This window comes from Musca vetustissima, unplaced genomic scaffold (genome assembly GCF_032173495.1).
Source record: "Musca vetustissima isolate MV318-11 ecotype Yass unplaced genomic scaffold, APGP_CSIRO_Mvet_v1 utg14196, whole genome shotgun sequence".
Lineage (NCBI taxonomy): Eukaryota > Metazoa > Arthropoda > Insecta > Diptera > Muscidae > Musca > Musca vetustissima.
Genome location: NW_026876426.1, coordinates 29,774 through 101,862, shown reverse-complemented (window position 1 = coordinate 101,862; position 72,089 = coordinate 29,774). Strand labels below are relative to the sequence as shown.

General features: G+C 34.4%; 3 protein-coding genes across 3 annotated transcripts; 1 reads left to right on the top strand and 2 right to left on the bottom strand.

Annotated features, from left to right (window-relative positions):
* Positions 1 to 29,678: 29,678 nt before the first annotated feature.
* On the top strand, positions 29,679 to 31,350 carry LOC133320980 (protein yellow). The gene is made up of 3 exons (XM_061530072.1): positions 29,679 to 29,980; positions 30,091 to 30,763; positions 30,826 to 31,350. Exons 1-3 carry the CDS (start codon positions 29,679 to 29,681, stop codon positions 31,348 to 31,350), a joined length of 1,500 nt encoding a protein of 499 aa, XP_061386056.1.
* A 6,990-nt stretch (positions 31,351 to 38,340) lies between these two features.
* Positions 38,341 to 39,075, bottom strand: LOC133320979 (putative uncharacterized protein DDB_G0284213). Its single transcript, XM_061530071.1, has one exon. The coding sequence runs from the start codon at positions 39,073 to 39,075 to the stop codon at positions 38,341 to 38,343; it is 735 nt and encodes a 244-aa protein (XP_061386055.1).
* Positions 39,076 to 39,198: 123 nt separating this feature from the next.
* On the bottom strand, positions 39,199 to 58,605 carry LOC133320978 (U-scoloptoxin(01)-Er1a-like). The gene is made up of 3 exons (XM_061530070.1): positions 58,456 to 58,605; positions 41,273 to 41,395; positions 39,199 to 39,411 (listed from the first exon to the last, which is right to left on the bottom strand). The coding sequence occupies exons 1-3, from the start codon at positions 58,603 to 58,605 to the stop codon at positions 39,199 to 39,201; spliced, it is 486 nt and encodes a 161-aa protein (XP_061386054.1).
* Positions 58,606 to 72,089: the final 13,484 nt, after the last annotated feature.

Genomic DNA, 72,089 nt, shown 5'->3' with positions numbered 1-72,089 from the left:
CTTGCATTTGTAGTGGAGTGTGAATAGTTTTTTTCGATGTTGTTATTGTTTTTTTTCTGCCATGCAAGTCAATGTACATAAAATTCGTATCGCCACTTCATTTGTTATTTAACATGTCCATAGTGCAGAAAATGTCATAAACCAACTGCTGTCAATTCAATTTCAATTTCAGTGTGACAGTGACATTTGTTGTCATTGTAGAACAAAGACGATTATTGAACGCCATGTGAAGAAGGATAAATAGTGACAAAAATTATAGGTATTTTGAAGGTTTTAGGAAAATTTCCCACAACGAAGTGACTGTAATTTTGATATTTGTGGTTCGTGGAGGACAAAAAAAGTTTTTCAGAAAATTTCCGATATAGATTTTCACCCTATTTCAGAGTTTTCAACAGAAGTTGCTGTAATTGGGAAATTTAGATTTTTGAGGGTGGTGAATATTTTTACACATAATTTTCAATATTTTTATGACATATCTCCCCAATATAGATCCCGCCCCATTTAAGATATACTGCAGGTGTTAGCCATATTTTCCCGAATGAGATGTAATTTTGCATTCTCAGTTTAAAAAAAAAAAAACATTTTCCCAAAAATTTTAGCTTTTTTCGGTATTTTGAAGGGCTTAATGGCATTTTCCAACCAAAGTGACTATAATTATACCCTACACAACTATGTTGTCAGGGTATTATAGCTTTGTGCAGCCCCAAGAGTTTATAACGCCACGAAATATTGGTCCTAGACCCACCTTTAAGTATACCGATCGACATATCTCGACTAGCTGAATCGATCTAGACATGTGTGTAAACACGATACAGGCCACAGTTATAGACCAATTTTCACGAAATTTTGCATGTAGGATGGGTTCTGGCCAATAAGACCCCTTTTAGTTTTGGTAAAGCTCGGTTAATATTTAGGGGATGAAATGGACCAAAAACTTAATTATTGTCGGGTTTTCTGGTCGCTCTAGAGACCGCAATTATGGCCCAAATGTCGTGAATTTTTGCATGAAGAAGGGGATCGGCCAAAGAATAAGCATGCCTGTTTTGTTAAAGATCGGTTAATATTTAGAGGGTCAAATGGACCCTGACTTTTGTGTGAGAAAAAACAACATTTGTATTCTATAGCGTATATATTTACTCCTGAAGGACATAGACCCGAGAAGTTGATATTATATCCTAGAGGAGTGGTTGGCCTTTAAATTGATTACATTGTCGGATGTGCTCAGCTATGCGAGTTATACATAATAAGATAAATGTGACTATGTGCATAGTATTACTATTACTCCATTAGAGGACGGAAATGTCGCGATGATCGCTTTGAAATTATAAAGGAAGATCCGATTACGGGCAAGGACGACGCCTATAGTTTTCGGTGAAGTTGGAATTCATTAAGGGGATGCCATGAACGGAAAACTTTAATTTTGTCAGATTTTCTAGTCGCTCTAGTGGCAATTATTATATGCAGAACATCGCATATTTTACAAGGTGAAGGGGATGTGACCAAATACTTTGAGCGGCTGTTTAGATGTTGATCGGTCAATATTCCGAGGGTTAAATCAACCAAAACCAAAAGTGATAAGTTTTTTTATTTTATGGCGTAAAAATTCACTTCAAGAAAAAAAGGAAAATATGCCAGGGTTAGAAAGTGGAGCTGTTGACCTATAATCGATCAACTGGGTGCAAATATCACGAACTATTGCCCAGTTTCAGAATATAGAACCGCAGAAAGTTAGAGATCCGTGGTATTTGTGTAGGGTATCATATGGTCGGCCCCGTCCTCACTCACTGGTTTTTATATTTCGAATAATATCTTTTGCAGAGCATTTTCAATGAAGGTCCATGACTTGACATTACCCTTATGGCTGTAATTTGCTATTCTAGATTATCGGATTGTGAAAAACATCTTGCCAGGGTCAAGGTTTTGACATAACTTCCATTGTAAGGTCCCACATCATTGTAGGAATATTGAAAGGTTTTGTCGCAATATCTTACCGAATTTTTCAAGAATTATAAGGGATATCAGACAGCCGAAATTTTAACGAATATTTTTCAAGGGTTATCAGAGCGTGGATATTTCAAAAAATATTTTTCAAGGATTATCAGAGAGTGGATATTTTAAAGAATATTTTTCAATGGTTATCAGAGCGTGGATATTTCAAAAAATATTTTTCAACGATTATCGGAGCGTGGACTTTTGAAGAATATTTTTCAAGGGCTATTTTTTGAAGAACAAGAATCATATTCTTCGATTTTTTAAAGATTTTTTTTCAAGGATTATCAAAGCCTGGTTTAAATTTTTTAATGATTACCAAAAACTGGATTTTGAAAGAATACTTTTTCATGAATTTAAAAAACAAAATTTTTCAAGGATTCTCATATATATTATATAGAGTAATTTTTAAGGATTATCCATCGTTTTTTTATAAGAGACAGAGAGTGTGTAATGAGTATTTTTTGGAACGTTTACACCCTTCACCGCACTGTGGTAAAGGTTATTATGTCTTTGTGCATATGTTTGTAACAGGCAAAAGAAAACGAGATAGACACATGGTTCCTTTTGAGAATATGCATAGAATCACTTTTTAAGTCGATTTATGCATGTCCGTCGTCTGACCGCAGTCTGTCTGTCCAGGTTAAATTGTAAACAAAGTACAGGTCGCATTTTCGATTCGAATTAGATGAAATTTGGCACAGCTCAATTTTTTGGCCCAAGAACAGCTCATCTATTTGAAACCTATTGAAATTGGGAAACATCGGTTCAGATTTAGCTCCCATATATATTTCCGCCCGATTTAGGGTAAATAGTGCATCAAATCGTGCAAATTGAAAGATATATAGAGACATGTTTCAATTTGCACGAAATTTGGCATATCGTACTGAATTAAGTCTAAAAATATGTATGCTAAGATTCGTGAAAATCGGTTCAGATTTAGATATAGCTCCCATATATATTTCCGTCCAATTTTATGTTAATAGTGCATCAAAGTCCCTACGTATCCTTCGATTTACACGAAATTTGGCATAGTGTACTGAATTAGGTCCAGTATGATGTGTGCGAAGTTTCGTTAAAATCGGTTCAGATTTAGATATAGCTCCCATATATATTTTCGTCCGATTTTATGTAAATGGTGCACCAAAGTCCCTATATATCCTTCGATTTGCACGAAATTTGGATTTATAAGTAAATGAAGTTCAAAATGTGGCCGAATGCACAAAACATACTGAAATAAGTGTAACCTTACATGTGTCAAGTTTCGATGAAATCGGTTTAGATTTCGATATTTTGCTTTAATTTTTTTTTACATAGTAATGTCCCATTGTAAGAAGCAACTCTATATCTGACCAAAATTTAGTATAGTTTGCAGAATGACATGTTTAATTTCATGTTAAAGGTCCTTCAAAATGCGACTTCTGTTAGGATTCCATCTGATGAATATAGCTAAAGTGGTGAAGGGTGTCATATAGTCGGCCCCGTCCGACTTTACTACTTTCCTTACTGGTTTGTTTTAAAAATTGTCAGCGTTGGCTTTTTCAAAAGAAGATTTTTTCGAGATGTATCACACCGTGTGGATTTTTTAATTATTATTTAAGGACTGCCTGAACTTGAAGATTTAAAATAATAATACGATTGGAAAAATTAAATTGTGCGACAAATCGTGGTTATGATCTCGGAGTTGGAAAATTCCTATTGGGGATGACCTTGGTGTTACATAAAAACCCCAGAAGGAACATTTTTTGAACAGGATATTCAGGTAATAAAACGGATAAGTGTTCGGTTCCTTGAAGGCCCCTCCCTAAAATCTTATTAGCAACATTTTTGTAAAATTATTCTTCTGATTATTGGAGTCCGGATCTATAAATAAAGGACGAAAAGGATACACAAGGAATTGAGTAGGATGGAAGAAATGTTCTACAAAAATATTCGATTTTACTGAAGAAATTTTAGAAAATTTACAACCACCGCACCCCAGCCCCCAAATTCTTGTCACACAGTGTTTGTTATCAGTACGCAGGGAAGACATTTTCGTCGAATGAACAGATGATAGCCAATATGTATGTCACTTTGGTTTCACGGTGTAATATTTTCAAATTAACACATAGCAAATGTGGTTTACCATTGAAATGTTTATTTCAGTCATAAATAAAAAAAAAAAAACACAAATATTTATTAAATTAAATATTAACATTTATTAACTAAGACAAAATACAATCAATAACCTATAGATCGTCTCCAATCAGCATCTCAAATATGGTGCTGTGATTGAAAACTTGATATTTGATACTGAATACAAAAATATGCATTTTTCCTCTGCTCAATTTTCAAATATCAAAAACATTTTAAATCAAATCAGAAAAGAAAAAAACTGGTTGGTCTTCTCCTCGTAGTGTCACCCCTGCAGATATTTCTTGTTGATTTCTGTTGTTGGTGTTGTTGCTGCCGCTGCTGCTGTCATCTAAATAAAAAATCAACAACAAATTGATAGACTTTATGCACGGTGCTATTCTCAGCCAGTTGCTTGGGCACCAATGTGGACCGTTCATCATCCAGATCGATGCCAAAACGCACAATATACCATTCGGCCATCAGATACAGACCCAAAGCCAAGATGGCAAATTTCAAATAGATTTTCAAAATGTCAAAGAGATTTTGTATGACAATTTGCAAATATTTTAGTATCATGGCTAAAGGCAATGAATGTGCGACGGCGGCGGAGAGATGACAGATGACAGGTAATGACAACAATGTTAAAACCTGGCTCAGATGCGTTTGGACGCACGGATGGATGGTAGGTTGAAAAAGTGTGGAGTTAGACAAATTGCATTGGAGTGTATTTTGCTGTCACAAACAATCGACGATGTTGTCTTTACTGCGATGATGGCGATGATGAGGATTTTGTTGTTGATGGGTGAGCACCTGTACACAAGCCTTGTTCCAAATTAGCACTCATAGGCCTGCTAGGCGGCTAACACACTAATCGTTTAGCATTAACGTTGACAAATATTTGGTAATAATAAACAATTTGTTTTTTTTCGACGAATCGAGCAAAGACCTGCACGCACACACATACACCCTCACGTACACGCTTATTGTGGCACACTTTATTTTATTTTTTTTTCAAAATTTTATGGTGCTGATAATGATGGCTAGTTTCGTGGTTGCTCGCTGACGTTTTGGGTTTTCTTGTTGTTGCTAACTGACCTTGGCTTTGAAGCTGTTTTGAATTTCAAAATTGATTTTAGGTGTGAAGAGTTACGATTTGTGTTTCTTTCTTCTTCTTCGTCTCCTACACTATTTAATATTAATTTTGGGAATTATAAATTATGCAAATTGAAATTTGTCGCCGGAGAACATCTTCATTGGAAACTGAAATGAAATGAGAAGAAAAAAATATGTATATGAAATAGTTTAATTCGTTAACATATTAATTTTTAATACATATTTATTAACATTTATGATGAAGGGTATTGATTAATGGAATATGATTTTAATTATTAAAAAATTAAATTAAAAAAATATTGTACATAATTAAAAAGAAAACAGGAACCAAATTTAAACAGAATATCCGGAATCTTCGATTTTTTAACAGAACCTTTTTTAGTAAAATTTTCTTAAGAATCAATAATGCTTCAAAGGAATGTGATTTTAAAGGCGTGGATTTTTTACAGAACATTTTTTTCAAGGGTTATCTTAGATTAAAAAATATTTTTTTTAAACAATCTGAAACTTAAATTTTTTTATCAAGTACCCATTGGCGTGGATTTTTTATAGAACATTTTTTCAAGGGTCATCTCAGATTTAAAAAAAAATTTTTTTTTTTTAAACAATCTGAAACTTAAATTTTTTGTCAAGTACCCACTGGCGTGGATTTTTTAAAGAATACTTTTTTCAAGTAGCCGTGGACTTTTTAAAGAATATTTGTTTTGAAGTAGCCGTGGATTTTTTAAGTAACAACTTTCAAGTAGTCATAGGCGTGAATTTTTTAAAGAATAATTTTTTTGAAGTAGCCATAGGCGTGGATTTTTTTAATGAATATTTTTCTTTTAAGTATCCATAGGCGTGGATTTTTTTAAAGAATATTTTTCTTTCAAGTATCCATAGGCGTGGATTTTTTTAGAGAATTTTTTTTTCAGTATTGAGCTGCAGCGACTACGGTAGCTAGGCCATGTTGTGCGGATGAATGAAGATGCCCCAGCTCAAAAGGCATATACAAATGAGCCTACTGATGGTTCCCGTAGAAGGGGAAGGCCACGAATTAGATGGAAAGACCAAGTAGAAAACAACATCTTGGAACGTGGTCTTCCAAATTGGTGGACTTGCGCACAAGACCGACGCGCCTGGAAATCTTTTTTAAGCTCGGCTTATGGAACAACCGTTCTGCAACAAGCCAGCTAAGTAAGTAAAGTAAGTAATATTTTTTTTTTCAAGTATCCATAGGCGTGAATTTGTTTAAGGGAACCCCACCCATTCTCGATTTTGATTTTTCAAGATTTTCAATGGCCTGGTAAATGTATACAAATCCTTGTTAAGGTTTGTAACTTTGCACATATATAATTGAAGATTTAAAAGAGAAGAAAAATAATTTACAAAAAATGTTTGTTATTGTTTTGTTGTTGTTTTTGTAATTAAAGAAAAGTCCTTATTTTTGATGGCGGGCATGATAACTCCTCACTGGAACATCGGAATCCGAAAATTCCAACGGTGTTAGAAAGAGTACAGGTCTGGCTCTCGCATGAACTAGAATTATTGACTTCGCTATAAAATTAACAAAATGGTGGACCTTTGAAAAAATATTTTTGGAAAATCGCCGATTTTTTTACCAAAAACCAAGTTAACAAATAAGGAAGATCTTCACCGATTGGCTTTATCCTAGTTCATACGAGAGCTATACACTCCCAGAGAAACGTTGCAAAATTTGGAACCGATTGGATTATTAGTTTTTGAGTTATCATGCCCGCCATTCGCAAAAAAATGTTTAGAGAAAAACGCGTTTTAAGTTTGAGAAGCCCTTCAGCAGTCACTTAATGCTGACACAATAAATCGGCTATATCTTCAAAAGTTTTTGAGATTTTCACTTGAAATTTTGTAGAGACATTCTTAAATCAGTGTAGATTCAAATTATATCAACAAAAATTTTTACCCCGAGAATGGGGGGGTCCCCTTAAAAGAGAAAAAAAATAATTTACAAACAATTTTTGTTATTGTTTTGTTGTTGTTTTTTGTAATTAAAGAAAAGTCCTTATTTTTGATGGCGGGCATGACAACTACTCACTGGAACATCGGAATCCGAAAATTTCAACGGTGTTAGAAAGAGTACATGTCTGGCTCTCGTATGAACTAGGATTATTGACTTCGCTTTAAAATTAACAAAATGGCGGACCTTTGAAAAAATATTTTTGGAAAGTCGCCGATTTTTGACCAAAAACCAAGTTAAAAATAAGGAAAATCTTCTCCGATTGGCTTTATCCTAGTTCATACGATAGCTATACACTCACAAAGAAACGTGTAAAAATTTGTAATCGATTGGGTTATTAGTTTTTGAATTATCGTGCCCACCATTCGCAAAAGAGAAAACCCGTTTAAAGTTTGAGAAGCCCTTTAGCCGCCACTTGATGCTGACACAATAAATCGACTATATCTTCAAGAGTTCTTGAGATTTTCACTTGATTTGATTTTTAAGGGACATACTTGAATTATAGTAGATTCGAATTCTATCAAAAAAAAAAAAAAAAATTGACCCCGAGAATGGGGGGGGTCCCCTTAAAGAATATTTTTCTTTCAAGTAGCCATGGGCGTGGATGTTTTTAAAGAATATTTTTTCAAGTAGCCACCGGGGTGTTTATACCCTTCACCAAACTGTGGTACATGGTATTATGTCTTTGTACATATGTTTGTAACATGCAAAAGGAAATGATGTAGACACATGGTTCCTTTTGAGAATATGCGTAGAATCACTTAGTCGATTTATGCATGTCCGTCCGTCTGTTGATGTTAAATTGTAAACAAAGTACAGGTCGCATTTATGATCCGATTTGGATGAAATTTGCCACAAGTCACTTATTGGCCCAAGGACGAACCCTATTGAAATTGGAAAAATATCGGTTCAGATTTAGATATAGCTCCCATATATATTTTCGTCCGATTTAAACTAAATTGTGCACCAAAGTCCCTATATATCTTTCGATTTGCACAATATTTAGCACTGCGTACAGAAGTCAGCCTAGACAGATGTGTGCAAAGTTTCGTAAAAATCGGTTCAGATTTAGATATAGATCCCATATATATGTTCGTCCTATTTAAAGTAAATGGTGCACCAAAGACCCTATATATCTTTCGATTTGAACGATATTTGGCACAGCGTACTGAATTAAGCCTAGACTGATGTGTGCAAAGTGTCGTGGAAATTGGTTCAGATTTAGATATAGCTCCCATATATATTTTCGTCCGATTTAAGGTATATGGTGCACCAAAGACCCTATATATCTTTCGATTTGCACGAAATTTGGCATAGCGTTCTGAATTGCGTCTATAATAATGTGTGATAAGTTTCATGAAAATCGGCTCAGGTTTAGATATAGCTCCCATATATATTATCGTCCGATTTAAGGTAAATGATGCACCAAAGTCCCTAAATATCTTTCGATTTGCACGAAAATTTGCATAGCGTACTGAGTTAAGAGTAGAATGATGTGTGCAAAGTTTAGAGGAAATCGGTTCAGATTTAGATATAGCTACCATATATATGTTCATCCGATTTTAGGTAATTGGTGCACTAAAGTCTTTGAAAATCATTTGATTTGCACGAAATTTGGCATAGCGTTCTGAATTGTGTATATAATAATGTGTGCTAAGTTTCGTGAAAATCGGTTAGATTTAGATATAGCTCCCATATATATTTTCGCCCGATTTAAGGTAAATGCTACACCAAAGTCCCATTATATCTTTCGATTTGCACGAAATTTGTCTAGTGCACTGCATTGGAAAGAAAATATATGAGAATATACCCAAAGTTGCGAAGGGTATTATATAGTCGGACTTTACTACTTTCCTTACTGGTTTTTTAATATTTTTTCAAGTAGCCATAGGCGTGGATTTTTTTAAAGAAAAATTTTTGAAAGAAGTCATTGGCGTGGATTTTTTCGAAGAATAATTTTTGAAATAAGTCATTGGCGTGGATTTTTTCGAAGAATAATTTTCCAGGGCCTTAATTTTTTAAAGAATAATTTTTCAATTTGATTTTATACCCTACACAACTATGTAGCCAGGGTATTATAGCTTTGTGCAGCCCCAAGGATTTGTAACGCCGCGAAATATTGATCCTAGACCCACCGATCGTCATATCTCGACCAGCTGAGTCGATCTAGACATGTGTGTCCGTCCGTCCGTCCATTATAATTTGTAAACACGATACAGGCCACAGTTATGGACCAATATTCACGAAATTTTGCATGTGGGATGGGTTCTGGCCAATGAAGAGCCCTATTGTTAATATTTAGGGGATGAAATGGACCAAATACTGCGGCTCCAGAGGCCGCCCGAATGTCGTGAAATTTTACATCGAGTAGGGGATCGGACCAAAGAATGAGCATGCCTGTTTTGATAAAGATTGTTCTATATTTAGCGGGTCAAATGGACACTGACTTTTGTGTGAAAAATTAAAAAAAATTGTATTCTATGGCGTATATATTACCTCCCGAAGGATATAGACCCGAGAAATTGATAGTATATCCAAGAGGAGTGGTTGACCTTTAAATTGATACCAATTATATTGTGGTATGTACTCGGATGTGGGAGTACACCCATTACCTCACTAGAGGGCGGAAATATAGTTCTGATCGCTTTGAAATTTTCCATGAGGATCCATGTATGGTCAAGGACAGCGCCTATAATTTTCGGTGATGATCAGATAATAATTTTGGTATGAACTGGACCGAGAATTTAATTATAGGCCACAATTGAAAGCTGAACATCGCAATACAACCGGCGGTGAAGGGAATACTGCCAAGAAATTAGAAGGGTTGTACTGAATATTAATAATATTGGTTGACCTCTAATCGATTAAGAGTGTGCAAATATCGCGAAATATTGCCACAGAAAGTTAGATTTTCGTGGAAGTTGTGTTGGGTATCATATGGTCGGCCCCGTCCGACTATACTGCTCCGCTCACAGGTTTCAAAATATAATTTTTCAAGGCGTGAATTTTTTCAAAGAATAATTTTTTAAGGCCCCAATTTTTTAAAAAATAATTTTTCAAGGTCTGAATTTTTTTAAAGAACATTTTTTCAAGGGCTAATATAGGCGTTAATTTTTTGTAACGAATAAATTTTGGAAGATGCTAAAGACGGGGATTTTTTCAAGGGCTAATATGGGCGTGATTTTTTTTTTTCAATAACTAATATCGGTGTGGATTTTTTTTTTAATTTTTATGAAATAATATCGTTGTGGTTTTTTTATAAATATTTTCCTAGAAGTATTATAGCAGGCATGCTTACCCATATACGCTAATATAGGTGTGGTAAACACATTTTCTTTTTTTTTTACGTCAGTCGTTTTTAATGGTGTATTTTTACGCTCGCACACACTTGCTCTCAATTTAATTTTGCCCAACACTGTATTATAGGCATGGTTTTTTTTTTTTAAAAATATCTGAAACGTGCATTATCTGATCGAAGTGACTGTAATTTAGTATTCCGGGGTTTGGTCTGGTACAGAAATTTTTCAATATAAATCCAATATTCCAAACTAAATGTCTGTAGCTTGGTATTTTGTTTTCTAATGGAAACAATTTACAATAATTCCATATAAATTTCTGTAGTTTTATTTCGTTTTTTTCAAGAAATGATTTACTTAGAATTGTTTCCTTATAAAATTATTTTGCAAGCAATATTTGATTTTTAGTTTATTTTTCTTAAAGCAAATTCATCTGATACTCTTTTATATTTATTAGCTATATTTCAGGAAGTCCTAAAGTAACCCAAGTAGTAATCCGATACCGGTATTCTTTAATAAAAAATATTAATGGGTGGGTGGTACAAATACATACAAATGTGTTATTATTGTTTAGAAACATGATTCCATTCGGCTAACTTTATGGTTTAGCATTTTGTATTTATTATTCAAATGAAATGATTTCGTCAGCAAGAGCCTTCCTGACTTTTTGGAACGATTAAAAAAAAAATCGTATCTTAAGAAACCTGTCTGCCTGACTATATACGATATTAGCCATTTAGTTGTATTTCTCTTCAGTTTTTTTTTTTTGCGTTAAGTTGTCACTTTTTGTTGCTGTCACCTCTACTATTGCTGCCGCTGCTGCTGGTAGTTGTATTTTTTTTTTATTTAATTTTGTAGATTTCTTAAGTCGCTTGCCTTCGACTTATTACCAGCCAGACAGGCAAGCGAATCACACCGAGCGCCTTTGTTGTTGCCAGTTAAGCCGGTTGACAGTTTATTTCTTGAAATGTTTTTTTCTTCTTCATATTTTCTTGAGCATTTTTTGTTTCTTGCTTAAGAAATCTTTTAAATATTAAATGTTGAAGTTGAAGCATAAAAAAATGCGTAACTAAAAATCTGTATTAAGATTTTGTTTGTTTTATAGGCGCTGTTTTATGATGCAAGGCTAAAAGCTTTAGCCTACCGGCACCATGAGAAAAATACGCACATTTTTCTCACATTAAATATGTGAAAATGACACAATTAAAATGACATCTATGCAACTGTAGTTGGGTGTTTTTGTAAAGGGTTTGACGATATACACACGTTGTAATGTAGTAATTAAACATGTAATTTGTTTGCTGTAATTGAATTATTTAAGACACATTCCCCTCTGTATAGAAAAGGGTTTTATTATAAAAACAACAAATTTTCCTGACTATTTTGCAAAAACAAAAAAAAAAAAAAATAATAATAATAAATAAATAAAATTAACACAATAAAGTGAAATGAAAATTTCCCCTCACGACAGTAAAGTTTGCATTTATAGCAGAGTTTGTTGCTTAAGTCTTTTGTTTGTATTGTTTGTAGTAAAGTCGGACTGGGCCGGACTATATGATACCCTTCACCACTTGGGTATATTGTACATATGTATCCTTACAATTGTATGTCAATGTTCTCTCGAAGGAACATGCTCATGTCTTTCTGCAACCCATGATAAATTTAATTTCATTCCGGTAGATTTAGAGTCGTCTGAGTACCATGGGACAAATTTATGGAAAACTATTTACAGCAAAATTGATACACGCAATTCGGTACGTCGCACTGTTAAAAATTTAATCTCAATCAAACACCCGTTCGAAATAAATATGCAAGTATCTGCACCAATTTCAACAAAACCCAATAAAGTCATTCAAATCTCAATTTGATACGTTGTGCAAAATTTCGTGTTAATCGGACAAACATTAGGAGTTTGGTACACCATTTATGTAAAATCGGACAAAAATATATGTGGGAGCTATATCTAAATCTGAACGGATCTTCACGAAACTTAACACACATCATTCTAGACTCAATTCAGTGCGCTATGCCAAATTTCGTGCAAATCAAAAAATATATTTGGGCATTTGGTGCACCATTTACATTAAATCGGACAAAAATATATATGGGAGCTATATTCAAATCTGACCGATTTTCAGGAAACTTAGCACACATCATTCTAGGCTTAACTTAGTACGCTGTGCCAAGTTTCGTGCAAATCAAAAGATATTTAGGGACTTTGGTGAACCATTTACCTTAAATCGGACGAAAATATATAGGCATACTTCAGTACGCTGTGCCAAATTTCGTGCAAATCGAAAGATATTTAGGGATTTTGGTGAACCATTTACCTTAAATCGGACGAAAATATATGTGGGAGCTATATTTAAATTTGAAACAATTTTTACGAAACTTTGCACACATCAGTCTAGGGTGAATTTAGTATGATGTGCCTAATTTCGTGCAAATCGAAAGATATATAGGGACTTTGCTGCATCATTCACCATCATACACCATTTACATTAAATCGGAAGAAAATATATATGGGATCTAAATCTGAACCGATTTTTCCGAATTTCAATAGTGTTCGTCCTTGGGTCAAATAAGTGACCTATGCCAATTTGCATCCAATTCGAAGAATAAATGCGACCTGTACTCTGTTTACAATTTAACATGGACAGACGGACGGACATGCATAAATCGACTTATCTCGTTTCCTTTTGCCTGTTACAAACATATGCACAAAGACATAATACCCTGTACCACAGTGTGACGAAGGGTATAATTAGACAACCTTCGCACTATATAGGGTAAACATATTACGATGTGCAAGGTTTGATAAATTGGATATTCCGTTCCCTTCATATGAGAAATTTTCAAAATGTTGACCCTGTATGGAGGAGGTACTAGAAGGAGCGGGCTGATAAGTCCAATCTCTACAAATCATACAGGCATGCTTAAAATATTAGGTTGTGCAAAAATTAGTTAAAATCGTATAGTCCATTCGAATGATATTATAAAAATAATTTTCAGCAAAATGTTGACCATTTTGTGTGGGAGGTACCAGAGGGAGTGGGCCGATGGGTTCCATCTTGGAACTTGATTTAAGTTTGAAAGAAATATTACGATGTGCTAATTTGGATTAAATCGGATCGGACATTGTATCAACAAATTTTCAAAATTGTACCCTTTGTGGGGAGGTACCAGATGCAATGGACCGATGGTTCACGTTTTCGAGCGATGTGCTGAGTTTAGGTTAAATCGGACATCCAATTCGCTTAATATTGGATTTATAAAAATTGAACATGCGGGAGGTAATAGAAGGAATGCTTTCAACAAAATCTAGGTTTGGTTTAAATATTAGGTTGTGCAAAATTTAGTTCAAATCGGATAGTCCGTTCTCATGATCATATGAAATTAATTTTCATCAGAAGGAGTGTACCGATATTCCCTACTTTTGGAGTTGATTTAAATTTGAAAGAAATATATTACACTTTGAGGATTATCGTGCGCAGCAAAATCAACAATTGGATACCAACGTCCACCATCAAGAAACCCATGGTACGATCAGGAGTGTCGTAATGCTACCGTGTTGAAAAACGCAGCGTATAGGGCAACCCTGCAAGCAGTAGCAACACGCAATTCGAGAGAGAATTATCGGGATAAATGGAGAGAGGAGAAAAGTATTTTCGGAGAAATGAAGAAAGAACAAGAAAAACATGAGCGGGAGCAAATCGAGTTGTGCTGGAGTGAGAGCAAAGTCCGGAAATTTTACCGAAGGCATTGGTGCAGACACTTCCTCCTGTAGAGATGAAGAAGGAAATCCTGTGACAGATACAGACAATGTGTTGAGGATCTGGAAGGAGAAATTTGCAACACTTTTGGTATCAAATCGTGGCAGTGAACCAAAATAGAGATGACGGTATAGATTGTATACCACCTAGCCAAGATGATGTCAGCATATCAATCAATAAAGCAATAGGGGCCGATGGGCTACCAGCCGAACTATTCAATCCCGGTGGTCAGATATTGGTCAGGAGCATGAACCGACTCATTAGTACAATTTGGCTGGAGGAATGCATGCGCAATGATTGGAACCCCAGCATCCAGTGTCTCGTGCACAAAAAAGGAAACATGACGATATGAACCAACTATAGAGGAATCGTGTATAAAGTGCCATCCAGCGTACTGTGTGAATGACTGAAGTCAATGGCATTATTGGACCATACCAATGCGGCTTCAGACCTGGCAAATCCACCATTGACCAGATTTTCACTCTGGGAATACTGGGAAAGATCCATGAAAAACACATCGACACATTCCGCATATTAGTTGACTATAAAGCCGCATTCGACAGTCCGTTCAGAAGTGTGTAAAGTAATGTCTGCGTGCGGCATTCCTGCAAAATTAATTCGCCAATGAAGAATAACTTTAACTGGCACAAGGTCAGCAGTCGGAAAGGACGGAGGGTCCTTTCCGACTTTAACTGCTTTAATACCAAATGACGTTTCAGACAAGGTGACTGTTTGTCGTGTGACCTTTTTAACATCCTGCTGGAATAGGTCACGCGAGAGGCAAAGATGAACAGAAATGGCACTCTGTATACCAAACAACACATGTTACTCGCCTACGCCGATGACATTGATACGATGGGTCGAACATTGCGAGCGGTAATAGCCACCTTTTGAACAAATTGAGAAGGAGACTGCCAAAGCGGGTCTGGCAGTAAATGGCGAGAAGTGCATGCTGATGGTATCAACGCCCAAGACGTCCAATAGACTCGGAGCAACTGTGCAACTTGAGAACTACAGCTTCGAGGCTGTCAAAGATTTTATATACCTTGGTACCATCATAAGTATAACTAATGACATAAATATTGAAATTCGGAAAAGGGTAGTTTTGGCCATCAGATTCTATTATGGTCTAAGTAAGCAGTTTAGAAACAAGGCCATCTCCCGTCAGACCAAACTTACACTCTACAAGACGCTGATACTACCCGTGCTGTGAGACAGCTCTTAGAGTGTTTGAGAGAAAAGTTCTCCGAAAGATCGATGGGCCGATCTGCGTTAACGGTGAATATCGCCGTCGAATGAACCATGAGTTGTACCAGCCATTCTCGGACATCGGCATTGTCAGACGTATCGAGCTGCAGGGAGAATGGATGAAGATGTCCCAGCACAAAAGGAATATAAAAGCTCATGCAGAAGGGGAAGGCCACGAATTCGATGGAAATTTCAAGTGGAAGAGAACATTTCGAAATATGGTCATTCAAATTTGAAGAGCTGAGGCAAGACCGACGCACCTGTAAATCTTTTTTAAGCTCGGCTTATGGAATAAATGTTCTATCACAAGCCAGCTCAGTAAGTAAAAATTATCGTGCGCACCAGCCAGACGATTGGAATGACATTTGCACATCGATGCTAAGTTAACAGTAGCGAAAAAAAAACATGGTCTTGGGCCAGAAACCCGAGTCTACGATTCCTTGAATAATAAATTCCACAAGAGATCACAGGTTTTTATGACAAACCAAATAGACAGTATAGAGATCAATGATTTTTATAGGCGATTAATTGATATGTATAGAGGCCACAGGACTTTATGAGGCAAAGTTGTTTGTCTGTATAGGTCTTTATTGGCACCAAATAGAATTTTCGTGCAAACAAAAAGATTTTTTTTATACCCTTCATTACACTGTGGTACAGGGTATTATGTCTTTGTGCATATGTTTGTAACAGGCAAAAGGAAACGAGATAGACACATGGTTCCTTTTGAGAATATGCATAGAATCACTTTCTAAGTCGATTTACGCATGTCCGTCTGTCCGTCCATGTATTTTTGCGAACAAAGTACAGGTCGCATTTATGACCCGATTTGGATGAAAGTCACTTATTTGGCACATATTGAAATTGTCAGATTTAGATATAGCTCCCATATATAGTTTCATCCGATTTAATGTAAATGGGGCACCAAAGTCCCTATATATCTTTCGATTTGCACGAAATTTGGCACAGCGTAATGAATGAAGTATAGAATGATGTGTGTTAAGTTTTCTGAAAATCGGTTCAGATTTAGATATAGCTCCCATATATATTTTCGTCCGATTTAAGATAAATGGGCAACAATGTCGCTATATATCTTTCGATTTGCACGAAATTTGGCACAGCGTAATGACTGAAGTATAGAATGATGTGTGTTAAGTTTTCTGAAAATCGGTTCAGATTTAGATATAGCTCCCATATATATTTTCGTCCGATTTAATGTAAATGGTCCAACAAAGTCCCTATATATCTTTCGATTTGCATGAATTTTCGCACAGCGTAATGACTGAAGTATAGAATTATGTGTGTTAAGTTTTCTGAAAATCGGTTCAGATTTAGATATAGCTCCCATATATATCTTCGTCCGATTTAATGTAAATGGTCCAACAAAGTCCCTATATATCTTTCGATTTGCACGAATTTTCGCACAGCGTAATGAATGAAGTATAGAATGATGTGTGTCAAGTTTCCTGAAAATCGGCTCAGATTTACATATAGCTCCCATATATATTTTCGTCCGATTTAAGGTAAATGGTGCACCAAAGGCCTTATAAATCTTTCGATTTGCTCGAAATTTGGCATAGAGTACTGAATTAGGTCCGGAATGATGTGTGTCAAGTTTCCTGAAAATCGGCTCAGATTTACATATAGCTCCCATATATAGTTTCGTCTGATTTAAGGTAAATGGTGCACCAAAGGCCTTATAAATCTTTCGATTTGCTCGAAATTTGGCAAAGCGTACTGAATATACATTAGAACGATGTGTGTTACGTTTCGTGAAAATCGGTTCAGATTTAGACACAGCTTCTATATCTAACCAAATGAAAAATTTAGTATCGGTTGCAGAATGGAATGTTTATGTATCCAATTTCATTTTACTGGTCCTTTCAAAATGCGACGTTTGTTAGGATTCATCGGTTGAATATACCCAAAGTGGTGAAGGGTATCATATAGCCGGCCCCGTCCGACTTTACTACTTTCCTTACTGGTTTTGCTTTCCCTAATGCTGCTATAATTTTCTTCATAAATGTTAAAATATTTAACAATGTTTTTTATTTATTTTTTTAATTAATCTGGTGTCAGTTTAATAATGGAGACGCTTTTTTGGTGTCAGGTTTTTCTACTTCACATTTTTTTTTACTTTTCGTTAAATCCCATCATAAAGGTCCATGGGTCCACAAATCATTCAAGTGTTTTTAATTAACTGCATTAAAGGCTGGTGTTGTTGGTGTCAATGTTGTTGTCATTGTTGGGTATTCCGGCTTATTGTCGTAGTTGCTGTTTTTTTCAGTTGCGACTTCTGTGTCTGTCTGTAAGACATCTCACAATGCGTGTAGTGACTGCGTTGATTTTGTAGCTACATACTTACGTACGTACCTCTGTTAATTTGTATGTCTGCTGCTTCAATTTCGACCTAAAAAAATCCAAAATTACGTTACCGTAAAAATTGCCGAAAATTTTCATATTACATAATATTATTTTGACGGTGTGTGTTTTTTTCGGAATATTTCGTTGTTGTTGGTTTTTGTCTTCGATTACTTGATCTTGCATTATATTCGTTTGGTGTTGGTGTTGTTTGAGTCGCTTGCTATCTGGCTGGCTGGTTGGTTGGCTAGCAATGCGTTTGGTTTTTTTGGAGGGAGTTTGTTATTGCTTTGGTTTTTGGCAGTTCAATTGAGTGGTGTTGTTGTTGTTGCTATTTTGCCATTTGAATGTTTCGCCTCGTTTATGTTTGGTGTAAATGAACAAAACGTGATTTTGTTTACCTAAGCCCATTTACTTTTGTTTGTAAGTTTACCAGCACAGCAACAAAAAGAAACAATGGAAATAGTAACCCTCCCTCGAACCAAAGGTTAGTCCACTCACACAAATATACATTTGTATTTAACAATCACGCAAGCAGAAGAAATTGGAACAAAAGAAATGTGGGTGCAAAATGTGGGTTTTATGGGGAGATAGGGACACCCATTGGTTTTTCATTGGCCAAGTGATGGTCATTCACATGGTCCAAAAGAGATTGGCTTTTGTCCATAATTAAGCTATAAATTTCGCAGTGAATATAATTTTGGCCAATCATAAATTAGCCATAATTAAGGCATAACAAAAACAATAACAACATGTGAAATCCATTAAGAGAATTATGGGGAATTATAAATGATCGATTGCCCGGAGAAATATTTATCACTAGCAGATTACAACGGGACTCCAAACATTATTGCATATATTCAAATCAATTGGCATAAGACAGAGGCACATTGATCTTTATTAAGAAATGTTGCATCCACACAGAGCACTTGGATTTTATAAAGACCAGACCAATTGGTCTATATAAAGACCTGTGGTCTCTAATACAGACCAATTGGTCTATATAAAGACCTGTGGTCTCTATACAGACCAATTGGTCTATATAAAGACCTGTTGTCTCTATACAGACCAATTGGTCTATATAAAGACCTGTGGTCTCTATACAGACCAATTGGTCTATATAAAGACCTGTGGTCTCTATACAGACCAATTGGTCTATATATAGACCTGTGGTCTCTATACAGACCAATTGGTCTATATAAAGACCTGTGGTCCAATTGGTCTATATAAAGACCTGTGGTCTCTATACAGACCAATTGGTCTATATAAAGACCTGTGGTCTCTATACAGACCAATTGGTCTATATAAAGACCTGTGGTCTCTATACAGACCACTTGGTCTATATAAAGACCTGTGGTCTCTATACAGACCAATTGGTCTATATAAAGACCTGTGGTCTATATAAAGACCTGTGGTCTCTATACAGACCAATTGGTCTATATAAAGACCTGTGGTCTCATCTATACAGACCAATTGGTCTATATAAAGACCTGTGGTCTCTATACAGACCAATTGGTCTATATAAAGACCTGTGGTCTCTATACAGACCAATTGGTCTATATAAAGACCTGTGGTCTCTATACAGACCAATTGGTCTATATAAAGACCTGTGGTCTCTATACAGACCAATTGGTCTATATAAAGACCTGTGGTCTCTATACAGACCAATTGGTCTATATAAAGACCTGTGGTCTCTATACAGACCAATTGGTCTATATAAAGACCTGTGGTCTCTATACAGACCAATTGGTCTATATAAAGACCTGTGGTCTCTATACAGACCAATTGGTCTATATAAAGACCTGTGGTCTCTATACAGACCAATTGGTCTATATAAAGACCTGTGGTCTCTATACAGACCAATTGGTCTATATAAAGACCTGTGGTCTCTATACAGACCAATTGGTCTATATAAAGACCTGTGGTCTCTATACAGACCAATTGGTCTATATAAAGACCTGTGGTCTCTATACAGACCAATTGGTCTATATAAAGACCTGTGGTCTCTATACAGACCAATTGGTCTATATAAAGACCTGTGGTCTCTATACAGACCAATTGGTCTATATAAAGACCTGTGGTCTCTATACAGACCAATTGGTCTATATAAAGACCTGTGGTCTCTATACAGACCAATTGGTCTATATAAAGACCTGTGGTCTCTATACAGACCAATTGGTCTATATAAAGACCTGTGGTCTCTATAAAGACCTGTAGTCTCCATTCAGACCAATTGGTCTATATAAAGACCTGTGGTCTCTATACAGACCAATTGGTATATATAAAGACCTGTGGTCTCTATACAGACCAATTGGTATATATAAAGACCTGTGGTCTCTATACAGACCAATTGGTCTATATAAAGACCTGTGGTCTCTATACAGACCAATTGGTCTATATAAAGACCTGTGGTCTATATAAAGACCTGTGGTCTCTATACAGACCAATTGGTCTATATAAAGACCTGTGGTCTCTATACAGACCAATTGGTATATATAAAGACCTGTGGTCTCTATACAGACCAATTGGTCTATATAAAGACCTGTGGTCTCCTCTATACAGACCAATTGGTCTATATAAAGACCTGTGGTCTCTTCTATACAGACCAATTGGTATATATAAAGACCTGTGGTCTCCTCTATACAGACCAATTGGTATATATAAAGACCTGTGGTCTCCTCTATACAGACCAATTGGTCTATATAAAGACCTGTGGTCTCCTCTATACAGACCAATTGGTCTATATAAAGACCTGTGGTCTCCTCTATACAGACCAATTGGTCTATATAAAGACCTGTGGTCTCCTCTATACAGACCAATTGGTCTATATAAAGACCTGTGGTCTCCTCTATACAGACCAATTGGTCTATATAAAGACCTGTGGTCTCTAATACAGACCAATTGGTCTATATAAAGACCTGTGGTCTCTAATACAGACCAATTGGTCTATATAAAGACCTGTGGTCTCTAATACAGACCAATTGGTCTATATAAAGACCTGTGGTCTCTAATACAGACCAATTGGTCTATATAAAGACCCGTGGTCTCTAATACAGACCAATTGGTCTATATATAGAGACCTGTGGTCTCTAATACAGACCAATTGGTATATATATAGACCTGTGGTCTCTATACAGACCAATTGGTCTATATATAGACCTGTGGTCTCTATACAGACCAATGGTTTTTGTTGAAAAAAACTCTAAAATCCTTTCCTTTAATATTGTGTACTTTGAAAAATAATTTCGACTACATTAAATGCCAAAAAATGATTTACCCAACAAAGAACGGCGAATTATTTTCAAAAACAATTTCAAAAGGTGTGCCACCTACAAGATTTTATCCATCGAACAAATTTATGTACCGGAATAATTTCGTAATTCAAACAATTTATTTGATATATTCAAAAAGCAATTGTTTTATGCAAAAAAACCGAAATTAAAAACAAGACGTTTGATTTGATTAGTAAAAGGAGGTAATAAAAACAGACAATTCATGGCCACACCTACCAGCTCACCCTTTCCTAGCGGTTAAAAGTTTTTTTGTGTGTTCATGGAATCTCAGCACACACACAGTGTTTTGCTTTGCAAATAAAACATTTTTTTCAGAAATATTTGTTGACTAATTACAATATTCTGTCACGTATTTTCAAAAGAACAATTCTGTAGAAATGTTGTTTCTTTTTTGTGAATAAATTAAATTTAAATTCGTCAATCTTGCTTTCATGGCAGCACGTGGCTTCTGGTATTTTTCTCTTCACTGTTCAGTTGTTCGGAATTCAAATTTTGGAAAAAAAAATAGAAGAAAGGACGTTTGTTTGGTGATTATCAGTTTTCAAATGAATCAAAAAAGTTTTTTCATATATTTCGAAAAGTTCGGACACATTTTCACAAAATCCAATTCAACACGCATAGTGGGTGGTGTCAAATAATTTTGTGGCGAATGGTATAAATCCCTCACAATATGATTTAATACCACCCAATTTCGGTATTATGAAGGTTTTTAGGAAAATATGTCGTAATTTAAGGAGCTATAATCGTTTGTGTTGGTGACGTATACATACTGACAATAGTCATACGCACCAATGTATTTAAACAAAAATACCTGATATTTTTATATCCTCCACCATAAGTTGGAGGGTATATTAATTTTATTAATATATATTTAAAGCTAAATAATCGCAAAAAATCATTAAATGGTGTGAAAGCATTACATTCGACTACTGGTGGATTTATAAACATATTTTTTAAAGACCCAACTATTGGTGGATTTTCATATGCGTTATTTAAATATAGGTATATATTTCAAAGATCCAAGTAGGTGTGGCTTTTAAAATGTTTTCAAATGTCCACATTTCAAACAAAGTTTCGGTAATTCAACACTTTGGCCCAAGGTATTTGCTACTTTGCGTTAATTTTGTGCAGTTGATTATATTTACTTCACTCATATCCTCCAATTTTTATACCCTGTGGTATAAAAATACCCTGTGGTACAGGGTATAATGTCTTTGTGCATATGTTTGTAACAGGCAAAAGGAAACGAGATAGACACATGGTTCCTTTTGAGAATATGCCTATAATCACTTTCTAAGTCGATTTATGCATGTCCGTCCGTCCGTCTGCCTGTCCATGTTAAATTGTAAACAAATACAGGTCGCATTTATAATCAGAATTGGATGAAATTTGGCACAGCTCAAATATTTGGCCCAAGGACGAACCCTATTGAAATTGGGAAAAATCGGTTCAGATTTAGATATAGCTCCCATATATATTTTCGTCCGATTTAAGGAAAATGGTGTACCAAAGTCCCTAAATATCTTTCGATTTGCACGAAATTTGGTACAGCGTACTAAATTAAGCCTAGAATGTTGTGTGTTAAGTTTCGTGAAAATCGGTTCAGATTTAGATATAGCTCCCATATATATTTTCGTCCGATTTAAGTTAAATGGTGCACCAAATTCCCTAAATATCTTTCGATTTGAACGAAATTTGGCACAGCGTACTGAATTGAGCCTAGAATGATGTGTGCTAAGTTTCATGAAAATCGGTTCAGATTTATATATAGCTCCTATATATATTTTCGCCCGATTTAAGGTAAATGGTGCTCTAAAGTCTCCAAATATCTTTCGATTTGCACGAAATTTGGCACAGCGTACTGAATTGAGCCTAGAATGATGTGTGCTAAGTTTCGTGAAAATCGGTTCAGAGTTAGATATAGCTCCCATATATAGTTTCGTCCGATTTTATGTTTATGGTGCACCAAATTCCCTATATATTTTTCGATTTGCACGAAATTTGGTATAGCGTATTGAATTAGGTCTAAAATGGAGTGTGTTAGGATTCCAGAAAATCGGTTAAGATTTAGATATAGCTCCCATATATATTTTCGTCCGACATAATATAAATGGTATACCAAAGTGCCTATATATCTTTCTATTTGCATATAGCTCCCATATATATATATATATATATATTCGTCCGATTTAATGTAAAAGGTGTACCAAAGTCCCTATATATCTTTCGATTTGCACAAAATTTGGCACAGCGTACTGAATTAAGTCTAGAATGAGGTGTATTAAGATTCTATAAAATCGGAAGAAAATATATATATAGCTCTCATATATATTTTCTTCCGATTGCCACACAATTTTGTACAATGAACTGTAGTTAATCTCTAGCAAGTCTCATCTAAATCATACTGAAGTTAGTATAACATAAAGGTTGGATATAAATGCTTCAGCCAGGTGGGTACATTCGGCACAAAATATTGCACTACGTACTGAAGTTACTATAACATAAGAAGCAACCCTATATCTGACCAAATGAAAAAATTTGTATAGGTGGCAGAATGACATGTTTATGGATCCATTTATGGATCCTTCAAAAATTCGACGTCTGTTAGGATTCATATGTTGAATATGCCAAAGTGGTGAAGGGTATCATATAGTCGGCCCCGTCCGACTTTACTACTTTCCTTACTGGTTTTATTATAGCTTTTAAATAAAAATATTTAATAATGCATTTTTAAAGCATATTTCATGGATCCGTCTACTGGTGGATTTATAAACATATTTTTAATGACCCAGGCATTGAGGGATTATTTTTATATATTTTTTAAAGAACCTACTTATTGTGGATTTTTATAAAATATTTTTTTTCAAAGGCCCACATTTCAAACAAAGTTTCGGTAATTTGAAACTTTGGATTCATTTGGGTATTTACAACTTTGCGTTAATTTTGTGCAGTTGATTATATTTACTTCACTCATATCCCCCAATTTTTTTTCCTACATTTTTATAATAACCTGTTCACCGTATTTCTTTCTCATTAGCCCACTTTGTGCAGCGGATATTTACATACATAGTATTGCAAAATATAGTCTTTACACGAACGCTATGCGCTGTGACACCAATAATTATGTTGTAAACTTATTCTAGCAAACGTCATTGCAACAGATGTGTAACAAACTTTTCGTTGGCCAATATACACCCATACCATACTGGCATCAAAGACAGCTTCCGCATATTGGTAAGCTATAGCCCCCAAGCTGCAACTTTGTGGACACTGTGCACAAACGCATTAAACCATTAAATCATAAGTCAATCGTTTCATGTACCCATGTATATGAGTATGTATCGACATTATTATCAATGAAACAAAAATGTAAGCCAAGAAATTGTTAACATGTGAGAGAAAAAAATAATAGAAATCGAAGGCTGTTTAATAAGAAACAGCGCCAGTGATGTCAATAGTTGTTATTTTGTGTGGATGTAAATAGCAAATAATTTATAGATTATGCTAGAACGAAGTTCGATATGATTGTATGTGGGAACAATGGAGGGGAAATACAATGAGAACCCATTCAGATGATTTCAAAGTGATTTGCTCAAAGACATTCCATGGGATATTTTCAAAAAATGTTTTCCGAAATGAAATTAAAAAAACCCGAGTTGTGAATTAAAAATCCTTAAAATTAAGGATCACAAATTGGGTTTTTGGATTTTTTTGTTTGCTCGATTACACAAATAAGGTGGAATATTGTAAGGCAAATACATGTATTTGATATATATTGGACAATAATTTTAAAATGAGCAGATATATTTCGAACCAGTAAGGAAAGTAGAAAAGTCGGACTGGACCGACTATATGATATCCTTCACCACTTTGAATATATTCTACATATGTATCCTAACAGACGTGGCCTTTTCGAAGGATCATTGACATGAAATTGAGAGAACTTAAATCTAAATTTTACCCAATTTTCTCGAAACTTAACACACGAGGTATGGAATGCATGCATAACAACAACATCAAGTGTAAATAAAAATACAGAAAAAACCAAAAAAATTCTGTAAATACACTTGTCATGAGCGAACAAATATATATATATATATATATATATACTAGATTGTTAGAAAGACTTCAACGTACAAAACATTCAATTATAGTAACTTTTGCCGGTCGACCAAACTTTGGGTCTTTAGTGCACAATTTAAATCAAATCGGACGAAAATATAAATCTAAATCGGAAGCGATTTTCACGAAACATAGCACACATCATTCTGGTCCTAATTCAGTACCCTATGCCAAATTTCGTGCAAATCGAAAGATATTTAGGGACTTTGGGTCACTATTTACCTTAAATCGGACGAATCTCCATCGATTTTCGATTTTCTCGAAACTTACCACTCATCATTTTATACTGTATTCAGTACACTGTGCCAAATTTCGTGCAAATCGAATGATATATAGGGACCTTGGTGCACCATTTACCTTAAATCGGACGAAACTATATATGTGAGCCATATGTAAATCTGAACCGATTTTCTCGATACTTGGCACACATAATTCTAGACTCAATTGAGTACGCCATGCAAAATTTCGAGCATATTAAAAGATATATAGGGACTTTGGTGCACCATTTACATAAAATCGGACAAAACTATATATGGGATTTAAATCTAAATCTGAACCGATTTTCCCGAAACTTACCACTCATCATTTTAGACTGTATTCAGTACACTATGCCAAATTTCGTGCATATCGAAAGATATATAGGGACTATGGTGCACCACTTACCTTAAATAGGACGAAACTATATATGGGAGCTATATATAAATCTGAACCGATTTTCTTGAATTTCAATAGGGTTCGTCCTTGGGCCAAATAAGTGACATATGCCAAATTTCATCCAATTCGAACTTTGTTTACAATTTAACATGGACAGACGGACGGACGGACTGACGGACATGCATATATCGACTCAGAAAGTGATTCTATGCACATTCTCAAAAGGAACCATGTGTCTATCTCGTTTCCTTTTGCCTGTTACAAACATATGCACAAAGACATAACACCACAGTGTGGTGAAGGGTATAAAAATCCAACGCTTCTTTAAAGCACAAGGGATCCTCTATTCCCATATCGAATTAGTTTGTGTAGAAAATCGCATAGAAATCTCCCATTAAACGCTTGAGATTATTTTGTAGCATTATTAAAACACTTATGATCGGCATTTCATATCTATTTTACTACACGGCGGGTCAGCGAGCGTCAAGCTGGACATAATCGTTAAAATTTTCCAAATATCACAATTTGTTCAAAAGTTATTTCAAGTTTTCCAACTTCCCCAACGGCCTGACGACCGCAGCGCCATCTATGAGGCAGTAGATTGAAATGGAGAAAATGATTTAAAGCTATGGTTATTTTGTGCCATAACTTTTGAACTACTTGAGGTATTGTAATAAAAGTTGTGAAAGCTGTTAAGTCCAGCAATATCCAAAATATATTCGTTTTTTTTTAAATATATGTAGTGTTGTATGTGAAAATTTAATTAAAAAATTCTGTTTTAATATAATCATTCGAACTAAGTTTTTTAGTTATAGCTTTTACTATTATTATTATTGTGATATATAGAGCGAACCGGAAAACTAAAAAAAATACAGTTTTTGGTCCAATTCATACGCTAAATATTAACCGATTATTATAATAGGAGTCTTCTTTGAACCTAATTGGATTGGTCCATAACTGTGGCCTGTACTTTACTTACAAATTATAATGGACAGACAGAAGGACACACATGACTAGATCGACTCAACTAGTCGATATATGACAATCGGTATACTTAAAAGTTGGCCTAGATCCAATATGTTGTGGCGTTACAAATTCTTGATAATACCCTTACAACCTAGTTGTATGGGGTATAAAAATATTTTCCGAACATACATTTAGAACAGTTTAGGTATCTCTCTGAAATATTGTTTTATGAAGGACGTATTGTCAGAATATAAAGAAATATATTTGTTTGTATCTGGTGGCGTATACATGACGACAGAAGATATACGCACCGATGTAATGATGCCTATACCTAATGGATTTCTTTTAATTGTGTTTAATTAAAATATCATTATATTTCTAATAACATTTTATTTTAAGTCCGAACTAGTAAAGTAATGTTTAAACCCGCCCTAGTGGTGGATTAAAAATAATATTTTTTAAGGACCACAACATGGGTCCATAAAACAATATTTTTAAGGACCAACTAGTCGTTCAAAATATTTTTTATGGATGAACTAGTTGTGGATTCTAATTAATTCTACTTAAAAAAAACAATAAGAAGTTATTTTTAATTGGTTCCTTTTGAGAATATGCATAGCTCCCATATATATTTTCGTCCGATTAAATGTAAATGCGGCACCAAAGTCCCTATATATCGATTTGCACGAAATTTGGCACAGGGTAATGAATTAGGTATAGAGTGATGTGATTTCATGTAAATGGTCCACTAAAGTCCCTATAAATATTTCGATTTGCACGAAAATTGGCACAGTGTAATGAATTAGGTCTAAAATGATGTGTGTTAAGTTTCCTGAAAATTGGTTAGATATACCTCCCATATATATTTTCGTCCGATTTAATGTAAATAGTGCACCAAAGTCCCTATATATCTTTCGATTTGCACGAAATTTGGCCCAGCGTATTCAATTAAGTTTTGAATGATGAGTGTTAAGTTTCGTGAAAATCGGTTCAAATTTAGATATAGCTTCTATATCTGGCCAAATGAAAAAATTTATTATCGGTTGCAGAATGACATGTTTATGGATCCAATTTCATTTTACTGGTCCTTTAAAAATGCGACGTCTGTTAGGATGCATATGTTGAATATACCCAAAGTGGTGAAGGGTATCATATAGTCGGCCCGACTTTACTACTTTCCTTACTGGTTTTATAAGAGTTTTATTTTGAAATACTTCCATATATTTGTTATTTAAAATATTTGTTTGTATCTGGTGACGTATACATGTTGACATTAGTCATACGCATCGATGTATTTAAAGAAATACCGTATAGACTTATCATAAATTGTAAATATTTTTTAAACTCATATCTGATTAGAACCTTGACAATGTCTTTATATACCGCTTAATCTATGACACTTCATGGTCATCTATATATTCCGCTTAATTATTAGGAGAATAATATCCGTATTTTAAAAGAAGATACATAGACTTTAGTTCGATGTCCAGCTTGTGATACGCATAATTAAGAACATCCCCAAAATCCTCATAATCATCATCAACATCGCTAGAATCATCTATATACCCTGTTTCAAGAAAATCGAATGAAATGCGATTCGAAAATCCATATTTAATCCCAGAAGTGAGAATCGTTGGAAATTTTACATTTCGAAATGGAACTTTCTCCAAAATTTTTACACCAGAAAAAAAATTTTTGTCTATAACACTTCTTGGAATGAAGATAAACAAATATTTTCGTAAATGTCACAAAATCCTGTTATTAGTCTCAATTTAGATTAGGCGAGTTTACTTGCGGCAAGTCTTTGTTTGTAGGAGAGAGGGGCAAAAAAAATTTGCTCGTACCGATTTTAATTCGTTTTGTGTATTTCGTATTTGTTGACATTTTATATTTATTTAAATGTGAAAAAACTATTGACATCAAATGAAAAATGAAATATTTTCGAAACCGAATTGCCTTATATAGACGCATGAAGCAAGTTCAAAAGGGAACGATAATAATTGCCGCAAGTAAACTCGCCTAATATAAATCAGGACTTTAAAATTATTTGTTTGAGTCCGGTGACGTATACATGTTGACAATTGTCATACGCACCAACGTATTTAAAGAAATATCTGATTAGAACATGGGTTATATTCAGAATCCAAAATACTCAATTACAGTCATTTAGGTTTAAAAATGCACGAAGGAAATTTATACCACCTAAGAGGGATAATAACACCCAAAATGATGACCATTATACAATTTTTTGGTATTATACATTTTATTCATCCACTTATGTTGCAAAATCGACTAAAACATTGAAAGTTCATGATATAACAATTCCTACGTTTAGAATTTCAGATTTAACCAAATAAAGATTTGATCGTAATATTTAATATATATTGGCAACACTGTTCTAATCATGTGTGTTGCTTGACGAAATGGTATTGCAGTTAGCTACGCTTAGCGTTAACAACCTACCCCCAAATGAGAGAAACGTCTAGCCTTTCCAATGTTTTGGAATTAACTTCATATTGTAAAAATGGCCTTCTTGTTGTACCAGACCAGTCCACCAGACAGACAACCAAACACCTAGGCCAAGCTGCCTGGCCAGCCGTGTTGTGAGTTAATTGCCATTTCAGTTTCAGTTGCCAAATGATACAGTTCACAACGGTAAATAAGACGCTTGCGTATTCAAATTTTTCAAAATCTAAACACAAAGATCTCTTAAATAATTCTATAACAAAAATTTCAGTAAAGGAAACGCAGCAAAAACAACAACAACAACAAAATGCCCTGTTCCAGTTTTGTTAACAGCCATTCAGTGACTGTGGCAATTGTGGTTTTGGCTGGTATTGAATGGGTCTTGGCTGGAGCCTATCGCAGTAGTCCAATTTATGCAGCGCCATCAGCCGTGCAAGAGATTGAATATGGTGGAGCAACGGCATATGGTTATGGTGCACCTGAGTCACCACCACCAGCAGCAACAACAATAACAAAGAAATCACAAGCATTTGAAATTGTTAACCAATGGAAATATTTGGATTTTGAATATCCCACCTTTGGACAAAGACAAAAGGCTATTGCCAATAGGTATGATAGACAATAGAAAAAAACAACAGCCTAGAGAAATCTAAAACAACTGAAGGTCATGCTTTGTATATTTATTATATGTGTGTGTGTGTGTTTGTTTTTCTTTTCAGAGAATTTATAGCTGAAAATAATCTACCCTTGGGTGTGGACTTCTATAAAGATCGCATTTTCATTACCACACCTCGTTGGAAGGACGGTGTACCGGCCAGTTTTGGTTGGTTACCCTATCCCCCGAAGGAAGAAAGTCCTCCAATACGCCCCTACCCAGATTGGGAATCCCATGGTGATCCCTACAACCCCGATTGTGAAAAACTAATATCCGTTTATCGTACCCAAATCGATGATTGTGGTCGTATATGGTTAATTGATTCGGGTATTGTTAATGCCACAGTCAGCCTAAGCCAGGTGTGTCCACCAAAAATTGTGGCCTATGATTTGGCCACAAATCAAAAAGTAGTACAATATCAATTCCCACCGGATCAAGTGAAGCAGGACAGTTTACATTCGAATATTATCGTTGATGTTCATCGTAATCGTTGTGATGATGCCCATGCCTATGTTACGGATGTCTGGCGTTTCGGGATTGTTGTCTATAGCCTGAAAAAGAATCGCAGCTGGCGTGTAACCAATTACAACTTCTCACCTGATCCTGTGGCCTCAGATTTCAATGTATTTGGTTTGAATTTCCAATGGTTGGATGGTGTGTTTGGCATGAGTTTGTCATTGGCCAAGACACCGGATGAGGAGCGCATTTTATATTTCCATCCTATGGCTAGTTTTAAGGTAGGTCCTCCACCCCAACAAAATATAAAAGCCAATTTAAATTTAATATTCATTAATTGCAGGAATTTGTTGTCTCCAATGCTTTGCTCAAGGACGAAAGCTTGTGGCCCGCCAAGGCCCAGGATTTGGCCAAATATTTCCTACCAATTGGTGAACGTGGTGTCAATGGTCAATCTTCCACCTCTGGCATTGATCGCAACGGTGTTATGTTCTTCACTCAGGTACATCGTGACGATGTGGGCTGTTGGAACACCAAGAAACCCTATGATGGCAACAATCTTCATCGTTTCTTAGAGGCCGAAGGCAATAGCACTCTAATTCAATTCCCGAATGATTTAAAAGTCGATCGTGAACCGAGACAAAGTGTTTGGGTGATAAGTAACCGCCTGCCCGTCTATCTTTATAGTCAGCTAAATTATGAAGAGATTAATTTCCGAATTTTAAAAGCTGATACCGAGACTTTAGTTCAGGGTACAGTTTGTGATACGCGTAGTTATGGACATCCTCAAAACCCCCACAGTCATCATCAACATCGCCAGCATCATGGATATCAACATGAACTAGTGCCAGAGTATCTATTTCATTGAGAATGGGTTGAATTAAATGGAATTTGAAATAAAATAGGATTTCATTTGTATTGACTTCACATACATACATATTCAGGGAAAAGGGTGTTGATAGACTTATAATACCTATTTTATAAGATTTTTGTTCTATACTTTCGCATTCATTATAATTGTGTAACCTATGCAGCGACATATCATTAAAATAATAATAATAAATTGTTTGTTTTTACAATAAAATATTTTTTTTTTGTATTTGGCAGTGCGGCAGATAATGCTTCATCAAAAAATTTACATAAACTTACGGCTTTTCAAGGGTTATGAAAAATATAATTTAAAAAATTGACGCCTTAGACCAGTTTTGTGCTCAACAAAATTGCGAATAAGTTAAGTAAGTAAGCTGAGAATTCATCATAAAAAACGACGGACTAAAAGAGGCTCAGATACAGGAAAAAATTATTTAAAAAATCTAGGCCTTAGATAATCCCTTAAAAATATAATTTAAAAATTCACGAATATGACAATCCTTGGAAAATATAATTTAAAAATTTTAGTAAAAAAGTGTTAGTCGGTGTTGCCGACAGATATACAGTGGTGGTCACAGAATTAAAACATTTACTGTGCTAAACATTTTTTGATCGGCCCTCGATTCGTTTGAAGTATTTTTGAAAATTTTTAATTCAGAACACTTCGATATACTGCACTTAAGAGATTTAGTGTGAAAATAGAAAATTTTTGCATGCAATTTTTCCATAAATAACGGTTTTTATGAAAACACATCGACTTTGAAGTGGCCATATAATTAAAACATTGTGTGGGATTTTTTACTTTACTGCATTTTTTGAAAATATTTTTAGAAAATCTCTTTAGTTTAGTTAAATTTTGTGAACTAAGCACCGATAAAATCATTTACAGATAAAAATTGTTGAAAAAATCTGTAAAATCTATTAAAATTGCCAACAATTTGTACAGTACACCTTACGTTCAGAAAATCACCCTAATTATAGAAAATAAAGGTCCGAATGCACCAGAAATTGCTAGAATTAGTAGAAAACATTAAATAATTCTCAAATTAAAGAAATATTTGAAATAAAAACTCAAAAAATTGGAATTAACCTAAAGGAACGATTCAATTTCAATAGCCTTTACTGAAGAAGGCCGGAATATTTTTGCAGTATGTGAGAAAAAATCGATTGATATTGTTATTTATTATATCAAATCGACTGTTCGATATACAGAATATATTTTATCAAAAAATATATCTGTCAGAACATAAAGACAGAGATCAACGCCTAGGTTGACGAGTAAAAGTTTCTGGCACACAGTAGCATGTTTGATGGTCAACTCTTGACCCTTAAAATCTATTGAACATGACAATATTTTTCCAAAATAATATTTTTTGAATCGAATAACTTCCACTTAATCTATTTTAATATCAAGGAAGTAAAAATGTTACAGTTTGAAAAATATTTGAAGTCTTGTGTTGAACATGAAAAATGCTGCTGTATGCCAGAAACTTTTACTCGTCAACCTAGGCGTTGATCTCTGTTCGTTCTGTTCTGACAGATATATTTTTTGATAAAATATATTCTGTACTACTCGAACAGTCGATTTGATATAATAAATACCAATATCAATCGATTTTTTCTCACATACTGCAAAAATATTCCGGCCTTCTTCAGTAAAGACTATTGAAATTGAATAGTTTCTTTAGGTTAATTCCATTTTTTTGAGTTTTTATTTCAAATATTTCTTTAATTTGAAAATTATTTATTGTTTTCTACTAATTCTAGCAATTTCTGGTGCATTCGGACCTTTATTTTCTATAATTAGGGTGATTTTCTGCACGTAAGGTGTACTGTACAAATTGTTGGCAATTTTGATAGATTTTACAGATTTTTTCAACAATTTTTTTCTGTAAATGATTTTATCGGTGCTGGGTTCACAAAATTTAACAAAATTAAAGAGATTTTCTAAAAATATTTTCAAAAAATGCAGTAAAGTAAAAAATCCCACACAATGTTTTAATTATATGGCCACTTCAAAGTCGATGTATTTTCATAAAAACCGTTATTTATGGAAAAATTGCATGCAAAAATTTTCTGAAATAAAAAATTTTCAAAAATACTTCAAACGAATCGAGGGCTGATCAATATATGTTTACCACAGTAAATGTTTTAATTCTGTGACCACCACTGTATACCCCCAGTCTATGGTTTGCGGAGGTCTTCGAAAATACACACATATTTTTTTATTAGATTTTTATAAGAAATATGTTATTAACAAAGAGGTTTCGGATTTAATGTTGTTAAAATTTTATAAAATATTGACCATTTGTGAGGGAGGTACCGGAAGGAGTTGACTACTTGGTCCCATCTTCGGACTTGATATAGGATTGGTAAAGATACTAGGTTGGGCAAGGTTTGGTTGAAATATGGAATTCCATTAGCCTGATATTGGATTTACAAATATTGAAAATTTTTACCATTTGTGGGGGAGGTATCAGAAGCAGTGGACCAATGGGTCCCATCTTCAGACTTAATCTAGATTTTGTAAAGATAATAGGTTGTGCAAAGTTTTTTTTTTCATATCGGACATTCCATTAGGTATTATAAATATTGAAAATTTTGACCCTCTGTGGGGGAAGTACAAGAAAGAGTGGACCAATGGGTGTCATCTTCAAACTTGATCTAGGCTTGATAAGATAATAGGTTGTACAAAGTTTGCAGTTATTACAAAATTAATTTTTAGCACAATTCGAACTTAAACTAAGTTTGGAAGAAATATTAAGATGTTAAGAGGTTGAATGAAATCTGTTGCTGCCTTCGAGAGTTGTCTTGTGCACTAGCCAGACAGACGGACTACGGACGAACGGACATGTGTAAATCGACTCCAAATTTTCTGAAACGAATTTTGTCCAAAGAAACATGGGGTCTAAAACCAATATTTCGATGAGGCACATTTTCATTTTTATACCCTCAGCCATAAGGCTGAGGGTATATTTACAAGTCCAAGTTTTAGATAAAAAACAAAATTTAAATAGTGATACTAATACCAAAGTTCAAGATTCAGTCTACATTGCTATACTATGTACAAATTTTGTACATTTATTTTTCGAATTACACAAAAACACTTTTTTACGTCAACCCAAAATCTATTCAATGTAAAATATTCTAGGAATATACCAAATTACCAACCATACTAAGAATACCCAAATTTTACACAATATTTATTGAGTTAAAATTTAAAATTTTACTTTACACACATTAAGAATTAATTTCCTCATTGACATTTGGAAATGACGATTGTCATATTTAGTACAAAATAATCCCACCTAACATTATTTTTAAAACAATTCAAACTTTAATTCCTTTAAATATCTCAATAAAAATGTTAACTTAAACCACTATTCAAATAAACCAATTTTAAAATAATACGTTTTGAATAGATAGTTTGCGAAGGGAATTTGTTGGTGAATTAAGCGATAATTTCGGGGGGAAAATACACACAATAATAACAAACTGGCAACGCTACACACAATACTTGTTTCTCGTTTACTACGCTTCTCTCCCAATTCGATCTGTTCGCTCTTTTATTGATGACATTTTCACTCAGGTTAATTGGGTTGGAGAATATTTGTAAACATTGACTTGCACTTACCATAACTTTATCTTCAAAGCAAATTAATACAATTATTTTAATAAATCATTTTATAACAATAACACAAATATATTATTTGTCACAATGTATAACGTTGACAAATAATAAATATGTCTAGATAATAAACAATAACAATACACCGAATTGTACACCTTTTGGCCAAGCTGTTGACTCTGACGTTTGGCTTTGACAACTGCTGTTGTTGCAGCAGCTGATCTCTTTGGAGCAAAGCTTTTTGTGAAGTTGATACAGAAGTTTATTGTTTATTTATAAGCTTTGGTTAAAATATTTGAGAACGCCTGAAAGTATACTTCATTAATATGCTTTGAAATACAGTAACGATTTTAATTTTGTGGCAGAACAAATACAAATCAGTAATACGTTAAAATGCTAGAAATTCTATGGATGAAAGGTTCTAAGTGATACTAATTTTAGTACATTTCGTATTGAATGAAATTAGGTGTGGTGTAGGAGTTAGGAACGTTTACTAAACTAGTAAACAAAGTGTCACGGATACAACGAATAAAATACTGTGTATAATGGTTTTTATTCGTTGTATCAAAGATATATGTTTATCACAGAATTGACCCATATGTGGTACCCAAAAAAGGTTGTCCTATAGATCCCATGTTCGTATTTAAAGCAGCTTTGGTAAAATATTACGATGCATTAAATCGGTTATTTAATTCGCTTCAAAATAAATTCACAGGTTTGTAAAATGTTGACGCTTTGTGGGGAAGGTACAAGATAGAATGGAATGGAACTTGAGTTATGGTTGGTAAAAATATGACGATGTGCAGAGTCTGGGTCGAATCGGACATTATATTATTTGATTTATAAATCTTGACGCTGAGGTACTAGAAGGAATGCGCCGATAAGTTCTATCATCCAACAATATACAGACTTGGTAAAATACTAGGTTGTGCAAAGTATGATTCAAATCGTTAGTCCGTTCGCATGCCATTACAAAAAAAATTCATATGACACCAGGAAAGTTCAAAAGTCGGACAGGGCCGACTATATGATACCGCTTTGGATATGTACAAGAGATCTTCATATGTACAATATACTGTAGATAGAGTAATCATAGCGTCTTTGGAGACCATTGAAATGGAATCGCAATATTTCAAAGACATAGGCTCCTCAGTTTGCAACATTTGCATAAAATCGGACAAAAATATATCTACATTTGAACCGATTTCAACAACAAAATATCGTGCAAATAGAACAGGATTTATGGTGCACCCTATATATAAAATTTACATAAAATCGGACGAAGCTATATATGGGAGCTATATCTAAATCTGAACCCATTTCAACAAAACTTCGCATATATTAATCTGGACTTAAGTCAGTATGCTGTGCAAAATTTTGTCTCAATCGGATAAATATTGGCAGTATGGTGACCCATTTATATAAAATCAGACGAAACTCTAAAACTGAACTGATTTTCTTCAAATTTCAATAGGATTCATCATTGGGCCAAATAATACCATATTTCATCCAAATCGGATCATAATTGCGACCTGTACCTTGTTTACAATTTAACATGGGCAGACAGACAGGCGGACAGACGAACATGCATAAATCGACTTAGAAAGTAATTCTATGCATATTTTCAAAAGGAACCATGTGTCTATCTCTTTTCCTGTTGCCTGTTACAAACATATGCACAAAGACATAATAGCCTGTACTACAGTGAGGTGAGAGGTATGTGTCTGATTTGAATTATGTTCATTAATAGATGGCGCTGACGACGCGATCTTAAAATATGCATGCATCTTCTATTTTTGCCATAACTTCGTATTGCAGATATTAAAATGAAAGTGGTGTAATATGAACGGCACAACTGTATACTTTCTTGTGAAATAAATAAATTTATAAAATTCCGGGCATGGCATAACTATACAAAATATTTTCCAATTTGTTCATAAATTTGCTTTTGACAACATTCTGCTTTCAAATTTTAAATGAAAATATCATCCTTCAAGAGTTTCTAAATTATTTTTATTAATATTTTCTGTTCCCTTCCGCTAAAATTTATTTTGTCTCTGCATTGTTGTCTCATATTGTTCAAAAGTTATGAAGAAACCCAGAAAACTGTAATTTTCGATTAACATGTCAACTCTGTCAAACAATCTTAGATACTGTCGGATAGTGTATGTTCTAAGCTATTAATATCCATATCACTACGCACTCAAAAGTTATGAAGAATCTAAAATACTGATGATTTTTTTCAAAATTGGCAACACTGGCAAATATTCGTCGTCAGCGCCATCTGTTGAATGAGTAGATTATGCGAAATTTTAACCTCATTTGTTTTTCCTATAAATTTTGAAATACCGTAGATATTTAAGCAAAATGCACGTTATCTGAAAGGTACAATTTCATACATTCTTTTAAAATAACAACAATTTAAATTTTTTAATGTTGTATTAAAATTTTCCATAATTTCCCTTGACAATATTGTGCAGGTCATAGTAAAGCAGATAATTTACTCTTTCATATGACACTATTTTTGTTGAAATGCGATTATCTGTTCAAAAGCTATACGATGGGAAAGTTGAACTCGAAAAACTGATGAGCTTGATTAGAATCATGTTCATCAATAGATGGCGCTGACGACGGGTATATAAAAATTGCATAATTTATTTCTCTTTGCTATAACTTCGCAAAGCGAAGTAGCATATAAAAATCTTTAAAATTTTATCGAAATTACATCGATAATCAATTTAAAACTTCCAAAAAGTTTGTCTTCAATATTTTTATTGATCACAAGAATATACCATGTAAAAACAATACAAAAATTCATAAAAAAGTAAAAAAAATAAAATTATAACTAATTAAACAATAAAAACAATTTTTTCTACAGTAATGAAAAATAGTAGAAATTTAGTGGCCAAATCGAGTGAAAGAAACAACACAAGAATAATTGAATTTAGTATGGAACCAAAAAAATAGATACAAATTAAAAATATTAACTTAAAATGTAGCGAGTATTATTATTATTTTTTTTTTTTCTAGAAAATTTCAATCATATTTCACAATTTCTTACAGCAATCAACACCTTTTGCATTCGGATTTTTTATTTTTTGGTAAATTAATACCAACGTGTGTGTGTATAATGCCAAACTATTTAAGTTGTCAAATTTTGCACTCCCAAAAAAACTGGCAGTGCAATTTTAATAGAGGGGCTGTGCAACATCATTACATTCATCGCCATCGCCAGACCATCATTATTAAAAACCTTTTGTTGTGCGACTCTTTGTCTGAGTGTCGCTTTTGTTGCCAATGATGGTGGTGGTTGTGATGGTCAGCCATCTATTGTCCATCGCTGTTGTCCGTCATGCCCTTTCATTCAACGGCCTCAATAATTTCGTATTCCTCATCTAGCGAATGATCGTAATCGATGTTGTATTTGTTTTTGATTTTGCTCTTGTAGTCTTTCAATTCTTCGTTGTTGTTGATTGTGTTGGCATTTGAGGATTTCTTATTGGAACTACCATTGCCGAATTGTTGGGGCTGATGTTGCGACTTGCCGGGTTGACGTTGCCTTTGAATGGGCCGGGAATGATGATCCGATTCTTTTTTGTTGCTGTTGTTAATACGTTTTTGTTGTTCATTTGTGTGAAATTGTTGTCGCTGCTGTTGTTGTTGCTGCTGCTTTTTATCATGATTGAATTTAAGCTTATCATGATTACGATTGAAAAGCTCATTTTTATTAATGCTATTTGTACTAATACTACTACTGCTACCTGGACTACCACTACTGCTACTGATGCCTCCATGGGATATTGCATTAGGACTACTTTGGATTGTTTGTGAGTATTTCATGTGGCCTCTAAAACTATTTTTGGTATTATTACGAGTTGTGGTTTTCACTGCTGAATGTGATGGTGATTCTATTGACGATGATGATGATGATAATGGTGGTGCATTGGTTGGATATGTGGCCATGATGGCCCTTAATGGTGCTATTCTATGCCTTTGCTGATATCTCGATGTTGGTGGTGGTGGTACTAATTCTAATTGTAATCTCTGTTGTTTTTGTTCGACTTCTTCTCCTCCTGCTACCTCTTTATTAAACATTCTTCTTTCATTAAATTGTCCTCCTCTTCCTCGCTGTCTCAACTCTTCATGTCTACCTCTAAAATTTCCTAAATTTTCATTATTACTACTCGCTCTGCCATTCTCCTCCCCTTGGGCCTTATATCAAATGCTATTGTCACCATCGCCATTATTGTTGTTGTTGATAACTTCGTCAGCTGTCCGATAGAGTTCATCGTTGTTTTCGTACAATTGTTCCGAGGCCGGACAATTGACATTGGACCACCAATCACAGACACGAACGGCCTGATTAAAAACTGTGCCATTCGGACAAACAAATGAATATTGATGACCCGAATGAAGACACCAATGCCAAATCTGGAAAAAAATAAAGGAAAACCAAAGAGTAATAAAATTTGATGAGCAATGATAAATGATGATGAATTATTTATTGCAAAATAAATTTAACAAATACATTAAATGTAATCATAATAAATGGGATAAATTCGATTTTTTGATTATGAAATCTGCGTCTCTTTCTCGAGTTTTAATATATAGAAAACAATTTTGATATGATGATTTGTCACCCAATGAAAATCCAATTCGATAGGAAAAAATGGCTCCAAAATCTCAAAAATACCATATAAGGGGCCACCCCGAAACTTAAGTCCATATGTTTTATCTAATAAGAATCTAAAATATAAAATTAGAGTCAATTTGCTTGAAATGTCAGAGGAGGGAGGTTCCTTCATATAAGTGCTACCCATAAAAGTGGATCATTATTGAAACAGGCCTGGACTATCCACAAATGAGCAGATTTTCATTCTGGAAAAGACCCAAGAAAAAACACACATTCCACCTATAAGCAGCATTCGACAGCCCTATCCGTTCAGAAGTGTTTAAAGCCATTTCTGCGTTCGCGATTCCTGTAAAATTAATACGGCTATGCAGGATAACTTTAACTGGCACAAGGTCAGCAGTTAAAGTCGAAAATCACCTCTCGAAGCCATTTTGTATCGAACGGGTATTCGTGGCATCTTTTTAATATCCTGCTGGAAAAGGTCATACGAGAGGTGAACAGAAATGACACTCTGTACACCAAACAACACATGCTACTCGCCTACGACGATGACATCGACAAAATAGGTCGAACATTGTGAGCGGTATCAGCCACCATCGGACATCGACATAGTCAGACGTATCGAGCTGCAACGACCACGTTGGCTAGGTTATGTTGTGAGAATGGATGAAGATGTCTCAGCTCAAAAGGCGAGCCAACTGGTGGATCACGTAGAATTCGCTGGAAAAAATCAAGTGGAAGACAACATCTCGGACCATGGTTTTTCAAATTGGAAGAGCTGCGAACAAGACCGACGCGCCTGGAAATCTTTTTTAAGATCGTCTTATGGAACGAATGTTCTGTCACAAGCCAGCTACGTTAGTAAGATTTGTTACCATATGGGAACCTAAACTGCCAAATTACAGACAATTCGTTCTGAAGAATATATCATCGGAAATTGTCTCCTAGTGAGTCCTTTATGCACGGAAAAAAACCATATCTAGATTTGTTTGCAAATATATGTTTCACCTTTCTAGTACATGTCAAATTACAGGGACTTTTATATGAAGGGACCAAAGCATGACATATAATTTTACGGACTTAATGGAGGATCCCCGTTTTGTAAACGGAATGACAAATTTATGGTGAAGGGTATAATAACATACAATAGCATAGGAGCTGGGAAGGCATGAACCTATATTAAAAATTTTCTGTCGGAAAATTTTCTATTCTTTGAGAAGTAAAAATGGCAAATTATTGTCACATCCGTTTTAATATGTGGCTGTGACCTTTTGAAAAAAACCCAAAATGTCATGGGACTTTTATATCGGAAATAGGAGGCACTGTTGTCACAGTAATTTGATTGGAAGTGTATCACAAAGAAATTGGAAATATCTAAAAAGAGACGTTGCTAAGAAGTATTCTAAAAGCTCTACTTTAATATTATTGTAAATTCTGATGGACATAACGTTTTTTTTTTATTGTAACAATTCACGTTTCATAAAAAATATCCCTAATCTATAGAAGATACACACTCATCTATGTAATATTTATCTTTAGATATATTTTCAATCACACATATATATAACAATGTTCCATTGACTGTCATTACATCAATTATTGACACTTGTGTGTTCTCCAATATATATAAACAGACAATGTTTCATCATTGCAACTTACCTGGCATCTAGTCTCTGTGTCGGCATAGTATCCGGGTGCTCGACCTTGGCACTTGAATGATAAACCTTTAGGCACCGAATCATATGTTGGATAATCGACACCAGCTACATAACCATCAATTTGCTGGAAAGAACAACAAGAAGAAAAAGAATGAATTGTTATTGTCTGTCAATTCTCATGATATGAAGTAATTGCATGAGAGAAAAAAACATGTAAATGGAAATAAACAACAAAAAGATGTTGCAATAAATTTACTACAATAGTAAGAAATATATGTAAATATAAGGTTGGTACGTTAATAACAAACATTTTTATTATTTTTTCAATTATTCTGAAGTTTATTTATTTTGTTAATGTTCAAAATGAATTCCGATCTTATACAACTTTTTAATTGTATTAAGGATTAATTTTTAAGGCATTTTGATTTATAGAACCATAGCTAATTTTGTTATTTAAGCTTAGAAACGCTTTATCAAGTTTGTTGCTTAAGTCTTTTGATTTGAGAGTGGCATAATGATCCAGAGAGAGAGAGAGAGAGAGAGAGAGAGAGTGCCAATATATTATAGAGAAATTAAATGTATACTCGGTCTTTACACTCGTGTTGCTCAGCCCTTAACATTTTCGTAAAATAGCGGTGTGCAGAGAGAAAATTCTCGGAGAATAAATGAGAAACGTCTATATGAAATGACTTGTTAAAACAGAACGCAGAGAATGAGCTTATTGATCCATGTAAACAAGTGCACCAGTTCCCATGCTTGCCCAGCATTATCGTAAAAACAAACCACACATATTCTCTCTCAATTTCGATGCCTTTTGTTTAGCATAGGCTGGAGAGTATTATAGAAATACCAATGCAAGTAATATGAGAATTACTGCTTTACACACTTTTGTAAGCAACTCTGCCGAATTCTTATAAGTGAGAGAGAGGTATGAATAGTAACAAAGGGGAAGACATTTAAAAGAGAATCGTGAAGAGCAGCAGCAGAGTTGCTTAAAAAGTTGCCTGTGCATACTGCAAGATATGAATTATTTCATAAACTTTTTATGACATTTGCCTGTAATATGGTGTTAGTTCAAATTTGTGTAAGTTTTTATACAAATTTAAAATTCATAAATTTTAAAATTGAGTATGAGCTTCAGGGAAATGATTCAACATTATAGTTCCAATTAATTCTTTGTTTAATAATAATGTTAATAAATATTAACTCAAAAATGTTATGTCATATTCAAAACCCGGATTCAGGACCTCGCTAATTTTAGTTTGAAAGGAAAACAAGTAAAAAAGTGTCAGTGGGAGTTGCCGACAGATAGATACCCTCAACGTTCAGTTTGCGAAGCTCTTCGGAATTACACACAGGTTTTATGATTCGTCTTATGTAAGGTATGTGTTCTTATCTAAGAGGTTCGGAGTTAATGTCGTTGTCGATTATTCATTTAGCTTCAAATTAAATTTGCAAGTTTTTAAGATAATGACCCTTTGTGGGGCAGTTACCAAAAGGAGTGGACTAAGGGGTCACATCTTTGGACTTCATCTAGGATTGGTATAAATAATAGGTTGTACGAAATTTGGTTCAAATCGGACAATCTTTATGTCTGATACGGGATTTATAATGTTGACCATTTGTGAGGGAGGTACCAGAAGAAGTGGACCAATGGTTCTCATCTTCGGACTTAATCTAGGCATGGTAAATGTTCGCATATTATTGCATTTGTAAAGGAGTGAACAAATGGGTCTCATATTCGGTCTTGATTTAGGCTTTGTAAAGATAATTGGTTGTACCAAATTTTATTCAAATCAGACAGCCTGTTCGCTTGATATTATAAATTTAATGTTTGACCATTTTGTTGGGGAAGTACCAGAAGGAGTGGACCGATAATCCCAATCTTCGAACTTGAACTATATACGGAAGTAATATTACGATGAGAAAAGTTTGCATAAAATCGGTTACTCTCTTCGAAGGATACTGTGCGCGCTACGCGACAAGACAGACGGACGGACATTTGTAAATCGACTGCAAATTGTGTGAATACATGGAGTCTAAAACCAATATTTCGACAAGACGCATTTTTGTCGGGTATAATTAGCCTAACTATGAGTTATGAAATTCAGTCCGAAATTTCGAAAGATTCTGAAATGTTTGTCTTGATTTTTACTATTGGAAAATGCACTTAGATCCATTAAAATAGTCAAAATGGACCGGTTCCTTAATATGGGACCCATGCCCAGTTATGGTGGGATGATTTTTTTCTAGTGACCCTATAATTCTTGAAGGAAAAGCGTAATATCTCGAGTCATTGTATGCCTTTTTCGTACTTGTTTTCTACACACAAAACGAAATATTTCTACAAAAATTCGCTCGTTGATAGGGCCCCATAGACAAGAAATCGGTATTTGTATATTTTTATGGTTCTTTAACATTTCTATTCGATCCTTACTTAAAATTTTTTTTAACTACGAACACTAACACATTTCCTATGTATTGTAAATTATGAAGAACTATCGGATACCCCTTAAATATTTAAAATAAATAGATTTTGTTATGCCGAACGCGTTGATAAAATACCGAAGATGTGGACCGATATTAAAGATAGACCTTTCAACTATATTCGCAAACACAGTAACAATTTAATACGAGACACTTCCATTAAAATGTTAAGTGTAAACGAACTTAGTACGATTTGACAATAAATGGAATTACCCTGTAAACATCTTCGTGGTATAATGTTTTGCATTATTTGACAAGACTTATCACAACAACAGTGCATCGGGGTAAAAATGAAACGTCATGCGTCATTTAATGAATTCAATCACAATGGAAACTCACTCAAAGTTTGTCTAAGGTTGTCCGTACTAAAGACCGTTTAAAGTGAATCATCGATATTGCACCTGATAATAAAAGAGGTTTGCTCTCCTGCTTTATACTATGTTTATAATATCACTGGTGGCGAATCATTATACCCTACACAACTATGTTGTCAGGGTGTAATAGTTTTGTGCAGGGCCAAAAGTTTGTAACGCCGCGAAATATTGGTCCTAGACCCACCTTTAAGTATACCGATCGTCATATCTCGACTAGCTGAGTCGATCTAGACATGTGTGTCCGTCCGTCTGTCCATTATAATTTGTAAACACGATACAGGCCACAGTTATGGACCAATCTTCACGAAATTTTGCATGTAGGATGGGTTCTGGCCAATGAAGACCCTATTGTTTTTGGAAAAGATCGATTAATATTTAGGGGATGAAATAGACCAAATACTAAATTTTTGTCCGTTTTTCTGGTCGCTCCAGAGGCCGCAATTATGGCCCAAACACCGCGAATTTTTGCATGGAGAAGAGGATCCGGCCATAGAATAAGCATGCATGTTTTGATAAAGATCGTTCAATATTTAGCGGGTCAAATGGACCCTGACTTTTGTGTGAAAAATGACAAAATTTGTATTCTACACCGCATATATTTACTCCTGAAGGACCTGGACCCGAAAAGTTTATATTATATCCAAGAGTAGTGGTTGGCCTTTAAATTGATACCAATTATATTGCCGTATGTACTCGGATGTGGGAGTTACACTTAAATATGAACAGGTGCTTACGTATTAATATATTATTTAGTAAACCATCACCACACAAGAGGGCTGAAATATGGCGCTGATCGCTTTAAAATTTTCATGAGAATCAAGGACATCGCCTATAATTTTTGGTCATGATCCGATAATAATATTGGGATGGAGTGGACCGAAAACTTAATTTTTTGTGTTTTTTCGATTCGATCTATAGACCACATGCCGAACGTCACAACAGAACCCACAGTGAATGGAATCTGGACAAGTATTTAGAAGGGCTGTACTGAATATTGGGAATATCCGGAAAATATGTCAGTGTAAGGAAGAGATGCTTTTGACCTCCAATCGGGCAAGAGTGTGCAACTATTACGAAATATTGAACATATTCGGAATAAAATTCCACAGAAAGTTAGATTTCCGTGGTAGTTGTGTAGGGTATCGTATGGTCGGCCCCGTCCGACTATACTGCTCCGCTCATTGGTTTTTTTTATTTTAACTATAAAATATATATATATTTTTTTTTTTTGAAAGACCCGCTAACGAAGTAGAGGGTATATGGTAGTTCACTATGATTCCTTCGCCTGAAGTCTTGGGAGAATTTAGACGAATCATTGTGATATGTCAATTCGAGTTCTCACACATCGGCTCAAGCTCATTTTGTATCGGCCAAACGTGGAATTTATATACTATACGGCACAAGGTGTAGACGTGCACCCAATTCCATTCTCAAGAATAGGGTATCGCCCAGAAGACCACTATTTACATGAGATATATCGACTCACTCAATGGTTAAAAAATATGTTGTCCGGTTATCTTCTGGATATTAAATACACATACACATATACAAAGACATAATACCCACTACCATTCTGTGGGTGGATGTTTAAATCTTTAACGTTTCGTTTACATCAAATGAAATACGATTAAATTACAATACAATTCGATCAATCATTTAATCCCCATCTGTATGTATTATCCACCTCTCAAGGGTTACCGAAATACCCTCCATATGTACTTACTAGTAGTATCCACATAGCTACTCATCTCAACTAGATCGGTATGTTGCAACAGCTAAAATTCCCCGCTGTAGTTTTAATGAAATAACAACAAAATACATTTATCATTTAATTTACTTCAGTTGTTGTTTTTGTTTTTTTTTTCTGCGATTTTTCATTGTTTCAGTTTAATACGATTTTATGTGATTGTTTTGCTGTTGTTGTTTTTTATTTTATTTTTAATTCAATATCTCTTGCCTTATGGAAAATTAGAATTTTAAATTAGTTGTAGTGGTGATGAATGAATGAAATGTTGGCATTTTGTGCTCAGTGTGTATCTGTGTAAATATGTGTGCATGTGTGGAGCTGTTTAGTAACATTTGCATGGTTGTAGTGTCTACGCCGGTTTTGTTAACATGGATTTACATTTGAACTCAACGTCGTCGTTTGATTGGAGAATAATTTTCCTAGTCGGTTTTGTTGAGACACAACAAAAGGCTAAATGGAAATGTATGTTGTTTTTGTAGTTGATGTGATTTGAAGGTCATTACAATTGAATATTACTACAACAAAGGGAATTATAACTTTGTGCATGTATGGGATTCGAAGAAAAAAAAAAGAGTTAAATCACTGAGGAAAGTAAAAAGTATATGTGAATAAAAAATGGTGCTATAAAATAATGGTTCTAAGGTCCACATTATATATTTTGGTATAATTTTGTACGCCCTATTTTATCCCATTTGTTCAGAAAAGTTTATATATTTTCCATAATAAAATCTAGAACTTGTTTATATCTAATGAAATTATGCAAAAACTATAAATATTTACATAATCCAACGTCACAGAGATGGTTCATTCATGATAAACAGTGCACAATATAAACAAAAAACAGATACTAACTCACAACTCCAATCTGACAACATGTTGCATCAACATCGACAACTTTGCTACGGCATTGCTTGTCTGTCTATCTTTTTTTTTTGTAATTGTCGACTGACTGCAAATTGAACGCATCGGCAATGATGTTAAGTCTTTGTTTTTTTTTTTGCTCCATCACAAAATGGTAACGACGCTCAAAAACACAATGCTAAAATTAATTGAATTGTGTCATCTACTTGTAAATTTGTTATAAATTAATAATAACAACAATAACACATTTTCCCGCATGACAATAACAAAATACATACATACGTATATTTGAATGTGTGACATGAATTATTTACTATAGAACATTTTATGATTTCAAACGCATTTTTAATTTGTTGTGAGAATATTGTGACGGTGTTTTGTTGTTCTAAATATTCTCATGGTGAATACATTTTGAAATGTGTAAAAAAGGCATTCCATAAATTGAAATACTATGAATAAAACTGAAATAATTGGAAAAAGGTGACTTCTCAAAGAAACTACGGCAAATACAATAAAAAAGCATGAAAAATGATTGAAAAAATTCTCTTAATAATCTCATTTTGAAAAATTAAGAATTCACCATTGGAAAGATATCCCTAAAAGGCCGAGCATGAAAAATAAGAATTGGATCCAGGAGAAAACGAAATACCAAACTACAGACACACCCCAATGAAAATTAGGCTAGGTCCATGAATATACCGGAAAAGTCGTGCGAACTTAATATGGGGGATATGTAGAAATAGTTGTTTATCTACCAATGTCCCATAAGGCCAAATAGTACCGAAATGGAGGCTATACCAAAAGTTTACCAATATTAATAATTTTTATTACCTAAATTTTCTGCACAAAATGCCGAAATGTGGTAGTTTCGTAATATAGGGCTACCATAACTGTGGAACAATATTGATCATATCTGGTAGGAAGATGAGAACCCAAACGGTTCAAAAACGTCCCCAGAATTCACAAAATAGAGAATATTTGGGGGACTTTTATATGAGGCTATACCAACATGTGGACCGACATATCCCATTTCTAAGGCTAAACAAAATTTCACACCTCTATTATAAAGATATGTATCGTGATTTAAATAGACGGAGGAGCTTGTATAAATCTCTATATCGCTGGATCGACAGTCCCCAACTTGGAAATTAATCTAATTTTTGATAGCTATGGATTTAATGTCAATGAGACACATTTTTTCATATCAAAAGGAGTTATTCATGAACACTCTCAAATTAATGCCGAATTGGAGCAAAAAATGGACCTTCGAAAAAAATCGTTAAAAATGTACGACTATTATGGGTCCTTAAAAAGGGTTTTCTTTATAAAATTCAAACCTGTTATGGATCCTTAAAAAATGTTTCTTAATAAAATTAAAACATATTATGAGTCCTTGAAACGATATTCTTTAAAAAATTCCTGCTTATAATGGGTTTGACAAATATTTTTTAAAAAATCTACGCCTATGATAGACCTTAAAAAATATTCTTTTCTTGAAAAAATATTCTTTAAAAAATCTACGCCTATGATAGGCCTTAAAAAATTTTATTTCCTTAGAAAAATATTCTTTAAAAATTCCACGCCTATGATAGGCCTTAAAAAATTTTATTTCCTTAGAAAAATATTCTTTAAAAATTCCACGCCTATGATAGGCCTTAAAAAATTTTATTTCCTTACAAAAGTATTCTTTAAAAAAATCCCGCCTCTGATGGTTCCTTGAAAAAATATTCTTTAAAAAATTCACGCCTCTGATGGTTTCTTGAAAAAATATTCTTTAAAAAATTCACGCCTCTGATGGTTCCTTGAAAAAATATTCTTTAAAAAATTCACGCCTCTGATGGTTCCTTGAAAAAATATTCTTTAAAAAATCCACGCCTCTGATGGTTCCTTCAAAAAATGTTCTTTAAAAAATCCACGCCTCTGGTGGTTCCTTCAAAAAATGTTATTTAAAAAATCCACTCCTCTGATGGTTCCTTCAAAAAATGTTCTTTAAAAAATCCACGCCTCTGATGGTTCCTTCAAAAAATATTTTTTAAAAAATCCACGCCTCTGATGATTCCTTGAAAAGATATTCTTTAAACCAGCGAGCGGAGCAGTATAGTCGGACAGGGCCGACCATATGATACCCTACACAACTTCCATGAAAATCTAACTTTCTGTGGTATTACATTCGGAGCTTAGGCAATACTTCGCGATATTTGCACACTAGAGGTCAAAAAATAATATATGTAAAAAAATATTACTAATATTCAGTACAGGCCTTCTAATCACTTGTCCAGATTTACTTCACCGTGGGTTGCGTTGTGATGTTGGGCTTATAATTGTGGCCTATAGATCGACTCAAAAACGCAAAAAAATAAGTTTTCGGTCCACTTTATCCCAAAATTATAATCTCATCATTACCGAAAATTATAGGCGTAGTCCTTGACCATAACAGGAACCTCATGGAACTTATCAAAGCAATCAGCTCTATATTTCCGCTCTCCAGTGTGGTAATGGTTTACTAAATAGTATATGAATACGTAAGCACATGAAAATATGCACGTGTAGCTCCCTCATCCCACAATATAATTGGTATCAGTTTAAAGACCAACCACTCCTCTTGGATATATGTACTATCAACTTCTATGCTCTATATCCTTCAGGAGTAAATATATACGCCATAGAATAAAAATTTTGTACTTTTTCACACAAAAGTCAGGGTTCATTTGACCCGCTAAATATTGACCGATCTTTATCAAAACAGGCATGCTTATTCTTTGGTTCAATCCCCTTCTCCAAGCCTCTGGAGCAACCAGAAAAACCGACAAAAATAAAGTTTTTGGTCCATTTCATCCACAAAATATTAACCGATCATTTCAAAAAAATTTCGTGAAGATAAGTCCATAACTGTGGCCTGTATCGTGTTTACAAATTATAATGGACGGACGAACGGACGGACACACATGTATAGATCGACTCAGCTAGTCGGGATATGATGATCGATATACTTAAAGGTGGGTCTAGAACCAATATTTCGCGGCGTTATAAACTCTTGGGGCTGCACAAAGCTCTATAATACCCTGACAACATAGTTGTGTAGGTTATAAATATTAATTGAAAATTCCAAACTTAAATAAATACTCATCTGATTGACCTAGAGAAAAATATTCTCTGAAATAATTCAAAGTAGAGCTCCGAATTATTTTAAAAATATATATTGTGATGATTATCTTTGGAATCAAATTAGAGAATCCATCCATTTCAAAAATTTTCAAAATATACCCTAAGAGAACAATTGGTAAGTTCTCCCCACAAGTCACAATAAATCCAAAATGTTTCATATATTTTTTGTGTGTGTGTGCTATATTTTATTGTGAAATGTAATATTTTTTTTAATCTGAAACAATTCGCAAATACTTTAAACGATCTCCTCTCCCTCCATAAACCAAAATGTATGTATGAGAACATTGGAAACGCAAAAATTGCATCAAATGAATGAACTGACAAACGAGCAGCAATGACGCTGCTGACGTTGACGACTGCCTAAAAACTGTCAACAACATTGAAAAGAGTGATAATTCAATAAAGTGATTGCACACATTTGTCTCTGGCCTGTCGTTGATAGTGATCTATACCCCCAACAGCAGAAATCTGAACCACAAGAGAAGTAAACAAAGTCAGCACAGATCCACCTTCCATCAAGAGGGCTTTTCTTGTTTACAGTTTTTCGCAAAAAAAAAAACAGAAACAGACAACGAAAATAGAAAACCAGAAAATACAGAAAAACAACAATGTGATCAACTTCCATGTGGAACAAAAAAACTCCCACGCCAAAAACGGTAACACCAACAACGACACACTGCCCTGCACTGCACAACCACCAAACAGCAACAAAAACAACAACAAGTTGCAATCAGAGCAGACAATGTGTTTTGGTAGCCCAAAACACCAAAAACTGATCTGCAGCAGACGAAAAAAAGCCAAAATAAAACCCCAACTTGGAAACTATAACAATTATCCACTGGCAGCAACAACAACATCACCTCCACCTCCACCACCATCGAAATGTAGAAATCCGCAGAAACAAATACAAATCTTACGTTATGTTGCACTCAATTTGGAAATTTGCTGGAAATGCCACATAATGTTGTTGAAGATGCACCACCACACAACAACAACAGCAACAACAACAACAATTTTACAATTTGGCGCTGCTGCGGCATCTTCTGAATCACTTCATCACTTTACTCCAGGCCATTGCAACATTTCAAATGTTAAAGGGAAATTGAGAAAATACAACAACGGCAACAACGGCAACAACAGCAACAACAGCAACAACTTTTAAACGACTTGCACCTTTCATTGGTTAACTGATCGTTTATTGTAATTTTCCTCCAAGAAATGCTTTTTCCCTGGGTTTCTGACTTGTTGGGCGATTTGTTTTTGTTTTGCAGTTGTGATGAAAAGGTTGTTTGAATTTGTGGGAGTGTGTGCGGGTGTATTTTGAAACCTTTGGCAAACCAAGGCAATTAGTATTCAACAATATTATTAAATCAATTTGGTTTACAAAAGAGGGTTAATGGGTCGACCAAGGGGACTATCTAATCAAGAAGAGTGATTAATTTTAAAATAGTTTTTAAGGTTTTTAGAGTCATCACTCATAAGTGTAGGACAGAGGACAGAAAACCGACTCAAAGAAACTGTTCTATGCCGATTCATATATTGAGATGGTAAATGATGGTAAATGTCCTGATCCATTTAATGTATATTGTCGTCCCAGACGCACATTCAACTCGAAGTGTCTGTCATATTCCATTCAGAGTTCTTGCCGGGTAAATATTTATACCCTACACAACTATGTTGTCAGGGTATTATAGCATTGTGCAGCCCCAAAAGTTTGTAACGCCGCGAAATATTGGTCCTAGACCTACCTTTAAGTATACCGATCGTCATATATCGACTAGCTAATTGATCCAGACATGTGTGTCCGTCCGTTCATTATAATTTGTAAACACTATACAGGCCACAGTTATGGACCAATCTTCACGAAATTTTGCATGTAGGATGGGTTCTGGTCAATGAATTATTGTTTTTTGTAAAGATCGGTTAATATTTAGGGTATGAAATGGACAAAATACTTAATTTTTGTCGATTTTTCTGGTCGCTCCAGAGGTCGCAGTTATGGTCCAAACATAGTAAAATTTTACATGGAGAAGGGGGTCGGGCCAAAGAATAAGCATGCCGGTTTTGATAAAGATCGGTCATAATTTAGCGTGTCAAATGGACCCTGACTTTTGTGTGAAAAATAACAAAATTTGTATCCTATAGCGTATAGATTTACCCCTGAAGGACATAGAGAAGTTGGTAGTTTATCCAAGAAGAGTGGTTGACCATTAAATTGATACCAATTATATTATCGTATGTACTCGGATGTGGGAGTTACACTTAAATATTTACAGGTGCTTACGTACTCAGATATTATTTAGTAACCCATTACCACACTAGAGGGAGGAAATATAGCGCCGATCGATTTTAAATTCTCCATGATATTCCAGTAGTGGTCAAGGACAACGCCAATAATTTTCGGTGATGATCAGATAATAATTTTGGGGATGAAGTGGATCGAAAACTTAATTTTGTTGTATTTTTTGAGTCGATTTATAAGCCACAATTGTAGGCCGAACTTCACCATGCAACCCACAGTGAAGGGAATCTGGACAAGTAATTAGAAGGACTTTAATATTCGGGAAATATGTCAGTGTACGGAAGAGGTGTTGTTGACCTCTAATCGGGCAAGAAGTTTCAAATATCACGAAATATTGCCCAGGCTCGGAGTAAACATCCGCAGAAAGTTAGAATTCCGTGGTAGTTGTGTAGGGTATCGTATGGTCGGCCCCGTCCGACTATACTGCTCCGCTTACTGAGTTTTAATATTTATTTAAATAATAAAATTTGTAATGCTTTTGTCAAGGACTACAATTGTGATTGTTTTAAAGATCTTGTCAAGGGCTAGCAGATCATGAAATTTGTAAAGAATATTTGTTTTTATTCTTTATATAAACGCGATAGACCCATGGTTCCTTTTGAGAATATGCATAGCATCACTTTCTGAGTCGATTTATACATGTCCGTTCGTCTGTTGATGTCAAATTGTAAAAAAAAAATACAGGTCGCATTTATCATCCGAATTGGATGAAATTTGAAGCTCATTCATTTGGCCCAAGGACGAATCCTATTGAAATTGGGCGAAATCGGTTCATATTTAGATATAGCTCCCATATATATTTTCGTCCGATTTATGGTAAATGGTGCACCAAAGTCTGGAATGATGTGTGTTAAGTTTCGTGAAAATCCGTTCAGATTTACATATAGCTCCCATATATATTTTCATCCGACTTAAGGTAAATGGTGCGCCAAAGTCCCTATATATCTTTTGATATAGACGAAATTTGGCACAGCGTATTGAATTAAGTCTGGAATGATGTGTGCTAAGTTTCGTGAAAATCGGTTCAGAATTAGATATAGCTCCCATATATATTTTCGTCCGATTTAAGGTAAATGGTGCACCAAAGTCCCTATATATCTTTCGATCTGCACAAAATTTGGCACAACGTACTAAATTAAGTCTATAGTGATGTGTGCTATGTTTTGTGGAAATTGGTTCAGACTTAGATATAGCTTCCATATATATATTTTCGTCCGATTTGGTGTAAATCTATATTCTTCGATTTGCACGAAATTATGTATAGAGTACTGACTGAAGTCTAGAATTATGTGTGTTAATTTTCCTGCAAATTGGTTCAGATTTAATTATATCTACTATCTACAATTTAGACTAGAATGACGTTATTGCGTTTTTTTTTTGTGTAATGGGTGCAGATGGCAGTAAACGGCGAGAAGACCAAGCTGTAGACTCGGACCAACTGTGGAACTTGAGAACTGCAGTTTTGAGTTAGTTAAAGATTTTATATACCTTGGTACCGCCATAAATAAAACGAATGACATCAGTTTTGAAATTCGGAGCAGGATTGTCATGGCCAAGAGCTGCTACTATGGTGTAAGTAAGCAGTTCAGAAACAAGGCCACCTCTCACCAGACCAAACTCACTATATACAAGACCCTGATACTAGCCGTGGTGTTATATGGATCTGAAGCATGGGTCCTTGCGCAAGCAGATGAGGCAGCTGTTGGATTGTTTGAAAGAAAATTTCTCCGAAAGATCTACGGGCCGATTTGCATCGACGGTGAATATCGGCTTCGAATGAACCACGAGCTTTACAATTTATACGCGGACATCGACATAGTCAGTCGTATTGAGTTGCAGCGACTACGGTGGCGAGGCCATGTTGTGCGGATGAATGAGAATGCCTCAGCTCAAAAGGCATATAAAACGAGTCTATTGATGGTTCCCGTAGTAGGGGAAGGCCACGAACTAGATGGAAAGACCAAGTAGAAAACAATATCTTGGAACGTGGTCTTCCAAATTGGTGGATTTGCGCACAGAACCGACGCGCTTGGAATTTTTTTTTTAAGCTCGGCCTATGGAACAACCGTTCTGTAACAAGCCAGCTAAGTAAGTAAGGGTGCAAATGCAGATATTGATATTACCGACTAGTGTGTATCAAGTGTGCTATAAATCGATTTACACAAATTTGGCATCGATGACAAGGCATTGATAAAGATCAAATCAAATAAATTTTTGATGGAGTGAATTTGATTTAAGTTTGAAAAAAAGGTTCCGATATGTAGAATTTGGATGAAATCGGTTACTTCCTTCGTACACACCAGTCCGAAAGGTAGCATTATAAATTCTCATTATAAATTACCTCATGTGTATGAAAAGAACTAATTCGTGTAGTATAATTTAAAAAAGTGAAAGTGCTTCCAGACTTATGCAAATCTTTTACAAACATATAAAAAAAATAAAACGATCTTCTATTTTCAGAAAATGTTTGGAGTCTATCTATCTGTAGGAGATCATTTAACGAACAATTTTCAATTGTCTTACACACACCAAATCACTTCCAAGAAAACATATACCTATACTAATGAAATTAAAACCTAAAATGATATACCCAACATGTTCCCAAAATAAAAGTTTTTTAATATACATGAAGTTGCAATGAAACACAAAGATTCTCATGGAATTAACTACACATCCATCTAACTATTCATTCGCTCAGCCATTCATCTACTCATCCCATCATCATCATCTCTCCCCCTCTACAATTTCTGCCAAATACTCAAGACTTCAACTTCAAAATGGTCTCAGCTAATAAAATTAACATTTAGATAGATGATGATGGTTGCCTTCACTTTTTTTCTTTTTTTTTTTTTTTGTTTGGCTTTATTTTCCATTTTTCGGTTTTACGCTTCTAAACTGAATCTGCCAAAAAGTACAATAACAAAAATGTCTGCGGTAGCAGTAATAATAGTCGTAGATAGTCAGTTGTAGACACAAACAATAATAAAAACCAATTTGATGTAATGTTTTTTTGAAAAAATAAAAAAAAACAGAATAAAACAAGACAAAATACATGATCTTTATGTTAAGATCAGTGTTTTTGGGGGGAGGCAATCCTCATTGAAAATGAAAATGATGACATGGCCCAAAAGGACAGGCAGTCGTATTTACGAATGTATATATGCCCATATAGATGGTGAAAGATTATGTAGGGTGAAAACCCCCAATAACCAGTTTAGTAACTAAACAGATTTTAAAATATTTACTTTACAGAATGAGTGGGCTGAAAATTTCCATCCTCGGCTTTGTAAAAATATTACGGTTTGCAAAGCTTGGATCAAATCGAACACCCCACTCGCATTATGTACATGAGCAAATTTTGAAAAAGTTGACCCTAGACAAAATGAAGCAATATGTTATATTTTCAAGCATTACACACATTGGTTAAAATATAAGTTTTGTTCAAACCGGGTATTCGGTTCGCATAGTTTTATAAAATTAATTAGCATATGCCCGCTACTTCGTTAGCGAAAGTGGGAAATATTTTAACATGTCTCAACGATTATAATTTGATAATTTGAAACAAAACCTGTAGTACTTATTTCCAAAACTTCAAAATGCCCGCTCTCAATTGAACCTATCAATTGTACCAAATTTAGTACATACTAAAAATTAATATAAATTTCCATAAGAACCTACATCCACAAACCACATCAACGGAAATCTGATTTCCAAAATGCAGAATTCGAGCCCTATCGTTTCATCTAAGTCCAAATTGTATCAAATTTAGTACCACTTAGTACCCATAAGGACGAATTTCCAAACTACATCCATTACCCAATCCTGTACTCCAACAGAATTACACTTCAACGGGAATCTGATTTCCGAAATGCAGAATTTAAGCTCTATCGTTTCATCTAAGTCAAAATTGTATCAAATTTAGTACCACTTAGTACCCATAAGGACACATTTCCAAAACTACATTCATATCCCGATCCTGTTCTCCAACAGCAATTTAATTGTAAATTTCAGAATTAAAGCTCCAACGGTTCACCCAAATTCTTGTTGTAATAAATTTAGTACCATTTAGTACATAAATACAAATTTCCATAGCTACTTATATACTACAATCCAATAGAAATCGTATATCCCAATTTCGGGATTGCAGTCCTATCGGTTCAACCACACCCAAATTGTACCAAATTTAGTACACATACATATTTCCAGAACATCCAATCCTGCAGTTCAACTTCGTTTCACCTAAATCCAAATTGTTTCAAATTTAGTACCCATACATACAAATATCCAAAACTACATCCATACCCCAATACTACACTCTAACCGTAACTTAATCCCAAATTTCAGTATTCCAGGTCAATCGGATCACCTAAATCCAAGTTGTATCAAATTTAGTACCATTTAGTACAAATATGTATACATTTTCATAATTGCCTATAAAATACAATCCAATAGAAATCATATGTCCCAAATTGAGGATACCAGCCCTATCCGATCACCCAAACCCAAATTTAGTACAAATTAGTACGAATTTCTAAAACTAGCTACATACGTTAATCCTACATCCAACAGTGATCATAACTCCAAATTTCAGGATTCCAATCTTACACTCCAACAGTTATCTTATGTCCAAATTTCTGTGTGCCAGCTCTATCGGTTCATCCAAATTGTACCAAATTTAGTACCCATTAATAGTTTTCGTACACATAAGTACAAATGTCCAAAACTACCTACATATCCCAATCCTACACTGCGTAATCGGAATTACAAATATCAGAATTCCAGCTCCATCCGTTCCTCCAAATTCCAACTGTACACAACACCAAGCCCAATTCCAAGTCCACCTCCTTATATCGATCTTACTTCTCATTCCGGATTCACATTCCCATTTTTAAATTTTTTAGCCCGATCCGTTTACATGCTACGAAATTGTACCAAATTTAGTACTTTTCGGATACTTGTTTCCAAAGAAAAACCCTTTGGTACGTCTATTTTACACTCCGATGTTTCGGATTCCAGCTCTATTGGTTAACCCAAATTTGAAATTGTACAAAATTTAGTACACATAGGTACGAAAACTACAAAAACTACCGACATACACCAATTCAACAATGCATTAGTACTCTTATTTCGCAATGTTAATATTGGTTCACTTAAATACAAATTGTACCAAATATAGTACCAATTAATACTTTTCGTACACATAAGTAAATAATTTCCAAAACTACCTACATATTCCAATCCTACACTACGACGGTAAAGCTTATTTAAAGTTTCAGAATTCCAGCTCCAATTTGTAATTGTACCAAATTTAGTACTATTTAGTACTTTTCGTATTTATAAGTACACACCCCCAAAACAACTATCTTTTATCGACCGTACTTCTCAACCTTCATTCACATTCCAAATTTCAAGTTTTTAGCTCTATCCCTTCACATGCTACGAAATTGTACCAAATTTTAGTACGTTTTAGTACTTTTCGAATACTTATAGTTCGAATTTCCAAAGAAAAACCCTTTGGTACATCCATCCTTCACTCCATTATTGACCCTCGTTCCAAATTTACGAATTCTAGTTCTATTACCAAATATAGTACCATTTAGTACTTTTTGTACGCATAAATATTAAATTACCAGCCAGACATACTGGACATTACTAAATCGACTCCATATTGTCTGAATCGAGTATGATCCAATGAAACATGTGGTCATGCGCACCAGCCAGCCAGCCAGTCAGAGGGACGTTTTCTATAACGGGGTAGGTTTCGTATTAAACATGTGGCATATCCGCCATATAACAGCACCGAATTATTTTCACAACCGTATGGGCTGAAATTTGGTATTCGATGTTTTTGAATATATACATATAATGGTGGATATTTTCGCGATCCAAACACCATATAAAAATTGCGCACGATTTGTTAAAGGTTTATCAGCATTTAGATATATGCCGAAGGGTTGAAAAACATCTTGACAGATGGATAATGCGGAGGGAACTTTATATGGTAGCTACGTATTAAAATGCAACGAAAATCTTCAGACAATGGGAAGGAATCATCCCTATAGGGGAGCTATGTACAACATTAAGGTTCCTTCCTTCCTTCATTTTTATTTTCACACCACTGTGCAACAGCCCCCCCAAAGTTGAAAGGACAGACCGACAAAGTCAAAGTGTTAGCCATGTATGTATGTAGCTGTTGCAGATCGGAACGAACCAATTGCAGTCATAGTTGAATTAATATTCGTACTTACCCCACTGACACAAATGCTGGAGAATAGCAAACCAAAAATGACAGTAGCGGCTACGGCAATTTGAGGTAGCTGGAAACGAAGATGATGCCTGCAATGTGGTTGCCAGCCTCTGACAATGGCTGATGATGTGGATGAAACTTTGCGGCTCATGCTGCTGTTGTGGTTCTTGTTGTTGGTGCTGCTTTGGAGTGTCTTAAAATTGTTGCAGTTAAATTTGTGGGCCATAATTTGTCTGTGGCAATGTTCGGTTGAACTGTTCAAAGGAAGATGATGTTGTTGATGATGGTGATGCTGCTGCTGTTGTTGGTTGGTTGGTTGGTTGCCGATCGTTTGATGTTGGGTGATTGTGTTTTGATGTCTGGAAAATATATACACACACACATAAACACAATGTAGGAAAAAAAACAGAAAAATAATAGAAGATTGATAGATGGTTTGTTTACACGATACACAAATAACTAAAGAAACAGAAGAAGTAAAGGGTTCGTTCGATGGTGTTGAGGATAAACGTTGATGTTCTTAACGAACGAACAAAAAAACACATCAAACAAATTGAAAGTTCGTTCGTTCATTCCATTGCCAAATTGGAAAGGATGTTTTGCTATTTCATCAATATTGTAGTGTACTTTGAAAATTTATTATGCAATCATTACATAAATATATATTTTTGGTTTTTTGGGCGAACAACAATTCGATTGTCTTCTTCGGTTAACTTCTTCAGGTGGATGGATATTCTCACGTTTGTTCATGAAATCAACCACAATAATAATAAAATAAAAAAAATTATTCTTTTTTATTCAAATCCAATGATTCTTTAGATTTGTTACGTGACACCATGTCTGGATATTGCTAAATTCTGAGGTTTATATCGTTTTTTTTTATTGAATTTTTTTTAAATTGTCTTTACATTTAATTTGGATACATTTTTTTAAATTACGCACATTTTCAATTACTCAAACACTTGTTTTCCAACAATGAAGGGATATTTATTTATTGGGGGGACTGTTTTTACGCGCTTGCTTTGCTGCTGCACGTGTTACTTCGCGTCTGGTTGTAATCAAAAAGCTAAAAAAATCTGCCAACATTTTAGTTTTATACCAGCTCCCACAAAAACACCGCATCATTTCAGCTCAGCTTCTAAGACCCCGCAGAAACAGCCAACCGTCATCGCAGTTTAACAGAAACAGCAGCGTCATCATCATCATCGTCAAACACCATCATCAGCATCGGCATCATCGGTTTGGCGTAAAGCGTAAAAGACTAGATCATCATTATGACCAGTTAACAGTAGCTGTGAACTATGGTTGCTACCACCAGAGACACCATCAGACTCTTCACCTAAAGGCCGCAAGAGTTTGTACCGGCGATTTACACTAACAAAAAAATATGGATGTTTGCAACAATATTTCTTGAACGAGCCTGCCTAATAGACCTTGAAGATATGTGGATCTATTTGAACATTTTCCGGAAACAAGTTTTTACAAACGCTTCTGATGGGAAATTCGTCTAAACTCTTCAAAATATCGAAACCATGGACATATATCTAAGATTTTCGGTTGATATATACATATATTGTCCTCCATGAACCCGTAATACAATCACTTTGACGGGAAAATACAAACAAAGCCTTCAAAATCCCAAAAATTGGCCAGCAAAAATACGAAATTACAGCAATTTTTATGGGAAATTTCGGTTAAATCCTTCTCAAAAATACTGACGAGGGGGGGAGGAATCTTTATAGCGGAAGCTATGTATGCAACATATTAAAATTTCCTGAAAATATATTTTTCAGTCCGCCAAGAAACTGAAATGCCAGAAAAAGCAACTTGGGTCTAAAAGTGGCGAGACCTTTATTTGTCAAAACATGGACCTATGTCGAATATTTTCGCAAAAATGCTTTTCGACCTTCAATCCAGAATGTCATTAACACATTTTGTAAAAAATGCAAGCTCGAAGAGTCCTTAAAAAAATTCTTTAAAAATGCAAACTAAAGAGTCTTTAAAAATCCACGCATCTCATAGTCATGGGAAAAAATTCTTTAAAAAGTCCACGCTTCTCATAGTCCTTAAAAAACTCTTTAAAAAATCTCATAGTCTCTAAAAAATTATTTAAAAATCAACGTTTCTCATAGTGCTTAGAAAAATTCTTTAAAAATCCACGCTTCTCATAGTTCTTAAAAAATCCACACTTCTCATAGTCCTTAAAAAATCTACGCTTCTCATAGACCTTAAAAAATACACGCTTCTCATAGCCATCCTTAAACAAATTCTTTAAAAAATCTCCACTTCCCATAGTCCCTAAAAAATTCTTTATAAAATCCATGCTTCCTTGAAAAAATATTCATTAAAAAACACATGCTTCTATTAGTCCTTGCAAGAATATTCTTTAGTCTTTGAAAGAATATCCTTTAAAAATCCACGCTTCTATAAGACCTTGAAAAAATTTAAAAAAAAGTTAACGCATCTCACAGTCCTTGAAAAAATACTCTTTAAAAATCCACGCTTCTTAAAGTCTTTAGGAAAATATTTTTTTTAATCAACGCATCTCGTAGTCATTGAAAAATATTCCTTAAAAATCGACGCTTCTAAAAGTGCTTTGAAAAATGTTCTTTAAAAATCCACGCTTTTCATAGTCCTTGAAAAATATTCTTTAAAAAGTCGGCGTTTCTAAAAGCCCTTGGGACAAATATTCTTTAAAGATCCAAGCTTCTCGTAGTCCTTGAAAAATATTCTTGAAAAGATCCACGATTTCTTGAAACATTTTTTTTTAAATCACCATTAGGACTCTTTGATATTTTTTCTAAAAAAACACTTTCCTTGAAATATATTTTTGAAACAAGGCTTTTAAGAGTCATTGAAAACATTCTTTAAAATAATACAGGCTTTTAACACTTGAAAAATGTTTTTAAATACGTGAAAAAGTGTTAAGTTCGGCCGGGCCGAACTTTGGATACCCTCCACCAAAGGTACACCGAAAGATACTTGAAATGAAAAAAGTGAACCTATACCGATAATTCTACAAACCGGTTTTTGTAAACATTGTTACACCAAATACAAATTTCAGCAATTTTTAAAGAAAACCCCAAAGCGTGGACTGATACTAATAACGCATGGTAGAATATGCAATTCTCAAACTTCTGCAATTTAGATTACATAGTGTCGGAATTAGCGAATATTTGTGTCTCAATTCTTTCATTCAGGAGGTATAATTATATGGGGGAGAAGCCTAAATGCTGGCCGATATATATCATTATCGTCAGGTTCGAGTTTTTTATCATGATTTCCTAAGAAAGCGGAATGATTACAACCGATGGTTAAATCGTCTTAGAATTCCATAATTTGTAGTGTAAAACTGACTATTTTGAGTAACGACTATCCCCTATACTATGGTAGAATACGCCTATATGAGACAACCCCTGCACACGGAACTAATCAGTTAACTATTTTAATATAATAAGGGGGTTATATGGGAACTACCTCTAAAAGGTGGCGAATATTAATAAATTTTGGTAGAAAGATTTGTTTCCATATGCGACTACAAAATTACTGTGAAAAATGAGCCTATATTTATAATTTTTAGTGAAGAAATGTGTACCCAATAAGAACCAATTGTAACAAATTTCAGCGAGTTCGGTTTAAAACGCTCTTAAAGCCCCCAAAATACATTAAATTGGGGGGAACCGTTATATGGGAACTAAGTCGATCTATATAATTTTTAGTGGAGACATTTGGTACCCAAATAGAACCCAATATACCAAATCTCAGCGAATTCGATTGAAAAGCGCTCTCAATATCCCCTAAATATTGAAAATTAGGCGGTACCCTTATATGGGGGCTATGCCTAAACGTGGACCGATATATCCCATCTTCGAACTTGACCTGCCTGTAGACAAGAGACGGACAGTCCGGGACAGGTTTATTATGTCATGTTCTGACGGGCATTCGAAAAACGTAGTTCGCTCTCAGAATTATGTACATGAATTAACCCGTTCATACAACACTATTCATAATTCATGTCATCAGAGTTTTTTATTTCAAACTTTTGTTCCTTGTTTTACACCAAAATTCTTACATATTTGCTTGAATCTCTTTCTCCTGACTATAGCATGAACCCATATCTATTTAATTTTAATTCATGTTTTCCATTTTTTCTGAAAATATTGTTGTTTTCATACATTTTTATATTTTTTGAATTCAAATGTCACATACAAGGCCTATATAAGGTGGGTTTCCCCACATTGGTTTCTTGTTTTGCACGCTAATTAGAACCAAAGGGCGAAAAATGCATATTGCATTACGAAGATAACAAAATTTACATCCTGCTGCATATATAAAAACTAGACAATTTGTTACTTTTCATTCATCATTTTCAATTTTACTGGAAAATTTTCAAAATTTTATAAATATTTTCCAGCTGTCAAAATTAATTTATTTTCGATAAATGCTCTCAATTGTTAGGGATGGGACGAATTTCTTTGTTGTTTGGAGAGTGATTCGAATTGAACTACGTACAAAAATCGGTGTTCGCTCAAAAAAATTTGTACGGGGAACTAAGTAATTACTTCATAATTAAGGGTCGAACGACGAATGAGAGAGCGAACAACGCCCGTCTGTACATGGCATTAGATTCCTTGGATTTTTTGTTTAATATACGCTTAAAATAGTCTTATAAAAACATTATAATATATAGCCTTATAAAAATATTATTTACAATTTTCCTTGAAAAAAATAATAAAAGCCTTGAAAAAATATGAGCCTTGAGAATATATTTTTAAAAAGGTAGTCCTATAATAGTTCTTGAACTGTTTTCTTTAAAAAATTAACGGTATCATATTTCTTTGAAAATAGTATTTAAAAAATATTTTTTTAGAAAATCCACATATAAAAATATTCTTAGAAAATCTACGCTTATGTTAATTAGTCCTTAAAAATCCATGATTAACAGGCTGTTATTGTAAAATTCCAAACAAACGAATTCGAGTGACTTACGACCAAACCTTTATTTATGTTTATAAATGTTTTCTGATTCAAAACAAAAATAAATGACATATTTTTCAAAACCAAGGAGTTTGGTCGTAAGTCACTCGAATTCGTTCGTTTGGAATTTTACAAAAAACAGGCTGTAAATAGCTCTTTTTCCAAAGACTATTTTATTTTCAAAAAGTTTTATTTTATTTTCATTATTTCATTGTTTATTTTTTCACAGTGTATTGGCCATTCATTGTTTGACTTTTGCCAACAGAGTTGCAGATTGTTTTGCTTTCAATTGTTTGTTATTGTGTTTTGCTGGTAACGTACCAAACATAACAAGATCATCAATGTTGTTTACTTTTTGTGCTGTTGTTTTTTTATTTTGTTTACCGCTAACAACAGTTCTACAACTCATCGTCATAATGATGGATGATAATGATGATTTTTCTCGTTGTAAAGCTCTCATCTCTCTTCGTGTCATTGTGGCATACTCATCTCTAATACTTGTCTCTCTCTCTCCCCCATTCAATTGCTCCAAATTATTTTCAAGGTTATTTGACCAACGTCATATTACCTATCTTTTGTATCTCTCTTGATCTCCATCTCCGCTATTTCATTTTACCGAGAGTGATGGGCAATTGTATCGTTTATTTTCGCATTTGATCGAAGTATTGAACCCAAATTGTTTTTTGTTGTTGTTTTTGTAGTAATTACCAATTATAGGTTAACATTAAAGGAAATTACTCTTTACTGGCATTGTTGAATTTATCAATGGTGGTGTTATGGTTGTCTCCTACCGAAAAGACTTAAGCAACGAACTTTGTTGTTTTTAAATGAAGATGAGTCAGAAGACAAAAGACTTAAGCTACAAACTTGTTGGTGGTTAGAATCGTATTAATAATGAATGTTCGTTTAAAAAGAAGACTTAAGAAAGAAACATTAATGAATAACTTACAGTATTCATAAAAGACTTAGGAAGGGAAAACTATTTAAATGTGTTCTATAGATAAAGTAGCCTATGGATGTTTAAAATTGCTATAAAAATCGTTAATATATAATTTAAAAAAATTGTAATCTTAAGAATATTAAAATAGAGCTAATAAAAAATACTACACGTGTCAAATTTAAACAAAAACCTCAGCCTATTTCACATATTAAGACATATTAATGCAGCCAGCTTTAATGCGCATAACCATTGAACATAGTTTGGTAAAAATCATTATACTAGATGTTTGTAAAAATCGTTGAATATTTTATTTTTAAGGAGAATCGCTGAAGACAATTCTTAGACTTGATAACAATTCAAAGAATAACATCAGAATGTATTATCAAAACTAACATTTTAACCTCCCACTTCCCATGGCCAAGATGAATCAATGTTCTTCTTCTTGATGTTCATGTTTTAAGTGAGGTACATGTTCGTTCGCTTGCCACTGCAATTTGTATGCAGTTTTGTTAAGCTGCCATATAACGGATATGTTAACTAACTGAATGACTAGCTGACATCAGTAGCAAATTTGAGGATGTTAAATGAAAATAGCCACGATAATTAAATAAAAAAAGGTGTTATAAAAAAACTTAAATATAGTCTCAAAGACAACTACAAATGTTAGCAACTAATTACATATGTTAAAATTTAAATAAAGATTCTCTAGGTAATTGTTAGTTTTTTGAGTTCACTTTATTTCATTGCATGTGGTTTTAAATCAAAAAAATAACAACAACAAAATGTAATTGTTTATCTGCTGCTGTTTAATTATTTTATCCTTCCGTTTCGTTTTTTGTTCAGTGGTGAATGTTGCAATTCTATTTTGAAGAGATCAAGGTAATTGATGGAGTATATTTCAAAGGTATCTTTATTTGTATACCCCCCAACATGGGCGTTTCCAACATATTCACCGGACACCCTTAAAGCTTTTTTATTTTCTTGATCTGAATAAATGTTTATGTCGTCTGTCTGTCCCTTTATTGAAATCTGGAAAAAGCACGGCATATTAAATATAGAGTTTTGAAAATTTTCACATAATCCTAGGACGTTTTGTATTGACAATAGGATATATCGGTCCACGTTTTAGGGAATCCTCCATACAACGGTACCCATACAATGGATATTGTGAGGATTTTGGGTACCGTTTTCAACACAATTGGCTATAATTTAATATTTTCAGATTTCATTGGGTGTAAAATAATATTCCTACAATAATTAGGCATATAACCGTACCTCCCAAGTATTCATAATTTTTGAATGTATTTTATTTATTTGATTCACATTGGGTAGCAAATCTTCCTACAAAAAAATTATAAATATTTGGGTAGTTTTTTATACCCTTCACCACACTGTGGTACAGGTTATTATGTCTCTGTGCATATGTTTGTAACAGGCAAAAGGAATCGAGATAAACCCATAGTTCCTTTGGGGAATATGCATAGAATCACTTTTTGAGTCGATTTGTGCATGTCCGTCCGTCTGTCTGTTCATGTTAAATTGTAAACAAAGCACAGGTCGCATTTATGATCCGAATTGGATGAACTTTCACACAGGTCACTTATTTGGCCCAAGGACGAAACCTATTAAAATTGGGAAAAATCGGTTCAGATTTAGATATTGCTCCCATATATATTCGTCCGATTTAATGTAAATGGTGTACCAAAGTCCCTATATATCTTTCGATTTGCACGAAATTTGGCACAGCATAATGAATAAGGTCTAAAATTATGTGTTTTAAGTTTTCTGAAAATCGGTTCAGATTTATATATAGCTCCTATATATATTTTCGTCCGATTTAAGGTAAATGGTGCACCAAAGTCCCTATATATATTTCGTTTGGCACGATATTTGGCATAGCGTACTGAATTGGGCCTAGAATGATGTCTGCCAAGTTTCATGAAAATCGGTCCAGATTTAGATATAGCTCCCATATATATTTTTGTCCGATTAAATGTAAATGGTGTACCAAAGTACCTATATATCTTTTGATTTGCACGAAATTTGGTATAGTGTTCTGAATTAGGTCTAGACGACGTCTGTTAGGATTCATCTGTTGAATATAGCCAAAATAGTGAAGGGTATCATTTAGTCGGCCCGTTCGACTTTACTACTTTCCTTACTGCTTTTTTTTTGATAACCTCCATGACAGTAACTACCAAATATTTGAAGGATTTTGTGAAAAATATTACTGCTAAAAATTAACAGTATTAACCTAAGTTTGCAGGTAGCTCTTATACAACTGTATCCCATTAATATTCGATATCTTCGGGATTATAGGCAGCGTTTTTAACATTAAAAATTAAAAAAAAATGTTTCCTGATCAGTATTGGAAATTCGGTTAAACGCGTATAAAATTACATTACCATTTGTGTATGTGCTCTCAATTAGATAACTGAACCTAACATTGACTTGGTTCGTGTCTACGCTACAAATAGAAGACCACGCTTCTAATAGTTCTAGAAAAAATCCATGCCTATAATTGTTCTTGAAAAATATTTTTTAATAATAACCTTGAGAGACGAGATGTTGTATTCTACTTGGTCTTTCCATCCAATTCGTGGCCTTCCCCTTTCTGCGTGAACCATCAGTAGGCTCGCTTTTATATGCCTTTTGAGCTGGGGCATTCTCATTCATTCGCTCAAGATGGCCTAGCCACCGTAGTCAATACGACTGACTCTGTCGATATCCGCGTATAATTTTTAAAGCTCGTGATTCATTCGACGCGGAAAGATCTACGGGTCGTCGACGCTGATCGGTCCGTATATCTTTCGAAGAATTTTTCTCTCAAACACCCCAAGTGCTGCCTCATCTGCTTGCGCATTTACCCATGCTTCAGATCCATATAAAGTAAAGTGTGAGTTTGGTATGGCGGGTAGTGGCCTTGTTTCTATACTGCTTACATAGACCATAGTACCATATGTTAGCCAATACTATCCTTCTTCGAATTTCGAAACTGATGTCATTAGTTTATACCAAAGTATACAAAATCTTTAACTACCTCGAAGTTGTAGTTCTCAAGCTCCACATTTGGTCCGTGTCTACTGGATGTCTTGCACGTTGATACCATCAGCTTGGTCTTCTCGCTATTTACTGCCAGACCAACTTTGTCAGACTCCTTCTCAATTTGTTCAAGGGTGGCTGTTATCGCTCGCAATGTTCGACCCATTATATCGATGTCATCGGCCATTTCTGTTCACCTTTGCGTCTTGTATGACCTTTTCCAGCAGGATGTTAAAAAGATCACACGACAAACTGTCACCTTGTCTGAATCTTCGTTCGGTATTGAAGGGCTCCGATAGGTCCTTTCCGACTTTAACTGCTAACCTTGTGCCACTTAAAGTTATCCTTCATAGCCGTATTAATTTTACAGGAATGTCGAATGCAGATTTCTATGTCAATGGTAGATTTTGCAGGCCTTAAAACGCATTGGTATGGTCGTTCACACAGCACATTGGATAACACTTTATATGCGATGGGAAGAAGACTATTTCCTCTATAGTTGGCACATATCGTCTTGTCTCCTTGTTTGTGTACGGAACCCAGGATGCTGAGGATCCAATCATTGGGCATGTATTCATCTAGCCAAATTGTACTAATCAGCCTAGTGCATGCTCCTGACCAGCATCTGACTAGTCTTGAATAGTCATTGAAAAATATTCTTAAAAAATCCACGTTTTTAACACTTGTCATTTTTTTTTTTTAATTTTAGCTAGAAAATCTCTCTTTCCTAAAAATGTTTTCTTGGTCAGTAGTGTAACTATGGATAGTCGGTTAAAGGCGTATCATCAATTACATTACCATTCTGGTTCCTGCCTGTGCTATCGATTAGATGATTACACCTACAATTCACCTGGTTCATGTCTAGGTCTACAAATAGAACACCACCATCTATCCAACAATGTTCAACACCATGTAATTGCAATCGATTTTAACTGAAAGTCCACATATACCCTACTTTGCTATATCACGTGGTTCCTACATTTAGAAATTTCTAAACGATTTCCTATAATTTCCTTAGAGGTATGTCATTGTCAACAATATCATCGACTAACTACTCTTCAATACTATCCAACTGTGAGCTGTATGATAAAAAAAATATTTTCTATTTATAAAATTCTTAAAATGTCAATGTATCATTCAAAGTTACCTCAGAAAAACAATTGATCCAATTTTTATGTGTACGATAGTGTTGAACATTCTTCTTTATTTTCAATTTTGTTCGCATTTGTTTACGTTGGTTATTCTCCTCTGTGGTAATGTCAAATAGCAGCAGGTTGTCAAGTGTTTTTGTTGCTGTTGTTTTCGAACACGTTCGCAGCACAAGTTGTGATGGCAAGTGTAAAAAAATCCAACTCAAGCACTTCACTCACTTGAAAGCGGGGGGGACTAAGTACAGATGGACGGTCGCTTGGTCCATTAGTTATTTATGCATCCATCTGTTGTTTTTGTTCGGTGAATGTCATCAAGTCAAATATTAACGGAAAGGAAAAACCACGTTAATCTGCTTCGATTCAAGTAGAATATTTGTTGTTGATTTTTTTTTTAGAAAAATATTTGTTGATGGCTATTTAATCAAACTAGAGATCAATTTACGTTAAGAGCCGGCGATTGGTACAATGACCTTAGAATATAAAATGAAATGAAATACAGTACTTTATTGAAATTTAATGAATTATTTTCATGTTTCAAGGATTACTAAAAATGCATTAGAAAGAAAAGAAGAGCGAGAATATTGTCGCATATTTATACCCTTCACCACACGGTGGTACAAGGGTATTGCGTCATTGTGCATATGTTTGTAACAGGCCAAAGGAATCGAAATAGACCCATGGTTCCTTTTGAGAATATGCATAAAATCACTTTCTGAGTCGATTTACGCATATCCGTCTGTCCGTCCGTCCGTCCGTGTATTTTTGTGAACAAAGTACAGGTCGTATATATTATCCGAATTGGATGAAATTTGCCACAGCTCGCTTATTTGTCCCAAGGACGAACCCTATTGAAATTGGAGAAAATCGGTTCAGATTTAAATATAGGTCCCATATATATTTTCGTCCGATTTAATGTAAATGGTGTACCAAAGTCCCTATATATCTTTCGATTTGTACGATATTTGGTATAGTGTACTGACTTGAGTCTAGAATAATGTGAGTTAAATTTCATAAAAATCAGTTCAGATTTAGATATAGCTCCCATATATAGTTTCGTCAGATTTTATGTAAACGATGCACCAAAACCCCAATATTTGTTCGATTGGGACCAAATTTTGCACAGAGTACTGAATTAAGTCCACACTGATGTTTGCGAAGTTTTGTTAAAATCGGTTCAGATTTAGATATAGGTCCCATATATAGTTTTGTCCGAATTTTTTTTTTTTTTTTTTTTTTGTGAATGATATACCAAACTCCCAATATTTGTCCGATTGGGACAAAATTTTGCACAGAGTACTAAATTATGTCCAGACTGATGTCTGCGAAGTTTTGTTAAAATCGGTTCAGATTTTGATATAGCTCACATATACAGTTTCCTCCGATTTTTTGTGAATGATAAATAAAACTCCCAATATTTGCCCGATTGAGCAAAATTTTGCATAGCGAATGCAATTGAGGAAATTATTATGTGTGATAAGATTTGTTGAAATCGGTTCAGATTTTCATATAGGTCTTATATATATATATATATATATTCGTTCGATTTTATGTAAATGTGCACCGAAGGTCCTATGTCTGTTTGATTTACACGAAATTTGGCAGAGGGTATTCAATTGAATATAGAGTGGTAACAAAAAACAAATGGTGAAAACAACGGTTGCTCAATTGGGTCCATGTTTTATATATAGCTCCCATATATAATTTTACTCGATTTCATACAAATGGTACACCAAAAAATCCAAGTCAGCCCGTTTGACATGGAATTTTTCATTGATTTCAGAATGGTATGTGTATGGGGTTTTTCCAATAGGTTCAAATATCTATCTAGACAGCACATTTAATTTCGCCCGATTACTTCTCAATGGTTGACGGATTTTTAGGTTTTCGACTTTCAAAAAGTTGTAATCGTCGAAAACGTCATATACTTGTATAAAATGTAATAAATGTAGTAAACGTCATTTATTTCAATATTATAACCATATACAGTTATTTTCAAGAATATATATAATTTTTACGTACATCTGACTATTCCTTACTAATGCTGATAAAAAAATTCTGAACTTTTGTGAGAAGAAAATTTTGACATTTTATATGGATTTGAGTAAAGCGTGCGTAATTTTCGAAGTGATTAATGGGAATATCTATCTTGTCAAAAACCTAATGGTTTTGTGGGGGTTTTCGACGTTTCTGACGTACGTATTATACGTCGGAAATGTATGTCATTTACGTCACTGTTTCTGACGGACCATCTCTGATTCTATGTCTGTTCTATCTACAGGATATTGTAGATATTAACATCTCTTGTATGTTCCCAAAGTGTTGAATGGTATCATATAGTCCGACTTTTCAACTTTCCTTACTGGTTTTATACTATTTTTTTTCCTAATTACCTCATGACTGGATATTCGGCACATTTAATAAAATTCATGGGCTGAAGGTAAAAATGTATATTTGGTGCTAAAAGATATTGACATTTAATTGTCAATATCTTTTAGCTCCAGGAATCTAGGAAGACAACGTAATTAAGCTGTAGCATGATTAATATTATGAAAAGATCCATCGCCCTGATGGTCCCACGTTGCCTATAAAAAAAAAATAAAAAAAAACTTAAGATACAGAGTGGGTTGACACTCTTATCAGACTAATTATTGCATATGCAAAAATCATCCTAATTACACTCGTGTACTTCAACACTCTTCAATATCAGCTCGTCATTTAACAGAGTAAAAGTGAAAAACGTATCTTCAAATAATTGAAATATTTGTTTTGTTATTCGACACTTACTGTTTTAATAAAATAAAATTAATGTCAATTATTCATAAGTAGCTTTACTTTGCACACACACACATATTTACATGCATTCAAAAAACCCTTGAAAATAAATTCAATGGTGATGACTTAATTTTTGTAAAAAAGAGCATTTGAATTTATTTTTAAGTAGTTCAGTTGGTATTTGCAAAGTGACAAAAAAACACATCTTCCAAGGTAAGCTGTTGAAAAATGTGTCATCACTGTCAAAATGCCGTTTAATAACAGCACCTCCTGCTTAATGATGGGTAATATCAACGTTTGGCTGTTTTTGCAAATTCATTTCGTGTTCAATTTCAATGTTAAATGACATCCAAATGCTTGAAGATCTTGCACAATGAAATAAAATATAAAATAAATCAATGCAAGACATAAAAAATTCGGAAAGGGCGTCAATAAAATATATAGTTAATATAGGGATATTCATTTCGTGCTTTCAAAAGCATGGGACTGGAATTCGACATCTGTCAGAATAAGTTGTCAAATCAATTTGTTCCTTTTCAGTTGAAAATGATGATAAAATGGAACTCTTAAGGGAACCATCTCCATTCACAAATTTAAATTTGTATGATGTTCAACCGGCTGACAAATGGACGTGCATTACATTGAAAACTTGTAACTTTATATACAAGTTCTTGACGACTTAAAGGACAAGAAAATGAATTGACATAATTTTGCTGTTGTTTTCTAGTGGTTTTTGTAATTAACAAAAAGTCT

Coding starts and splice junctions, on each gene's coding strand:
- LOC133320980 (XM_061530072.1), top strand. CDS start 29,679: ATGCCCTGTTCCAGTTTTGTTAACAGCCATTCAGTGACTGTGGCAATT. Junction 29,981..30,090: donor CAAAAGGCTATTGCCAATAG/GTATGATAGACA, acceptor TTTTCTTTTCAG/AGAATTTATAGCTGAAAATA. Junction 30,764..30,825: donor ATCCTATGGCTAGTTTTAAG/GTAGGTCCTCCA, acceptor CATTAATTGCAG/GAATTTGTTGTCTCCAATGC.
- LOC133320979 (XM_061530071.1), bottom strand. CDS start 39,075: ATGTTTAATAAAGAGGTAGCAGGAGGAGAAGAAGTCGAACAAAAACAA.
- LOC133320978 (XM_061530070.1), bottom strand. CDS start 58,605: ATGAGCCGCAAAGTTTCATCCACATCATCAGCCATTGTCAGAGGCTGG. Junction 41,396..58,455: donor CCAGCATTTGTGTCAGTGGG/GTAAGTACGAAT, acceptor TGTTCTTTCCAG/CAAATTGATGGTTATGTAGC. Junction 39,412..41,272: donor ACACAGAGACTAGATGCCAG/GTAAGTTGCAAT, acceptor ATTTTTTTCCAG/ATTTGGCATTGGTGTCTTCA.